At 43.8% G+C, this 72,089-nt stretch overlaps 1 long non-coding RNA gene across 1 annotated transcript; it reads right to left on the reverse strand.

The window, feature by feature from the left end:
• Window positions 1-16,109: 16,109 nt before the first annotated feature.
• LOC142049457 (uncharacterized) lies at window positions 16,110-28,086 on the reverse strand. Its single transcript, XR_012657725.1, has 3 exons — window positions 27,740-28,086; window positions 22,987-23,041; window positions 16,110-20,726 (listed from the first exon to the last, which is right to left on the reverse strand). It is a non-coding gene; the product is annotated as an uncharacterized LOC142049457 (long non-coding RNA).
• Window positions 28,087-72,089: the final 44,003 nt, after the last annotated feature.

Below are 72,089 nucleotides of genomic sequence, written 5' to 3' on the forward strand. Positions count from 1 at the left end.
TCCTGGATCTAAGTCATTAACAAAGAGATTAAACAGTACCAGCCCTAAGATGGATCCCTGCAGAACCCCGCTAGTGACTGGCCACCAGCCTGATGTAACCCCATTTACTATAACCCTCTGAGCTTGACCTATCAGCCAATTGCTCACCCACTGCATTATATGTTTATCCAGCTGTATGCTGGATATTGTATCCTGGAGGATACTGTGAGAGACAGTATCGAAAGCTTTAGTGAAATCCAAAAAAGATCACATTGACCAGCTTCCCTTTGTCCACTAGGTGGGTAACCTTGTCATAGAAGGAAAACAAATTTGTTAGGCAGGACTTTCCCCTCATGGACCCGTGTTGGCTGGGACCAATGACTGCATTGTCTTTCAGGTGTTTTTCAATAACTTCCAGAATTATCTTCTCCATAATTTTGCCAGGAAAAATTATGCCTGGGTAAATCTAGAAAATGTCCCAAAGAAGGATGACTGGATCATCAGAGGTATGTGGCAGCTTCTAGATGTGGAGACGTTAAACATAAAACTCTTCAAACTGTAAAAAAACAGGAGAGACAATAGCAGAAAGACCTATAGAATCAAGGAAGGTGAACAGAGAATAATTAACTTCTATTTTCCATAACAGGAAAACAGAGACACCTTTTTAAATTGCCAGGCAAACAGGTTTAAAACAAACAGAAAGAGAGTTTTTAATAAACTGAAAATTTTGACCATCCAGTCAAAAGATGTCATTATCCTGCTGTATTCAGCACTGGTGCAGCCTTACCTTGAGTACTGTGTGCAGTTCTGGGCCCCACAATTTAACAAGGATGTTAAGGTACTTGAATGCATCCAGAGGAGGGCAAGAAAGCTGGTGAAAGGGCTGGAAGGCATGTCCTATGAGGAGCAGCTAAGGAATTTATCTTTGTCTAGTTTGGAGAAAAGGAGGCTAAGGGGGTGACCTCATTGCTCTCTACAGCTTCCTGAGGAGGGGAAGTGGAGAGGGAGGTGTTGAGCTCTTCTCCCTGGGATCCAGTGACAGGATGTGTGGGAATGTTTCAAAGCTGCATTGGGGAGGTTCAGACTTGACATTAGGAAACAATTCTTTGCTGAGAGGGTGGTCAAATACTGGAACAGGCTTCCTAGAGAGGTGGTCGATGCCCCGTGCCTGTCAGTGTTTAAGAGGCATTTGGACAATGCCCTTAATAACGTGCTTTAAGTTTTGATCAGCCCTGAAGTGGTCCGGCAGTTGGACTAGATGATCATTGTAGGTCCCTTCCAACTGAACTATTCTATTCTATTCTATTCTATTCTATTCTATTCTATTCTATTCTATTCTATTCTATTCTATTCTATTCTGTTTGAATCAGAACTAATGATGCCTCATTTTCTAAGATTTGTTTCTCATGATTGATTGAAGGATCTGATTAAGGCTTTTCACCTAATTAGGATATTCACAAGGCCCCCCTTGAATGTAGATTATCTTACTTGCTTGGATGGCCAGGAAACACCGGACTAAAAATATATCAAGGAAATAAGTGCCACAGAAATGCCTGAGAAGAATGAACATCATCCTCCCAGCAGAGGCCATGTTCAAATAATATGCTGTGCTGGTTTTGGCTGAGAAGGGGTTAATTCTCTTCACTGTGGTGCCTGTGGTGGTCAGGGAACTTTCCAGCTTCCCATGCTCTGCCACATGGCCAGGAGGCTGGGAGGGGCAGGGCCATGGCCGGGGCAGCTGACCCCAACTGGCCAATGGCATGTTCATTCCATACCATGTGACGCCATGACCAGTATATTAACGGGGGCAGTTGGTGCATGGGGGGGCAGTTGCGGCTCAGGGGCTGGCAGCGTGGGATTGGTGGGCGGTGAGCGGCTGCATCACGTGTGGTTTGTTTTGGTGGTTCATTCCCCTTCCCCCGCCTCTCCACCTCAGGTTTCACACCTCTCATTGTTTTCCTTTCCATTGCATTTTTGTTGTTGTTTTTAATTTTAATTATTAAACTATTCTTATCTCAACCCATGAACTTCACCCTTCTGATTCTCTCCCCCATCCCACCAGTGGGGGAGTGAGCAAGCGGCTGTGTGGGGCTGAGTTGCTGGCTAAACCACAACAGGCTTTTTTGGCGCCCAACGTGGGACTCAAGGGCTGGAGATAATAACAGCTGCTGGTCACAGCACCATGTTGTCATTTCTGCAGTTTGTGTTAAAGATTGGTGTTGGTTTGTTTAGTCTGCTGTGTTCTGCTGTGATTAGTAATGTTTTGACCAAGAGTTTTGTTATGCAAACACTGGTTTTCAGCTTTATCTGGTATTTGGGGTTTTTGCTGAAACTGTTACTGTACTTCGGATACCACCTTGTTGAGGCAATTAACAATTATACCTCCTCCTCTGAGAGATTTTATATGGAGGAAATACGGAATGGTGTCTTTGCAACTCTTTTCTATGATACCTCTGCCTTTATTACAACAACCTTTCTGTATCTTGAACATCCTTGGGTAGTTAAGATATACTTATTGTTAGTTTTTGGGCATGTTGTTTTGGTTTTGACTAAGCAACTTAAGAATATCACCCAGAAATCTGCCCCAAGGCTTGATAGTTATGAGTGGCAGGGCATGTGGGATAGAACTGGCACCCCCAGTGTTTTGGAGTTTCACCCCCAAACAAGTGCAGAATCCTGAAAAGCTAGTAGAATATCTGGAGGAAGTATGTTGTTATGCTGGGAACTCCAGAGAGACACAGATCACTGCAATGTGCTGGGGCCTGGCCCATGCATACCGAGCCCTGCTCAACAGTATTCAGTGCTCCCAAGGGGAAGAGAAGGTCTCTGGATTGAAAGGCAAAGTGACAGGCACTGTGGCCACTCAAACCCCCAGGAAAAGCACTAAGGCTACTCAGACCCCCATGACAAGTACTGAAGCTGACTCAGAGAATCAAGCCGTGCCAGTATCAGTCACCCCCATACACAAGAAGAGATCTTGGAAGCAGACGTCAACTCATTTAGAATGGGATGATGAAGAAGCAGGGCCATCACAAGGAGGAGGAAGAAGTCATAAATGAAATAGAGACCACCCGATCCCTGTCCTTGAGTGAGTTGAGAGATATGCAGAAAGATTTCAGATGTCATTCAGGTGAGCACATTGTCACCTGGCTGCTCTGATGCTGGGATAACAGGTCCTGTAGCCTGGAATTAGAGGGAAAAGAAGCCAAACAATTGGGATCCCTTTCTGGGGAGGGGGTGTTGACAAAGCAATTTGAAAAAGAACACAAGCCCTCAGCCTCTGGATGCGACTCCTGTCCGGATTGAAGGAAAGGTATCCCTTTAAATATGATGTTACATATCGCCCAGGAAAATGGACAACTATGGAGAAAGGCATCCAGTCTCTAAGGGAATTAGCTGTGCTTGAGGTGATTTATGGTGACCTGGACGATCAACAGTCATCCAAAGATCCAGATGAAGCCCAGTACACACAAAACATGTGGCGGAAATTTGTACGGAGCACATCATCCTCATATGCAAACTCATTTGCAGTAATGTACTGGAGAGGGGATGAGGCACCAACAGTGGTGGAGGTGATTGAGAGACTCTGGGATTACAAAGTAAATCTCTCTTCCTCGCTCATCTCTGCTGTGGAGAAACTGTCCCAAGAGGTCCAGCAAATCAAAGAAGATATGTCTTACTCCCCACCTCTACGGAGTAGTGTCCTACCTTTTAGGAATAAGCATCCTTTGGCTCAAAGGAGAGGATACACACCACGGGCCACCCTATGGTTCTACCTGTGTGACCATGGAGAGGATGTGAGGAGGTGGGATGGCAAGCCTACCTCGACCCTAGAGGCACGAGTGTGTGAACTGCAAGGAAGAACAGTCACTCAGGGAGGTTCTTCCAGGAAAGCTGCTGCTCCAATACCAGTTAGCAGGTCCCCAGACAGAGGAGTAGAAGTGCTGATTTTATTTCTGAGCTTAATAGAGAGAGTCTTGATTCACATTTAAAGGAAGTGAGTTGCGAATGTCATGATCGGGACTAGAGTGGCCCTGCCTCCAGCCAGGTGGAGGAAAGGGACAACCGGGCTTAATGGACTATGTGGATCCGATGGCCTGGCACGTCCAACCCACAGGAGTATAAAGCTTTAGTGGACACTGGTGCACAGGGCACCCTAATGCCATCAAACTATATAGGGGCAGAACCCATCAGCATTGCTGGAGTGACAGGGGGATCCCAAGAGCTAACTGTATTGGAGGCCGAAGTGAGCCTAACCGGGAATGAGTGGCAGAAGCACCCCATTGTAACTGGCCCAGAGGCTCTGTGCATCCTTGGCATAGACTACCTCAGGAGAGGGTATTTCAAGGACCCAAAAGGGTACAGGTAGGCTGTAGGGGAATAGACAGGGATCGGCGACTGGAAGATCACGGGATGTGACGGAAAGATAGACTCCTCCCCATAGGAGTGGCAGGAACAGGAAGCGCAAGAGCTATATAAGCGTGTGACGCAGCTAAATAAACGGACATTTTGTATCCGTCATATTGATGTCTGTGCATCACTGTCCCCAGGGTGGGTAGAGCCCTGTGTCCCGGAGATATGCGGCCCAAGAGAAGTTCTCCCGTAGAAGCGTACAGCTACAGTAGGCTTTTGGTGTAGCTGCCTTGGAGATGGTAGAAATTAAACAGCTGTCTACCTTGCCTGGCCTCTCGAAGGACCCTTCTGTTGTGGGGTTGCTGAAGGTCAAAGAACAACAGGTGCCAATCGCCACCACAACAGTGCACCGGCGGCAATATCGCACCAAACAAGACTCCCTGATTCCCATACATGAGCACACTCTTAGACTGGAGAGCCAAGGAGTGATCAGTAAGACCTGCTCCCCCTTTTACAGTCCCATATGGCCAGTGTGGAAATCTAATGGAGAGTTCAGGCTAACAGCAGACTATCGTGGCCTGAATGAAGTCACTCCACCGTTGAGTGCTGCTGTGCCGGACATGCTAGAACTTCAATATGAACTGGAGTCCAAGGCAGCCAAGTGGTATGCCACAATTGATATCGCCAACGCATTCTTCTCAATCCCTCTGGCAGCAGAATGCAGGCCAAAGTTTGCTTTTACTTGGAGGGACGTCCAGTACGCCTGGAATCGTCTTCCTCAGGGGTGGAAACACAGCCCTACCATTTGCCATGAACTGATTCAGACTGTACTGGAACAGGGAGAAGCTCCAGAACACCTTCAATACATTGATGACTTCATCGTGTGGGGCAACACAGCAGAAGTTTTTGAAAAAGGAGAGAAAACAGTCCAAATCCTTCTGAAAGCTGGTTTTGCCATAAAACAAAGTAAGGTGAAGGGACCCGCACGAGAAATCCAGTTCTTAGGAATCAAATGGCAAGATGGTCGTCGTCAGATTCCAATGGATGTGATCAACAAAATAGCAGCCATGTCTCCACCAACTAGCAAAAAGGAAATACAAGCTTTCTTGGGCGTTGTGGGTTTTTGGAGAATGCATATTCCAAATTACAGTCTAACTGTAAGCCCTCTCTATCAAGTGACCCGGAAGAAGAATGATTTCAAATGGGGCCCTGAGTAACAACAAGCCTTTGAACAGATTAATCAGGAGATAGTTCATGCAGTCGCCCTTGGGCCAGCCCAGGCAGGACAAGATGTAAAGAATGTGCTCTACACTGCAGCCGGGGAGAATGGCCCTACCTGGAGCCTCTGGCAGAAAGCACCAGGGGAGACCCGGGGTTGACCCCTAGGGTTTTGGAGTTGTGGATAAGGAGGGTCTGAAGCCCACTATAGCCCAACAGAAAAAGAGCTATTGGCAGCATATGAAGAGGTTTGAGCTACTTCAGAAGTGGTTCGTACTGAGGCACAGTTGCTCCTGGCACCCCATCTGCCAGTGCTGGGCTGGATGTTCAAATGAAAGATCCCCTCTACACACCATGCAACTGATGCTACATGGAGTAAATGGGTTGCAATGATCACCCAGCGGGCTCAGTCAGGGGATGCCAGTTACCCGGGTATCTTGGAAGTGATCATGGACTGGCCAGAAAGCAAAGATTTTGAATTATCACCAGAGGAGGAGGTGACACGTGCTGAAAAGTCCCCGCTGTATAACAAACTGCCAGAAAATAAGAAGCAATACGCCCTGTTCACCGATGGGTACTGTCGCCTTGTGGGAAAGCACCGGAGATGGAAGGCTGCTGTATGGAGTCCTACATGACAAGTAGCAGAAACTGCTGAAGGAGAAGGATAATCAAGCCAGTTAGCAGAGGTAAAGGCCATCCAGCTGGCCTTAGGCATTGCTGAATGGGAAAAGTGGCCAGTGCTCTATCTCTATACTGACTCCTGGATGGTGGCAAATGCCTTGTGGGGCTGGCTGCAGCAGTGGAAGCAAAGCAACTGGTAGCATAGAGGCAAACCCATCTGGGCTGCCACATTGTGGCAAGATATTGCTGCCTGGGTAGAGAACCTGGTTGTGAAAGTATGCCATGTGGATGCTCACGTCCCCAAGAGTCGGGCCACTGAAGAACATCGAAACAACCAACAGGTGGATCAGGCTGCCAAGATTGAAGTGGCTGAGGTGGATCTGGACTGGCAACATAAGGGTGAACTATTTCTACCTTGGTCGGCCCATGACACCTCAGGCCATCAAGGGAGAGATGTAACATACAGGTGGGATCGTGATCGAGGGGTGGACTTGACCATGGATATTATTGCACAGGTTATCCACGAATGTGAAATGTGCGATGCAATCAAGCAAGCGAAGCAGGCAAAGCCTCTGTGGTATGGGGGACGATGGCTGAAATATAAATATGGGGAGGCCTGGCAAATTGGCTATATTACACTCCCACAAACCCGCCAAGGCAAGCGCCATGTGCTTACAATGGTAGAAATGACGACTGGCTGGCTGGAAACATGTCCTGACCCCCATGCCACTGCCAGGAACACTATCCTGGGTCTCAAAAAACAAGTCCTGTGGCGACATGGCACCCCAGAGAGAATTGAGTCAGACAACGGGACTCATTTCCGAAATAACCTCATAGACAGCTGGGCCAAAGTGCATGGTGTTGAGTGGGTCTATCATATCTCCTATCATGCACCACCCTCTGGAAAAATTGAACGGCACAATGGACTGTTAAAGACTACACTGAGAGCAATGGGGGGTGGAACATTCAAGCACTGGGATACACATTTAGCAAAAGACACCTAGTTAGTCAACACAAGGGGATCTGCCAATCGAGCTGGCCCTGCCCAGTCAGAAATCCTACATAATGTGGAAGCGGGTAGAGCCCTTGGGCAAAGGCAAATCGATTCGTGGGATTGCTGTTGCTCGAGGACCTGGGTGCACTTGGTGGGTGATGTGGGAGGATGGAGAAATCCGATGTGTGCCTCAAAGGGATTTGATTTTGGGCGAAAACAGTCAATGAACTGAATGGCATAATGCAGACTGCTATATAATACTGTGTGTCATCTCTATGTTGTATCAATGATATCATAGTACAAACCTCCCAATCCATGGAAGATGAACTTTGATGAAACAAAGTGCAGCAGTGTTGGAATGATGACTGACTTGATATGCAGCAACCCAACACCACACACCATCTCTCCCGCCCTCAAAGACTAATATGACAGATGGATCCCAGAGTCATGGACTGGGTGAACTCATTGGACATTTTTATGGACATTTTACAGGGCAGGTCCATAGACTAAGGGAATGATGTCTGTGTATTATGTCAAAGGATGGGAAGGGGAGGGGTGGTTGTTGGTAAGGTTGTATTGGATGATATGGGACCTGGGCATGGTGTAAACGGTATGGAATAAGGGGTGGAGAATGTGCTGGTTTTGGCTGAGAAGGGGTTAATGCTCTTCATTGTAGTGTCTGTAGTAGTCCTTTCCAGCTTCCCATGCTCTGCCGCATGGGCGGATGCAGGGATGAATTTCACAGACTCCTGACAGATGTTCTGCAGAAGACCTTTATTGTCAGCTTTTCATAGCTTATATATCTTTCCGACACATTCCTCACGCGATGACGCGCACAGTTTCTGTTATTCGTCAGCTAGCTCTAAGCACGCGCCTTATGCTACAGTCTAATGGCTGTTCTATTTGCGCTACCTCATTTGTTTTTGCTTACTTAAATCCTTCTTGGCATTCCCATGCTCCTGTCTCTGTTTTTTACTGCTGCGTTGCTTCAGTTCAAGGACGTGTCAAACAGTGCTAAGTTACTTGCAAATTCATCCCCCACAGGCAGGAGGCTGGGAGGGGCGGGGCCGGGGCAGCTGACCCCAACTGGCCAATGGCATGTTCATTCCATACCATGTGACGCCATGACCAGTATATTAACGGGGGCAGTTGGTGCATGGGGGGGCAGTTGCGGCTCAGGGGCTGGTGGTGTTGGGTTGGTGCATGGCTGCGTCACGTGTGGTTTGTTTTGGTGGTTCATTCCCCTTCTCCCTCCTCTCTGCCCCGGGTTTTGCGCCTCTCATTGTTTTCCTTTCCGTTGCATATTTGTTGTTGTTGTTTTATTTTCATTATTAAACTGTTCTTATCTCAACCCATGAGCGTTACCCTTCTGATTCTCTCCCCTGTCCCACCGGTGGGGGAGTGAGAGAGCAGCTGTGTGGGGCTAAGTTGCCAGCTAAACCGCAGACTTCAGGCAGACACATAGTTACAGTGTGCCCAATTATCTTGTAATGGAGGAAGCTAATAATTTCAAAAAGATAAATCCCTTGGCACCTGGAAATTTTCCTGTATATCTGTTAACTTATGGGCATAGGAGCTCTCCCCCCTCCCCAGCATCAGCTGCTTCTCTGAACCAGGGCTGTGCTGCAGCTCTGTGGCTTGCTGCTCCTGGGAACTCTGTTGCTTCAGGAGCAGGGATCCAGAAATGACATTTCAGCACTGGCCAAACCAATTCACTGGCTCTGATGTGTCATTTCCAGAAGCACTACCTCTCACAGACATTTCAGCACAGCAGACCAGTGGGTTGGAGGGTAAAAGCAGGTTACCCAATGGGCATAAGCAGATAATGGACATTTTCTTGCAAACACATCTCTCTCTTTAAAGCTGTTATTCTCAAAGTTTATTCAGGTGACCTTAGTCATTATTTTTATTTTGTAAAATGGAATTACAACACTGTTTATTTCCACAGTTGATTATGCATATGAGCAGTAGTAACAGATTTAACAGATTAACCTCTTAACTGCTGGGCTTCTCTGAATAAAAGGATAATCTCTTTTTTCGCTGCCCTGGTTACAGAAATTAACAGTTAAAGTGGAATGAAAGGTGGTTCATATTTCTGACACATTCAGACAGTGAAAAAAATAAACAATAAGCTAAACATTAAGTTAAACATCTATTAACATCTGTTAGTCTTACTCTGAAGGGCTGTAGAGGTAACGAAGAATTACCTACTCTTGTTAACATGCGTTTTTTCCTAACATATGAATTATCTGCCCAGAACAAATATGGTTGAAAAAAGTAAAGACAAAATAATTTTTGAGATGTTCTTCAAAAGAGAGAATTTATTTCCCTGGTTCAGTAAAGTAACACATGCCATCCTGCCTTTGACTCCCAGCTACTTGGCCGTGTTCCAGGGCTTCAGGCAAGTACTTCATCTTTACCTCCAGGCCTCTTTGCCACTCATGGCAATTCACTTCACTTTCTAAAATGCCAGCGTAGATGCTGTCACGATCCACTGTTGGGTTGCACAATTTGGCAGAAGTTGAGCCCCCTTGCTTTATAACCAACCTCAGGTAATTCTGGGTGGCTAGGGGCGGCTGGGCTTAACTTCCGAGTGATGTTCAATTGGATGTGTTATCGTGACCAGGTTTGTTGTATTCTCGGGAACAGAATTAAGACTCAAAACGGAGTCAAGTGCCAAGTCACTTTATTTGGCCGCCAACAAGTACGCAAGAAAAAAGGAGAGAAAGAGGAAAAAAAAGGAAAAAGAGAGACAGAGAGTTACAGTAGCTACCACCACGGATCTGTGGCGTCCCGTCAGTCCGATGTATCTTCAGTCCGGTGGGGGAACGTTCCAACTCATCTCCGCTGGTTCCGCCTTTTATAACATTGTTCCATTGCATAGTCAATGAGCTGGTTTGCATGGCCACAGCTCCCACTCGGCAGTGGGGCGCATGCACAGTATCGTCACTAGAGGGTGCTCGATGGTTCCAGAGGGTTCCAGGGGGTCCAAGCCCCCCTCCCATATGTTGTAAGATGACCCTGGGGCCAGGCGCATGTGCAAAGGACTGGGCCTATGTGCTCCAAGACAACAAGATATAGATATATATGTTCCTGCTGGGTAGAACTTCCTCAGTTGCCATCGTGGTGAAGCCTTGGTAGTCAAGCCATTCTGCCGACAATGTTGAGACAAGTTTCTACTCCCTTACAGATGCCTGTGGTGGTTTAGCCGGCAACTCAGCCCCACACAGCTGCTCGCTCACTCCCCCACCGGTGGGATGGGGGAGAGAATCAGAAGGATAAAAGCGAGAAAGCTCATGGGTTGAGATAAGAACAGTTTAATAATTAAAATAAAACAATAATAATAACAACATCAATAATGATGCAATGAAAAGGAAAATAACAAACTGCACATGACACAGCCGCTCTCCACCTGCCAACCCAATACTACCAGTCCCCAAGCCACAACCACCTCCCTCACATACCAGCTCCCCCAGTTAATATACTGGTCATGGCATCACATTGTATGGAATATCCCATTGGCCAGTTTGGGTCAGCTCTCTTGGCTGTGGACCTGCCCCTCCCGGCCTCTTGCCCACATGGCAGAGCATGGGAAGCTGGAAAGGTTCTTAACTACTATAGGTGCTACTTATCAACACTTAGCCCCTACTTAACAACAACTAAAGCATCAATGTGCCGTCAGCACTTTACCAGCTACAGTGAATAAAATTAACTCTATCCCAGCCAAAACCAGTACAATGCTGAACTCCTTTGCCCTCTGTCTTCATCCCCCACAGTTCTCACCATAACCAGATGAAGAAAGAACAAGGTTTTTGGAAATGGTTGAACATATCACTCTTTCAAGGAGGCCTTTCCATTCCCAATTTGTGGTTGAAATGGGACAAGCCAGCAGATTCACAAGTGATCGGGCTTCACTGGAATATTAAATTGTTATGTTTAAGTTGCTCACAGTCAGCCCCATGGCATTTAAGATCCCTCAATAATTATATTTGTATTATTATCTATGGTCTTTCCTTATACCACAAATTCTGTCCAATTATGCTGTTTTCAATGCTTCTTCCAAAGCCAGACATGGTTATTTTAGAATAAATATAAACATAATATAAATATATTTATGCTATATAAATATAAGCATAAATAGATGTTTATCTTGGAGAGGAGAAAAGCCTTGTAGGTATTCAGTCTAAAATGGATGCGTGTGTCAGATGCTTTTGGAAGCAAGGAATAACAGTGGTCAGAGTATGCCAGCTTGCACTCCCTTTCAGTGCCAGTCACACTGTGATTTCTTATGTTCAAGACATAATTTAATTAAATAAGTTCCAATAGCTTAGAAAGTTAGAAAAGTCTTTAAAATGTCAATACTCTTGCCATCAAGTGTTTTGTCCTCTCTCATACTCCTAATAGATGTGTTATGTGGGTTGGCAGAAAATAACTTATTAGACCTCTCCTCATGACTATTTAAATGGGAAGTCAGCTTAATGCAACTGTTGCCAGTGATCCTAACTGCCTGAGAAAACATCACAGTTTTTTTGAATATCCTAATTATTCATTAGCTGAATAAACTTTTTCACGTGGGAATGTTTGGCCAAATTTGACCATATGGCCATTATGTCCCTAATATTCCTACACACAACGGAAGGTAACAGCTCTGCTGTAATACTCCATGGCCCTGATTTTCTCATGCTTCAGTCTGAAACTCAGTCTGAGCAAAACCACAACTGTCACCTACAGTGTCATTTACAGCTTTGTGCAAGGACACATTTCTTACAAGCACATTTATGGAAAATTAATTCTATCATATTCCCAGTCATACTCAACAGTCAGACTCGGGGTGGAAGGAGAATAGATCTCAAGTCCCTTGTTCACTAACAAGAGCAACAGCTTTCTTTTTGAAAGATTGTGAGAAAACAACTTCAGCAATAATATTGCATCTTGCTGCTATGGTGGTTAAATAAATAAAATTATTCGTATGAGTATGCTAATACTCAGACATGTGCTTCATTAGCTTGTTGAAAAGAGTGCTATCTGCCTAATAAATAAATGTGTTCTTAAACAGTGCTTAGTTGTTATAATGAGTGATAGCCTAATTCACAGGTAACTGTACAGGAAGGGGTTTAGTGCTGTTTTTTAAAAAGATAGACCATTTTGTGCCATGTTAACCTATATATGCATGCTGCTTTCATTTTTTTGCAGTAATAAGAATTTAATCTTATAAAGGCGTAAGAGGATTTTACTAGTTTTGAGTAAAGAATCCAGCTGAAGGCCAGCTTGTGATTTATCTATGAGCAATTGGTGAGACCACTTATGTGAATAATTTTTCACTGGTTGTTAGAGTTTGTATTGTGGTCTGATGGTCATGAACAGTGAAAAATATTTACGTTCCCAGGCTATTCAAATACAAGAATTAACTTCGTTGTACTATATCGATGTCCTATAAAACAGAACTGTGAATAATCTTTCCAACAAAACAAAAAAAATGCATTCTATTTAAGACAAATCGAAATTAAGGATAGTTGGTGTATACTGTACCAAAATATCCTATGATTGTCTAATAAACTACAAGCTCTGTCACTCAAATCTGGTTTTTGATAGTTGTCTGCATGTACCTTTCACTTGTGAAAGATCATCTATAGATCATGCCAAATTTACTGCCATTTTTTCATACTCATTCCATGTGTAATACTTGATTCCTGTAGTTCTGCCAGTCTGGAAGCACTAGGGTTTGTGGTATTTTATGGTGATTGTATTTGCCAGCTAAGATTAAAACAATGGGATGAAATATCTCAGATGTGTATGCCCATGACATTAAGAAACAGCTATAGAAATTAACAATTTTAGCTGTTGGGAAGCATTTACTAATAAATTGCTTTGAAAGGTGAATATATTTCAGAACACGTTCTTAGATAAGAAATAGTGTCTTCAGGTTTTAAATAAAGAAAATATGGTAGACAGAGGTATGCTGTCTCAGGAAATTGATGCCAACTAAAAGGTAAAAGTGCTGTTTGGGGTTTTTCAGAGCAGGAAAATAGGTAATTTGAAAGAAATGCCACAGTTTCCTGGAATTTCTTCAATTTCTGCAAGTTTGATGCATGCTGTGTCTACCATATGGGAGTGGAAGGATTTAATCCCCCACTGTGTGAAGGGAAAAATCTGATACCTTTGAGGCTTAAGAATTTAGATGTGTTCATTAACATCATTAACAAAAGACCCACCAGGAGCCCGCAGCTCATGTGAGAGTGGCTGACAAGACCTGGGCAGGGCCAGGAGCAATGGTGGCCAAGCCCTCCACACGTATAAAATAAGCCCCTAGGGGGCGCTAGCGACTAGGGCAGGCAAACAGGGTGTGGCGTGTCAGCAATGGTGTGGTGCGGCAGTTTGCATGGAAGGGTGCGCAGGGAAGGCATTGTAGCTCTGCCAGCTTGACCAGGGAGCAATGGTATCCACCTGGCAGAAGGCCATGCCCTCTCTAAACTCTGCACCTGCTGTGACTGGCACAGCTTCCCAAACATAGCTCCAATGGGAAAATGCTGCCACCCAGGTGTCAGACTGCAGGGTCTGCCCTACTCTTATGCCAGTACTGGATGGCAGTAGTGTGTACACCTGTGGGAGGTGTGCCCAGGTAGAGGAATACCTTTGCTTAGTGACAGAGCTCTGGGAGGAGGTGAGTATATTGAGGAGTATCAGGGAGTGTGAGAGAGAGACTATTGGAATCGTACCCTACCTTCCCTGAGACAGGCCCAACAGGCAGACAGGATGCATGACATGGAGGATCCCCTATCCTCTCTCCACCTGGCAGAACGTAGTGACTTAAGGGATAGGGGGGAATGGCAACAAGTTCCCACCCAGCGCAGCAGGTGCATCTCCTCCATGACTGCCTCGCTGTTGGGTTTAACCTGGCAGGCAGTTAAACAACACACAGCCATTTGCTCACCCCTGCCCACCAAGGTGGGATGGGAAAGAGAATGGGGGAAAAAAATGAGTAAAATTTGTGGGTTGGGATAAAGACAGTTTAATAGGACAGAAAAGGAAGGGAAAATAATAATAATGATAAAAGAATACACAAAATAAGTGATGCACAATGCAATTGCTTACCACCCACTGACCAATGCCCAGCCAGTTCCCAAGCAGTGGTCACCACCCACTAGCCAACTCCCCCCAGTTTATATACTGAGCATGCCGTCATATGGCATGGACTAGCCCTTTGGCCAGTTTTGGGTCAGCTGTCCTGGCTGTGCCCCCTCCCAGCTTCTCGCTGGCAGGGCACGAGAAGCTGAAAAGTCCTTGACTAGTGCAAGCACTACTTAGCAACAACTAAAACATCAGTGTGTTATCAACGTTTTTCTCATACTAAATCCAAAACACAGCACTATACCAGCCAGTAGGAGGAAAATTAACTCTCTCCTGGCCAAAACCAGGACACTCACTTCCCAGGTGCCCTTGCATAATAGGTACGAGGATCTGCAAATGGAACCGAACAATAACAAGGATGATGGTTCATCTTGGTTCACCAAGGTTAAGTTGGCCTATGCCCTGTGTCAAAACCACTTTCATAAAGAAAAAAAGACGAGTTATTGTCATATTGTCATTGTCCCCTTCTGAGGGGAACAGAAGGTCCAATTTGCAGACCAGACCCACTTCTTAGGGAAGTCTGCTGCCTCCCTGGGGACCGGGTTAAAGATGTGAAGAAAAAGCTTCCTACCTTAGTACGGCCCTCGGATTATTATCCATTACTGATTTTTCACGTAGACAGCGACAAAGTTGCAATAAGAAGTCCAAGGGCAATCAAAAAGACACTTCAGGGCCTTGGGACGACCGGTTAAGGGATAAGGAACGCAAGTAGTTTTTTCCTCTGTCCTTCCAATTGCAGGGAGTGATGTTGGAAGAAACAGGAAGAGCCAGCAGATCAATACCTGGCTCCGTGACTGGTGTCACCAGCAGAATTTGGGGTTTTTTGTTCACAGGTCGGTCTACATACCACCAGGCCTGCTGGTGACAGAAGGGGTACACCTATCTCAAAGGGGGAAAAGGATCTTTGTGCAGGATTTATCAGGGCTCACTGAAAGAGCTTTAAACTAGATTTGAAAGGGGAAAAGGAATAAAACCAGGCTCACTAGTCATAAGCCATGGGGTGGCATGCCGATGTTAGAGGGACAGTGTGCTAGAGAGGTCCTTCAGCCTGCTCCACAATGTGCTGAGTACACTGGAGCACATTTGAAATGTCTCTACACTAATGTGCACAGTATCTTAGCCATCTCAGTTGGTGTAGGGGATGGAGATCCACGTGGCAGCAAAGACACAAGGGTTGTTGAAGTGTTATAAACCACGGAAGCACCTGAAAACAGTCAGATAGGAATTAGGGCTTCTCCCCCAAAAAAGGTGGCAGGATCAATAGCCCAACTGAAGTGCATCAACACCAATGCATGCAGCATGGGTGACAAACAGGAGGCATTGAAAGCCATTGTGCAGCTGGAAAACTATAATATAGTTGCAGTCACAGAAACATGCTGGGATGACTCACACAACTGGAGTGCTGCAATGGATCGCAATAAAATCTTCAGAAGGGATAGGCAAGGAAGGCGAGGCGGTAGGGTAGCCCTGTAGGTTAGGGAGTGTTTTGACTTGTCTAGAGCTTAACGATGGTGATGAAAGAGTCAAGTGTTTATGGGTAAGAATTGGCGTAAAGGACAAGGCAGATATCATGGTGGGAGTCTGCTATAGACCAGGATGAAGAGGCAGATGAAATATTCTGTAAGCAGCTGGGAGAAGTCTCACAGTCACTAGCCCTTGTTCTCATGGGGGACTTCAACTTACCAGATTTCTGCTGGAAACACAATGCAGAGGAGAGGAAACAGTCTAGGAGGTTCCTGGAGTGTGTGGAAGATAACTTCCTGACACAGCTGGTCAGTGAGCCAACTAGGGAAGGCGCCCTGCTGGACCTGTTGTTTGCAAACAGAGAAGGACTTGTGGGTGATGTGGTAGTTGAACGCCGTCTTGGGCACAGCGATCATGAAATGATCGAGTTTTCCATTCTCAGAGAAGTAAGGAGGGGGCATCAGCAGAACTGCTGCTTTGGACTTCTGGAAGGTAGATATTGGCCTGTTTAGGGACTTGGTTGATGGTGTCAACCTGATGGGTTGTCATTTGTCCTGAAGGGCAGAGGAGTCCATGAAGGCTGGACATTCTTCAAGAAGGAAATCTTAAAGCTGCAGGAGCAGGCCTTCCCTATGTGCCGAAAGATGAGTCGGTGGGGAAGAAGACTGGCCTGGCTGAAAAGAGAGCTTTGGCTGGAACTCAGGGAAAAAGATCTAAGAGTTTATGACCTTTGGAAGAAGGGACAGGCAAGTCAGGAGGACTACAAGGATGTCATGAAGTTATGCAGGGAGAAAATTAGAAGGGCCAAATCCCAGCTAGAACTTAATCTGGCTACTGCTGTAAAAGACAATAAAAAATGTTTCTATAAATACATTAACAACAAAAGGATGGATAAGGAGAATCTCCAGCCTTTATTAGATGAGGGGGAAACATAGTGACAAAGGATGAGGAAAAGGCTGAGGTACTTAATGCCTTCTTTGCCTCAATCTTTAATAGTAAGACCAGTTGTTCTCGGGGTACCCAGCCCCCTGAGCTGGAAGACAGGGATGGGGAGCAGAATGAAGCCCCCATAATCCAAGGGGAAACGGTTAGTGACCTGCTACACCACTTAGACACACACACAAGTCTATGGGGCCAGATGGGATCCACCCAATGGTACTGAGGGAGCTGGCGGAAGTGCTCACCAAGCCGCTTTCCATCATTTATCAGCAGTCCTGGTCAACCAGGGAGGTCCCAGTTGACTGGAAACTAGCGAAGGTGACGCCCCTCTACAAGAAGGGCCGGAAGGAGGATCCAGGGAACTACAGGCCTGTCAGCCTGACCTCAGTGCCAGGGAAGGTTATGGGGCAGATCATCTTGAGTGCCATCACACAGCACATACAGGACAACCAGGGGATCAGGCCCAGCCAGCATGGCTTCATGAAAGTCAGGTCCTGCCTCACTAACCTGATCTCTTTCTATGACAAGGTGACCTGCTTAGTGGATGAGGGAGAGGCTGTGGATGTTGTTTACATAGACTTTAGTAAAACATTTGACACCACTCCCCACAGCATTCTCCTGGAGAAACTGGCTGCTCATGGCTTGGGCAAGTGCATTCTGTGCTGAGTTAAAAACTGGCTGGATGGCCGAGCCCAGAGAGTGGTAGTGAATGGAGTCAAATCCAGTTGGGGGCCAGTCACACGTGGTGTTCCCCAGGGCTCAGTTTTGGGGCCAGTCTTGTTTAATATCTTTATCAATGATCTGGACAAGGGGATCCCTCAGTAAGTTTGCAGATGACACCAAATTGGGTGGGAGTGTCGATCTGCTTGAGGGTAGGAAGGCTCTGCAGAGGGACCTGGACAGGCTGGATCGATGAGCCGAGGCCAGCTGTATGAGATTCAACAAGGCCAAGTGCTGGGTCCTGCACTTGGTTCATAACAACCCCATGCAACGCTACAGGCTTGGGGAAGAGTGGCTGGAAAGCTGCCCAGTGGAGAAGGACCTGGGGGTGTTGGTCAACACTCAGATGAGTATGAGACAGCAGTGTGCTCATGTGGCCAAGGCGGCCAACAGCATCCTGGCTTGTATCAGGAATAGTGTGGCCAGCAGGACCAGGGAAGTGATCATCCCTTTGTACTCCGCACTGGTGAGGCCACACCTCGAATACTGTGTTCAGATTTGGGCCCCTCACTACAAGAAAGACATTGAGTTGCTGGAGTGTGTGCAAAGAAGAGCAATGAAGCTGGTAAAGGGTCTGGAGAACAAGTCTTATGAAGAGCAACTGAGGGAACTGGGGTTGTTCAGCCTGGAGAAGAGGATGCTGACGGGAGACCTTATCGCTCTCTACAACTACCTGAATGGAGGTTGTATTGAGGTGGGTGTTGGTCTCTTCTCCCAAATTACTAGTGCTAGAACAAGAGGAAATTGCCTCAAGTTGCACCTGGGGAGTTTTAGATTGGATATGCGGAAAAATTTCGTCACCGAAAGGGGTGTCAAGCATTGGAACTGGTTGCCCAGGGAAATGGTTAAGTCTCCATCCCTGGAGGTATTTAAAAGACGTGTATATGTGATGCTTAGGGACATGGTTTATTGGTGGACTTGGCAGTGCTAGGTTAATGGTTGGACTTTATAATCTTACAGGTCTCTTCCAAACGAAACGATTCTATGATTCTTTTCCATGAAAGATAAACATGTGCTCAGCGGTCAGTCAGCCTGTAAGTGCTTTAGTGAATGAGATTAATTTAAGGAAACATAATATTAAGCGCGTGCCTAAATACTTGGCTGACTAGTGCCTACATTAAGGAGCAACCTTCACAGCAATTTTTCCTGCCATGGCCTGGCCTGACCTGCCCTACAAATTACAGAAGTCTGTGCTCATCCTGGCAGCTTTCTCCTGTCATTATGTCACTGGAGTGGGATAAGCAGGACCCGTGGGATAGCACACTATGACAAGATACAAAATATAATGTGTGGAAGACGATCCAAAGCATCTTTTCAGGACATGTTTATCTGGTGCTTGTTTCAAGCCCATCTCTCTGCAAATGCTTTCTCCATTTCCACATTTTTATCAGATCCATTTAAAGTTAACCATTGTGGCCACACATTAGAAATTACTGCAGTGCCAAAGAATGCTAATGAAACTGAAATGGTAAATCATTCAAGAATGTACTGTCTAAATTCCTACTGTATTTTCATCAAAGAGTAACAGAGAAAACATCCCAGAGAAAACATCCCAGAAAAAACATCCAGGAAGCAAGTGAAGTGAAAATAAATTGTTCATTTATGCTGTGCACCATAAGATAGCTGAGCAAGAAGTTTCTAGATTAGTTTTCAACTCGTTTTCACCTCATTGTTTCTGGAAAGCACTTGCACCTTCAGAAGGCAGCTCATGATACTCCTATATTTTCTTGTGCTCTCACATCAGATGTCTCTGCAGGCCCTACATGAGAGCATTTTAGGCACTAAGGAAAGTAGAGCAGCTGAGCACAGGGGAATGATATAAAAAGAGGTAGTACTTTTGGATATATTTTTTTTAACATAGAATCATTAAGTTTGGAAAAGACCTTAGGATCATCAAGTCCAACCATCAACCCAACATCACCATGCCTCCTAAACCATGCCCTGAAGTGCCACGTCTACAATTTTTTTTTTTAACACCTCCAGGGATGGTGACTCAAACACCTCCCTGGGCAGCCTGTTCCAATGCTTGACAATACTTTCGGTGAAGAAATTTTTCCTAATATCCAATCTAAACCTCCCCTGACACAGCTTGAGGCCATTTCCTCTCGTCCTGTCGCTAGTAACTTGGGAGAAGTGACCATGTTTGTAACATGTTTGTAAACACCTAGCACAGTAAAGTATGTGAATAATAAAAGCAGGAGCAATAATAACATTTCAAGGAAAGAGTGGGTTATTTGCTAGCTAGGTGCCAGGCAAGGCTAAGACATGCCTTGAAAAAATTCTCACTGACTGCTTTGAAATACAGCTGTTAGGAGAGGGTGAGACTGCTCTGCGGGGGGGGGAAAGGCTGAAGTGGGGACAAGATGAAGTGCCAGAGATGAGGGAGGAAACTTTGAGCCCTCCCAGAACATTCTCAGAAGTCTCATTCCTGCTTCACACAATGAAGGAACATAACTATTCCCCCTTTGCTACCCCAGGTGAGACACAAGTGAAACAGAGAAGTAATCATCATATTTTGTACCTGTCAGACACCTCTTTTTGTAGCTAAAAGATAAAGCAAAATTTTAAAGCTTTCATGTTTATTGCAAATATATGAAATCTAAGGTTTATATACAAGACCCTTGCTGAAATTCTGGTACTAATTAAAATTTCTCAACATTATCTATATTCACATATTACTGTAAAACATTAAAATGAAAGATCATGCTCTTAAACATAATAAATCCAGCCAATGAAAATGAGCAAGAAGGAGGTAAAGACCAGCATTATTCCTAACAGAAATTGTAGAAATAGCTTTTCCATGTTGTTCTGGTACTTCTGAATGGAAGTCCAAGATGGAAATCAGCCATAAAAATCTATTTCTTATACAAATACTTATTAAGAAATACCTAGACTATATAATCTATAAATACATATAATCTGCGCTGATTCTGCAATGTCAGTTCTGCAACATCAGTTCTGCAACATCTGGTTTCATTTTCTTTCAAGTAGACATTCAAACCCTACTAGATGTATCATGACTATAAAAGCTGTTATGAATAATTTCTGACTGTGATATACGCTCATAATAATAATAATCTCATTCTGCATTTGTTTTGAAGGTGTGAGAGGCTGATCCTTGCTAAGAAGCTAACTGTATCCCTTTAAAAATGTTGATAGCTGATTATTATCAGAAACAATAGATATTTAAAAGATGCATTGAGCTTTTGCAGATATCAAAGATGAGTTAAAAAAGGCATTTGAATGTGTCGTGCTTCAGCCTCAGTTGACAAATAAACACCATGCAGCCGCTTGCTCACTCCCCCCGCCCCTGTGGGATGGGGAAGAGAATCAGAAGAGCAAATGAACTTGTGGGTTGAGATAAGCACAGTTTAATAATTACAATAAAATTGTAATTATAATAATGACAATAATGATAATATAATAAAATGGAAAAGGAAAAAAAATATAAACAGAAGCACAAATGATACAGCTGCTCACCACCCGCCGACCGACGCTGCCCATCCCCGAGCCACGATTGCTGCGTCTCTCCCCTGGCCAGCTCCTCCCAGTTAACATACTGGGCATGACGTTACAGGATATGGACTATTCCTTTGGCCAGTTTGAATCCGCTCTCTTAGCTGTGCCCCCTCCCCTCCTGGCTTTTTGTGCACTCAGCAGAGCATGGGAAGCTAGAAGAGTCCTTGACTAGTACAAGCACTACCTAGCAACAGCCAAAGCATTGGTGTGTTATCTCAACATTTTTTCATGCTAAGTTCAACGCACAGCACTGTGCCAGCTGCAGTGAAGAAAATTAACTCTATCCCAGCTAAAACCATGGCAGAATGCATTACAGTATTTGAAAATATTGAGAAAATTATTTCAAGGTCTCTGCTACTGTGGTGGGTTGACCTTAGCTGGCTGCCAGGTGCCCACCAAGTCGCTGTATCTCTCCTTCTCCTCAAAGGAACAGGGGAAGAAAATGCGATAAAAGGCTCGTGGGTCGAGATAAGGACAGGGAGATCACTCAGTAGTTCCCATCACAGGCAAAACAGACTTTGCTTGGAGAAATAAATTTCATTTATTGCATGTCAAAATCAGAGTAGAATAATGAGAAATAAGAACAAATCTAAAAACACCTTCCCCCACCCCTCCCTTCTTCCCAGGCTCAGCTTCACTCCCAAATTTCTCTACCTCCTTCCCCAATTGGCACATGGGGATGAGGTACGGGGGTTGCAGTCAATTCATCACACTTTGTTTCTGCCTCTCCTTCCTCCTCACACTCTTTCCCTGCTTGAGTGTGGGGTCCTACACACAGGAAACAGTCCTTCACAAACTTCTCCAATATGGGCCCTTCCCATGGGCTGCAGTTCTTCAAACTGCTCCAGCATGGGTCCTTTCCATGGGGTGCAATCCTTCAGGAACAGACTGCTCCAGTGTAGGTCCCCCATGGGACCAAAGATCCTGCCAGGAACCTGCTCCAGTGCAGGCTCTCCACAGAGTCACAGCTTCCTTCAGGGCACACCCACCTGCTCTGGAGTGGGGTCCTCCACAGGCTGCAGGTGGATATCTGCTCCACCATTAACCTCCATGGGCTGCAGCGGGACAACCTGTCTCACCGTGGTCTTCACCACGGGCGGCAGGGGAATCTCTGCTCTGGCATCTGGAGCACCTCCTCCCCCTCCTCCTTCACTGACCTTGGTGTCTGCAGAATTGTTTCCCTTACATATTCTCACTCCTCTCTCCCAGCTGCTGTTGCGTAGCAGTTTTTACCCTTTTTAAATATCTTATCACAGAGGCACTACTGATTGGCTTAGCTTTGGCCAGTGGCGGGTCCATCTTGTTGCTGGCTGTAACTGTCTGCATCCGACATGGGGGCAGTTTCTGGTATCGTGCCACAGAAGGCACCCTGCAGCTACCAAAACCTTGCCACATAAACCCAATACACATTCCCACATATGGTGCCCCAAAATATATTTCCTAAAATTTTAGTAATAATTTGGGGTTTTGGGTTTTTTTGGCTCTATGTTTGCTAAAAGGAAAACATTCCAACACAATGAGAGATTGTTTGGTGTGAGGTAAACAGCATTTGGAGTGAAGATCAAATGAACAGAAAGTCTAGAACATGTTTTCTTTTGCTCAAACTATTTAAAGTTAACTCTAGTTTTTTATCCCTTGATCTCTAATTGAAAATTGATTCAAAATGTAAGGTTGCTGAAAAGCTCTTTAAATCATGCACATATTGCTGTTGACATCAAGTAGCAATATTGGCAGCCATTAATCTTTTAGTAATATATTTATCTTTTTCCTATGATTATTTCTGAAACATAAAATGTGTTGCCACTCTATTGTTCCTACCTGTGATTTGGGAAAGGCAGAGCCTTAAAGATCAAAATGATGAGTAATGTATAGTTAAAACAATTGATCCAATGAAACAATATCTCACAGAAACTGCTGCTATCATCATGATGTGACAACCATTTATTGTTAGAAAGCATAAATTCTTGCTTAAAGGACATGGATAATGTTTTCTAAATCACTCCTTGCTTTACTGACTTTAAACTGGGAAACTATAGGCCAGTCAGCCTCACCTCCATCCCCAGAAAGGTGATTGAGCAGTTCATCCTGGAGGTCATCTGCACGCATCTAGAGGACAAGAAGGTTATCAGAAACAGTCAAAATGGATTCACCAAGGAAGATCATGCTTGACCAACCTGATAGCCTTCTATGATGGTGTGACTGGCTGGGTCGACAAAGGAAAAGCAGTGGATGATGTCAGTCTTGACTGCAGTAAGGCATAAGATCCTCAGAGGCAAGCTAAGGAAGTGTGGGTTGGATGAGTGGACAGTGAGGTGGATAGAGAACTGGCTCAACAACAGAACTCAGAGGGTTGTGATCAATGGAGCAGAGTCTGGATGGAGGCCTGTCACTAGTGGTATTCCCCAGGGGTCTGTGCTGGGTCCAGTCCAGTGCTGTCACGGGAGGCCACATTCACTTACTCCACAATTCCCCCTTCTTTTTCAACTATCAATATGGTTTTCAGAGATTTAACTATTAAATGTTGTAAGCATTGTAATAAGCATGGGATACAGATAACAATACACAAAAACATTCCAATGCAAAAGATGACATACTTCACAAGGGTTTTTACCCATCTGTCCAGACCTAACCCACTAAAGAGCTGATCAAGCCAACGCCAATCACTATCCATTTGCAGTTTGTGCAGGTTTTGTTCTAGCTGCTGAATACTTTTCTGAATAGATTCAGAATGAGAGAGTCTTGATTTATGGCTTTTGCCAGTGTTAGCCAAACATTGTTAGACAATGGCAGCTTGGGTAACCCTGGCCAAGAACATACCCTGTTATATGAACAGATTATAAATACAATCAACAAACAGAGCGTCTTTATTTTCCTTTAGCAGATTTTGGTTCTTCCTATGCAGAATTTTCTGTTGAGGGTTGATACCGATACAGCCGGACACAACAGGCTGGGATCCATCGAGGTCCTGACCCTGTGGAGACACAAGAATAACCTCTCCCCCATGTAATTAGGGGGAAGGGACCCTCCATTATCCCAGATTCTAAATTTCGTACGAGGACCTGCGCCTTTCCTTCAGTGCTCTGCTGGTCTGTTTGCAGAGGGAGATAATGTTGGCTAATGGGGGGACTTGTATTGGAAAATTTCAAAAATTTAAGGACATACAGAGCGTTTGCTAAATGCTCTTGTGGAGTTAAGGTTCCAGCTCCCCTGCTTTGCTGTAGCAACATGTATTTTAAGGTGCTATGTGCTTGTTCAACGATGGCTTGCCCTGTGGGTGAGTGAGGAATACCTGTGATGTGTTTCACCCCCCAATCTTGAAAAAAGGTTAGTAGACAATGTAAAATATAGGCTGGGCCATTATCAGTCTTAATTATGCATGGGATACCTAAGGATGCAAAGGCACAGGTAAAGTGTTTGATTACGTCTCGGGCTCTTTCTCCGGTATGACACAAAGCGAAAATTGCTCCTGAGAAGGTATCAACAGAAACGTGAATATATTTCAAGTGACCAAATGTTGGAAAACAAGTAACATCTGTTTGCCATCATTCTAAGGCAGTCAATCCCCTAGGATTAACGCCTGCGTGTGATGTTGTGCTACAGAAGAATTGGCAGTCTGGACAAGCACTAATAAAGTCACGGGCTTGTACAGACATCAAAGAAAACATTTTTTGTAATGCTTTCACATTTTGGTGAAAAACCGCATGGGAAATCCAGGCTTGTTCCATCATATTGGGAAGTACTTGAACAGGCATGGTCCGAGCATCTGCTCGCCGGTTGCCTTCAACCAAAGGGCCAGGGAGAGTCGTATGCGCTCTAATATGCATAATAAAATAAGGTTCTTCTCTGTCATTCAAAAGGCGGGACAGCTGGAATAGATAGTGGAATAACAGCGGATGAGAAACGTCCCGCAAACATGCATTTTCTAAACGAGACACGAGCCTGGCTACATAAGCTGAGTCTGTTCCAATATTGGGGGGTTCTTGCCAAAGTTGAAAAGCTCAGACTACTGCAGCGAGTTCCACAATTTGTGGAGAACCATCAGCATGGCTGATAACTGACAACCAAGTTTGAGTACATGGATCTTTCCACACAATAACTGCCCAGCCGGTTCGACCTGATCCATCAGTAAATAAGGTGAGGGCTGATATAGGTATATGGCTTCTGTTTGGGCTTTCATATAATATAAAGTCATGTTGGGTCAACTTGTGGCTCGGGTTATGATTATCTAGCTGACCGGGAAGGTCTACTAAAGCTGTTTGAAAGTCTAGAGAAGTTTGCATCAAATACTGTAACATATGTGACGACACTGGTACAATGATTCTGGCAATATCTTGTCCTGCTAATACTCTGAGTCGTTGTCGTCCTTTCATAATAAGCAAGGCGAACCTTTCAGGATGTGTCACGACGGTCTTATGTAACTGATTAGCAAGAAATAGCCATTCGATTATCACTAAGGGGTCATTGCGTGTTACAGCCCACTGATAAAGCAGTGCATATGGCTGGGTAGATGGATTCAAGATGACTAGTTGAAAGGGTCGTTCAGGACAGATGTGATCTGCTTGACAAGAAACGATAGCGTCAGAAACCTTTGTAAGTGCCACCGTCGCTTCAGGGGTTAAACCGCGAGGTGATAAAAGATCAGGGTTGCCTTTCAATAGCGAAAATCAAGGGCTTAGACCTAACAGAGGTCGAACCCAAATAATAGTACCTAAGAGTTTCTGTAAATCATGAAGGGTCTTGACATTAGTTTGGATTTTTACATGTTGTGGCCTGATTTTTTGTTCTGTTATTCTCCACCCTAAATACTGTCATGGGCTCGCCTGTTGAATCTTCTCTGGTGCAATTTGCAGACCAGCCTGCTTTATTTGGTGGGATGCAAATGCTAAGGTCATTCGCACATATTCATCAGATTCATCAGATTCATCAGATTCTGCGGCTCTAAGGATATCATCCATATAGTGACAGATAAGTGCTTCAGCAAATTGTTCACGTACTGGGGATAAGGCTTTCGCTACAAACCACTGACATATCGTAGGGCTATTTTTCATGCCTTGTGGCAACACTACCCAATGATAGTGTTTGTGGAGCTCACTAATATTAATGGAAGGGACTGAAAATGCAAATTTAGGGGCATCATTAGGATGCAAAGGAATTGTGAAAAAACAGTCTTTTAAATCAATAATAGTAACATGCCAGTTGCGGGGGATCACGGCAGTTGACAGCATGCCTGGTTGTAGCGCACCCATATCCTCCATTACAGCATTAATTTTCCTTAGGTCATGTAAGAGATGCCATTTACCATTTTTCTTCTGAATGACAAACACAGGTGAATTCCATGGACTAGTAGTAGGTACTATGTGTCCTGCACGTAATTGGTCATCAACTAATTTGTGTAAATGGCGCAATGTGACAACAGGCAGGGGCCACTGTTCCACCCATACCGGAGTTTGTGTTGTCCATGTCAATTTTAAGGTGGCTTGCACCGCAGTGGCCCTCAGGATAAATTTGACCCAATTTGCACCCCCCACTGACTCATACAGTCCCGTCCCCATAATGTAATTGGTGTTGCTAATACAAACGGGCACACCAACGCTAGATGTTTGTCAGGCCCTTCGATTAATATCCTGTTTTTACTCTGCAAAGGTAAAGCATTCCAGTTAAAGCTTCCCCAAGTTGCACCGGAGGCCAGTCTTTGGGCCACAGTTCTTTAGAGATGACGGTGACATCAGCACCAGTGTCAATAACACCGGCTAATCAGATAGATTTCTTGTCTTTCGCCGTCAGGGTACAGTGCAGCATGGGGGGCGTGGCACTCACTGGGCCCACAATATATGCGGGGCTCCTGTTGATCCAAAGCCTTGACACCCTCGTACTGTGTTAGTGGTTTGTGGGGGGTGGGCATTAAAGTAGACTAACTGAGCTATTCGTGAGCCTTGCACAATAGTGCAAGGTGGGGTGGGAGTCCAGGCCATAATTTTGATTTCACCAGAGTAATCTGAATCAATAACGCCGGGTAAAACAAATAGCCCTTGCAGGGTTGTAGACAGTCATGGGGCAGCAGGGTAAAAGATTTCATGATTGACCCCAACATGTTCCTTGAATATGGGGATCCCAGTCCATATTCTATCACTCCTCGTAGCATTTCCTTAATAATGGAAAAGTTAAGTCCTTCCCATCTCGGTTGTTGATTGGCATCATAGATGACAGGGGCTATGCTCTTCGCGGCCAGCTCATGACCCCCAGCAGCTAATGCCTCTCTACAGATTGCTTGCCATTGATCATGTGGGTCGGGGGGTACAAATCAGGTTCTTTCTCTTGGTCATTGGGTCCATGATCAAATGGGTCATCAGGGTCATCATCACTGTTCGAGAACCCTAGGTAAACTTGAGTCTTACATCAGGTGCCTTTCCTTTTTTCTGGGACCTCGGATTTAGCTGGCATTGGTGGGGCAGTGGGTAGGGCGGTTTCACGGGGAGCGGCAGACTCACACTCTCTGGCATCTCTGTAACTAGCTTCCTGCTTGCGCATAAGCTCTAATATTTGTCTCCAGGGAGTTAAGAGCTCTGCTGTAATTTTATCCGACCTTGTTGCTCTATCCCACAATTTAACTCCTGCTTTGTCCCAAGTTTCAGAGTTAAAAATGTTAACTGCATCGACCCCCTCACAGTTTATCGATACCCACTTCAAAATTCTCTTTAATGACTGTGGTTCGATATCAGCCTTGTGTTTTCATAGAAGTCCCTCCATTAGGCTCAGTACTGACTTCGGATGATATATTACTCCCCATAGTTTCCCACAGCTCACCTCAGTCGATGAGGGATTGCAGCCGGCTCCTGCTTCCTTTCAGCAGCACTTCAGTCCTGTGGGGCTCGCCACGGGTTCACCTTCTTAGGTCAATTCATCGCTCCTCACATGGGGCACCATTTGTGGCGATTCATGACACGGACTCCGTATTCATGCACAAGCAAAGCCAAAGTCATTTATTCACAAAAGAGCAGCCTTAATATAGTCTGCCTCCTGAGCTAGTATTTTTCCCTTCTCTCCACCTCTGAATGTGTTCTATCACACTAGCTCCACATATGGTATAAACATAGATAAGCGTGCTCTCCTGCTTTGGTGCTCCAGCTGTGCCCCGACCTTCTGTCCCGCATATCAAGGCCTCAGTTCTGTGTTTTTGTGGGTTGTTTATCTACCCCACAGCTTGTGTCCAACAAGGGCAATGAGGTCTCCAGTGCTGTCACGGGAGGCCACATTTACTTACTCCACACTGACCGGGAATAAGTTTAGACTAAAATTAGAAGCAAGTTTTTGCCAAGAAGTGAGACATTGTTGACCATCCTTTCCTGTAGGACTAATGATATGGAGACATAAACTTCGATCTGTGTATAAAAAGGGACCACGTACTAAGACTGGATGCAGGAGGCATCCAGTCCAACAGTCCAAGAAGATGTTTCTGATCTAACACTGTTCCTAACACTGACCCCAAAATAGCATTCTTGATAAAATTAGACAAAAATGAAATATTTTGAGATAGTAATTCAGGATACTTAGGGTTTTCAAATTATGAGGTTTAGAATTTATTTCAGATTTACAATCACCAGAGATTGGCTCCAAATTTAAGAAAAATTCCTAAAAGGTATAATTCAGAAAATACATTTCATAGAGTTATTTCTGACCATGTGATAAAAAATATTATTAGTGTAAATTGTAGAATCCACACCACCAGTATGGTTAAAAATATGCGAATTCAAAGGATACCCTTCAGTCCACAATCTCTTTATAGTCTTCATATTCTCTCACTGTTTAAAGGCACTTCTCCTATTTCTGGAGTGCATTAGATCTTCTGCTGGAACTGCTCATCAGTAACTGCTCTCAGTGTAACATTTGTGTACCAAAGTGATTCAGTACAAAAACTAATTGATAGGGTCTTAAAACTTGCCATATAGGTACTCCTTGATATAAAAGCAGTTATCACCTGGTGTTATCGTGCTTCTCTGTCTCACTAGCATGCCTGGATGGATTCTTTGAGCTGAATTATCAACTTTACAAATTTGGGAAATGTAGGGGTGCTGAAAGTGAACTTGTTGCATACCTCTGATTCTGTACTTCCTGCACAACCTAGTCCCAGTTTAAGCAATGTCTAGAATGACCTTCCTTTTTGTTCCTGTTGAATTGATTATTACATTTCTTTTGGGTCCAGAAGAAACTCTCCTCCTCTCAAACAATAAGCATATGCTCTGCTAACTACTACATAGAGCGTTAGAGTAAGCACCAGACACATTTGTACTAATCCATTTTCCTTATAGAAGATGGATATTTCCTATGCATGCAAAATGTTTGTCTTGGTTTCGCCCCAGCCGGCAACTAAGCACCACACAGATGCTCGCTTACCCTCCCCCTCACTCACCCTCCCCATGTCACAGGAGGCCACATTCACTTGTTCCACACCTGGAGACATTCAAAACCCACCTGGATGCATTCCTGTGCCCTTGCTCTAGGTGTCCCTGCTCAAGGAGGGGGATTGGACAAGATGATCTCCAGAGGTCCCTTCCAACCCCTACCATTCTGTGATTCTGTGATAATAATATTTACAGCAATCTAACCTGAACAGATAAAATATCTTTTTATTGCAGCCTAATGAAAGAGAAGCCTTGGTTTAAGGAAAAAATGTCACGTAGGATCTTGCAGTATTGGAGGTGGCAAAGCTAATTGTTTTTCCCCATTTGACTTGCACCTTTCTCCATGCTCTCCTGATAGAAATGCTATTTCAGCAAGGTGCCAGAGTATATAATTCTTGATAGCGTGCCTTTATATGCACAAATAAACTGTATAAGTTTTTTATTTTTGTAGACTTCTTACAAGTGCTAATGGAATCAGAACAAGATACTACCAAAAAAATCTTCTCTTTACTTTTCAGTAAAATTACATTAAATAATGTGTATGAGAAAGTTGTAAATTAATATTAAAGTGAAAATGTAATATAATGAAATATCTAAATTAATTTTAAAATATATTTTTTATTTATTCTAACCATTTGGTTAAAAAATAATTGCTAAGCAGTTACTAACCGTTTCTGGCAGTGAGAGTATATCTTTTTTCCCCATATAATTGTAAGAACTAATTAATAACAGGTACATATTCTACTCCAGTAGTTTTACAACTACACTTTTCAGAAAATATTATGTGTCCTAATGTTCTCAATTTCTCTCTCAGAGACATCTCTAGTACATAACAGACTTCCTCACTCAAATCTTCAATTTATATAAATCAGGGTAAATATCTATTTTCAGTAACAATCATTGATCTATCTGATTCTATTGCTCCTGAGTATATTTATGTATCAGGCACATTTTTCTAAAATGAAGATAAGAACGCAAATATTGCACAATTTAAACCAGAGACCATGTTACATTCAATCACATTTTTTAAATTTAAATTTCATGGTATATTTAAGTCATGGCAGAACATGATTCATTTAATCTTGGTCATTGTATTTGTAGAGTAGGCTATAGAATAAAATTATAATCAGGTTGTAGATTTAATAAGAAGGGATTGTTCCAACTAGCTATTTTCATGTGGAAGGAATATTGGTTTAAGTATCTGCCAATTTGCTATACTCTTACCACAAAATCATAGTGGTCGTAAAGGACCATGTTAGGGCCAAAGCCAATAAAGGAATTAAAGCAAGACTTGGGCAGAAGTTAGTCACTGAAATCCTAAATTATGACTCTCAGTTGCCAGCTAACTCTGGAGGTGTCTGAGCCCTATAAACTACTCTGTGACTTTGAAGTTTCCCAGCCATCTGTCTTTCCCTAAGAGAGGCTCAAACTTGTGTGCACCTTTAATGAGTGAGCCTAACACACCCCAACAGGACTTGCATCTTTGCAAAGTACTGTTGCATCAGACACTTTGTTCTAAAGTACAACCAAAGCAAAAGCTGGTCTTACAACTCAGTGGATCAAGGTATTATTAAAAAAAAAACCCGAGACACAGAGATTCAATCCCATCTTCTGCCATAGGTGTTCAAATTTCTATTAAAGCCATTGGAATAAAATCTGCCTGAGGAAGCAAGGGAGGCATACTCCTTCTGCTGAAGGTGTGTCACTGTGCAAAAGAAATTCAAGATTTATTTGTCCAGAAAGCGCTCACAATAGTGAGTGTGATACTCTAGCCCAATGATTACGGCACTCATTTGTGAGGTAAGGGACCACAGCTCTGCTCTCAGGACTGCTTCTATATTTTATCCAGTGACAACTTAATGGATGTACATGCCCAAGAGAGCAGGTAAGGAAGCAGATCTTCTGCTCACCAGAGCAAAGGCTGGCTTTTATGTTCTCTATGTAAGGATAATAAAGTGGGTTTTTTTACCCCTTACATCCCCATGTGGAATGCTCGTAGTCAGGAAAGAATATGGGCAATAATAATTGTACCAAATAAAAGTCTTTTTAGTTTACACTGGTTCAGACTCAAGCATGTATCACATTATAAATAATAGAATCTAATAAAGCAAGACAGCAAAAGAAAAAAGTGCTCCTGTCCTGTGGGAAGATCCTGCAAGCTTGTATCTTAATAATGGCATACTAGTGCCTATACACACACAGCATAAAATGCCTTCCCTGGAAACAGGGCCTCTTGAGGGTAGTTTTATGAAATAGAACCTGAAAGAATGTAAAAAAATACATGCATTTACTGTGAAGCTGATAGTAGATGAGGAGAAATTAATTTAAAAATGACTAGCACATTGCTAGTTGGAACAAAATACTCATGAATGCAATAATTATTTTAGAATTAGTTCAGCAAAAGATTCAGAGCAGGGACACTTCATGCCTCTGTATTGTCTTGTACAGCTATCCAATCTGAATCACAGAGTGGCCCCTTCTCTGTTTTCCCCTGGTACTATGCTGAATGCCTGCCTACCACTCTGAAATGGAGTAGCAGAGAACTAAAGCTAGCCATATGTGCCAAGCAAATGAGCCTAGTCCATCAATGAGGTATGATTCTTGCCTTTCTTTATTATTTTCTTTCTTATTTGGTCTCTCTTTGTGTTTTAGAGGGTGCATTTATTCATACATAAATGTTCACTAAATCCCGAAGCTGATCTAGCCTGATTGCTGGTGAGCTCCAGTGGGAGAAGCCAGTGCCTGAATATTTCCAATTTATTCCCACAGGTGAAAAATAAGTTATAGGAACTTCTCTGCAGGGGCTATCAAAGGATGTTGTCCATAGAATTAGCAGTCCTCTCTCATGAAGGGAACAATCCATCTCACCCAAGCTGTTCCTATGCCACAAGGGGTCAGTACCCCATTCATGCTTTCTCAGGACCATCCCCTGCAGCCCAGAAAGGCGGACATGCTGCATGTCTGCATCACACCTACATCTCTGCTAGCAGATGATTGCTGTTGTGGTCTGCAGTATGTTGGATGAAGAAAGTATCTCGGTACTTGGACCTTGCTGTGCTGTGGGATCCCATTAGTCCTCTTGCTAATTTCTCTTTCTGTCAGATTCTTGCTAATTCATTGTGTATTCTGACTCTTCAAAGAAAATTCTGAGTCTAGACTCAATTCAGTGTAATCTGAATTATAGGTGCATAGGTTATAAAATGAGCAGGCACTCTTTAGTCAGCTTGTCTGAGCCACAAGAACTTCCTGTATTAAATTCTTGTTTAAACTGGAATTAGTCCAGTTACTTAGATGGGCAGGTGAGGTCCCATATTCTGAGAAAAGTTAGACAGGATGAGCGCCCCAAAACACAAAATCTCAGGTAGTGATTGACATCAGTATAGGGAACTAAATCAAGCCTGGGAAGATATGGCCCCTTCTTGGAAATCCATAAGAAAATTTCCACATCTAATGGCAAAGGAATATTTTTATATATTGAAAGGAGATGACACCATAAAATTCAAGTCATAAAATGTCAACAGTTGTGAAATGATTATTGTTTTGGATAAAAAATAGCCTGATCACAAACAAGGATGAAGCATAGCCACGCATGAGAAAATTTGTTGCCTGCTTTCTCTAGTTAGAGTGGTGAAATACAAGTAATGAGATTTTAGTAGCAGCCTTTTGTATGGTCTGTTTACAACTAGTTGTAACAAGAATAAATCTATAAAGCAAATTCAGGTCATTAAAAGCAAATTTCCTTCACTGACCTGAAACTGAGATCATTCCTTTAGCCTACACGTTGTCTTCCCGTAATACTACTCAGTATATTGTATCGGTATATACACTTGTGGTGTATTAGCTGCTACCATTTTTAAGTGTTAAAAGCAATATGTATTTCAGACACTTTCATCTGTGCTTGGCCCAGTGGCTCAATGCCGAGTTGGAGCTGATGCACGTGGGGCAAGACTCTGCAACAAACATTGGGAGGAGAGGAGAGGTGAGACCATTCCCTTCAGGAGATGGTCTTTTAGGTCAGCTCTGCCTCCTCACCAGACACTCACAGCCTGGCAGACCCATGGCTTTGGGAAGCAGAGTTCGCCACCGCACACGGCATGCTCCATGAGGAAAAGCTGTGATAACCAGCTCAGTAAAACAGAAAATAACATTTATAGAAACCTTACCTAGCAAGTCACATAGCTAGCATGGACAATTCCTTCTTTGTTGTTTGGGGAGGTATCACAAAATAGGACATAACTTAGCTCCATTCCTTTTCAGATTTAATATTTTAGAAAACCAAATAGTTATTTGTTATTGTCGTGGTTCAACCTCAGTCGGCAACTAAACACCATGCAGCCGCTTGCTCACTTCCCGCCACCCCTGTGGGATGGGGGAGAGAATCGGAAGAGTAAAAGAACTTGTGGGTTGAGATAAGCACAGTTTAATAATTACATTAAAAACAATAATTATAATAATAATGATTATGAGAATAATGACAATATAATAAAATGGAAAAGGAAAAAAACAGAAACACAAACGATACAACCGCTCATCACGGCCTGCCGCCGCCCGTCCCCGAGCCGCGATTGCTTCCCTCCTCCCCCCCGGCCAGCCCCTCCCAGTTAACATACTGGGCATGATGTTACATGATATGGAATATCCCTTTGGCCAGTTTGGATCCGCTCTCTTAGCTGTGCCCCCTCCCCTCCTGGCTTCTTGTGCACCCAGCAGAGCATGGGAAGCTAGAAAAGTCCTTGACTAGTACAAGCACTATCCAGCAACAACCAAAACATCGGTGTGTTATCAACATTGTTTTCATGCTAAGTTCAAAGCACAGCACTATGCCAGCTACAGTGAAGAAAATTAACTCTGTCCCAGCTAAAACCATGACAGTTATATAAGGCAGTTTTCATTCATCATGAAGCACAAGATGTAAGCAGAGCTGCATTAATATTAATGTACATGTACTTAGAAATTAAAAACATATACTGAATGATTATCAACATTATTAGGCAACCAGCAATTTCCTTATTGAGAAACAATGATAATGAGGTTCTTACTAAATCTCAAACAACACCAGAAAGAATTGTGTTGTGTATCCTTCATATTCACAGAACTGGCAGCCTACCTCAGCTTCCCCTCCCATATGTCAAGGTCAAGGAGAGTTCAAGTCAGTCTCTTAAAAAATCACTCCTGATTTTTACAGTGTCCAGTAATCTGTTCCTGGAAGTTGATTTACCACAGATATGACTTGTTTACTCTAGGTTGTCCTCTTCCAAAATTGTCAAGACTCAGGTTCATTTACAGACATTGGCTATAAGTGTATTTTAGTAAAGCAGGTTCCGTTTTATTAGTGTGAATATAAGCCTCAGCAATAAGACAGGAAGCCTTCCTTTTATTGCTTTAGACTAGAGACTTTATATATATAGTCACTTAATATAGAGTTGGGCACATAGCAAAGACAGCAGTAAATGATAGAAACCTCAGCACAGATAATCTTGGTGGTCTTTCATGGGAGAAAAAAAATTAAAGGCATCTATATCTTCTCTTCACAAAATACAAATTCTCAGTGATCCAATAGGAGTTTGGTTAGGAAACATTTACAGAGCTAGTGTATTTTTATGAATGTAAAAATTAAAGAGAAGATTTCAATTACTATGTTATTTAAGAGGCAGCTTGTAAATTATGAGTTTCATAAATAAACTGTGTGTATGAGTACGATTAAAATAGAAGCAGTAAGTGTATAAAATATATTTCTGAAGTAGTTGTACTCATAAGAATTCAGTCCATCAAATAATTTTCTAATACATGGTTTGAATCTATTTTTTATATATATTTACAATAGATCTGTTAAATATCTATAGTATTATAAATGTGCTCAACAACAAAATTATTTCAGATTACATGAGTTTCTATGTAACAAAAACACATCTCACTAAAACTACACTGCGTTTGGTGAATTAATGTTATTTCTAAATGGTAACTTTTTTCCATCTCAAGAAATGGAATATGCAATTGAAATAATTTGATAACAAAACTAAAGTAGAAAGAAATATACCAGACTAATCATCCAGAATCATAATGAGTCAGAAAAAAAAATAAACTGGAAACAAAACCATATTTATTATCCAGTGCTGCTGTCTGTTTACTCAAGAACACTTTGGAAAAGTAAACAAGGAGATTTATGAGAAAAAGCTTCTGTAACAAGAACTTTTATTAAATTATTCCTGCTGATATTTGAAAAGAATGGAATTATGGCTTCATGTAATTAACACAGATAAATTACCTTCATCATTTAATTTACATGATAATTAGAGACTTGAAATTTAAACCAAAGGTTTACATTTCTATCTTTAATAAAAAATCAAGCCAATTCTAAAGCTTGCAAACAGAACTATTTTCAACTATTTTCAAGGGAATTTCCCCCCCTCCCCCAATAAAGTTTGCAAAGTCTGGGGGCAAAAAGATGCTATTTCTTCAGAAACTATGTAAAACTATATATAGGTGGCTGATCAAGCAACTTAAGAATTTTGCTTTGAAAATTTGTTTCACAGGATATGATTGCCTTTATAATGTAAAGTGCAATTATTGCAGCTCCAAATGCTAATATCTACCTTTCAAGGGAAACTTGATGTGTTCATCTCAGCTGCATTCATGCCTTTACAGCCTTTCTAGTCCATGTTTTATCCAACTTGTCTAGACTGGGCACATCCCGTAGCCCTCTAGCATATTCTGTGCAAGAAAGTTGCTTACAAGGTCCCAAAACATCCAAACTGGCCTAGCTGTCTTCTGCTGCCGGCAGATCTCCTCTGGGGCATTTGCACTTTAATCTCCACTCTGTGGACCAAAAGATGCTTCTGTCTGAGAAGCTGGCCTCTTTTCCCTGCCATACCTCTTACTGTCAAAGCCCTGGGTCCCTAGCAAGGCAATGTCAACCATTACAGGACCTAGAGCCGGACCTTTCCAATTGCAGGTGACTAAGGATTGTGTGCTGAGGTAGCTAATGGCCAGGCAGAGGTCTTTGAGCATTTCACAGTGCTCAGGGAAGATAGGCTGAGCTGAACAGGGAAGAACACCAACATTCGTTTATACCAACTCCAAAAATGCCAGCCATCAAGCCTGACCCTATTATGGGAAAAACATTACAAGAAGCCAGATACAGCAACATTTTGCCACAGCTTCAAACCCTGTTCCTATCCACAATCTCCTCACCCATTCACCCCTTCTCCCCTCCCTCCCTATTGCTACCTTTAGCTGTCCATCCTCTTCTGCAGTCCTTACTACTGTTTTCCTTAATACCATGCATGAGCTAGCAATGTGCTCAGGCTTGGCCAGTGTGGCCCTCTATTGATCTTTCAATAAAGTAGAATCATAGAATATCTCGAGTTGGAAGGGACCCATAAGGATCATCGAGTCTATCTCCCTGCTCCTTGCAGGACTACCTAAAACTAAACCAAATGACTAAGAGTGTCTTCTAGACGCTCCATGAACTTTGACAGACTTGGTGCCATGACCGCTTCCCTGGCATAATTGGCAGGATCCGTGACAGATTGGCGTAGCTGGCAGGATGGCAAGTAGTATCACTGATTACTTGCAGAAGCATGGAATAAGTATGAGTCCCAAATTCTCAGAAGAATGGGCTCATGACCACTGGCATGACTGGGGTGCTATCAAAGAAAAAATTTAAATTAGCAAGAGGAAATATTAAAAGTGGTAAAGGAAAAGGAATTATCTGTAAGATGTTAGGCACCTGCCTAGAAGACACCTATCAGGATAGGAAAGACCATAATAGAGACAAGGTCTGAGAGAGGAAATAGAAGGCAGGAAGGCAGCTGAGTTATTACTGTCCCTGCAAACTGAACAGCTACAGAAGCAGTTACAAGAAGAAAAGGAGAAAAAACAAAAATTGGAAGAAAAGACCAAGACGATATTCATGTGGGCCCCACACCCACCTAACCCCATGCAAAATAGAAATTGATAGTGTCCCCAGAGGACTGGGATGGTGATATTTGGGGCGATCCTGATAACTATGATGAGGGAAATGATGACCCCTTTTTCCCCTCAGATTCCTCTGAATATGAGGCTAGACACATCATTAACGCAGAATACATTCTGATTCCAGTTAGTCCTTGACAAAAACTGGTGAAATTTCTAATAGATATGGGAGCACAAATTTCAATACAAACACAACAGGATGCTGAGAAGCTGGGTATGCGACCTGGACCGCAAAGAGTAAAAGTCACTGGAGTAAACTGAGTAAGTGTTATTTGCCAAACATGAAAGTTAATTTATGGCTCCTGGGCAAGAAGCACATGTCATCTACTGGCTTTGTGATTAAAAAGCACAATGAAAATACTTTGAGTTTTGATGTTTTGACCAGACAAAACCGGTGCTTGCCAGACTGCAGCATGTGGTCCTTCACTACAAGTACCAACCCCAATCCTGATAGAAATTGGGAGGTTACAGCGTGTGTACTCTGTGCAGCCCCTGCAATCCCTGAGTCAAAAAATACCAATATGTACCACAGTATCTGATTCCTGCTGCAGAAAAAAATGGAAATTCTGAATTAATAGCAGACTTCAAAAATGGCACATTATTTCCAGAACCCACTCCCCATACAATTCACCCATCTGGCCAGTCTGAAAGCCGGACGGGAGATGACACCTGACAACTGATTATCAGTGCCTAAACGGCAACACAGCTACATTAACGGCTGCAGTACTGGCACAGCAGCACTCAACGGCGGAGTGACTTCATTCAGGCCACGATAGTCTACTGTTAGCCTCCACTCTCCATTAGACTTCCACACTGGCCATATGGGACTGTTAAAGGGTGAGTGGGTCTTCCTGATGACTCCTTGGCTCCTCAGTTGGTGAATGCGTTTATGGATGGGAATCAGGGAGTCTCGGTTGGTGCGATATTGCCGCCGGTGCACTGTTGTGGTGGAGATTGGCACCTGTTGTTCTTTGACCCTCAGCAACCCCACAACAGAAGGGTCCTTCGAGAGACCGGGCAAGGTAGACAGCTGTTTCATTTCCTCCATCTCCAAGGCAGCTACACCAAAAGCCCACCTGTACCCTTTTGGGTCCTTGAAATACCCTCTCCTGAGGTAGTCTATGCCAAGGATGCATGGAGCCTCTGGGCCAGTCACAATGGGGTGCTTCTGCCACTCATTCCTGGTTAGGCTCACTTCGGCCTCCAATACAGTTAGCTCTTGGGATCCCCCTGTCACTCCAGCAATACTGATGGGTTCTGCCCCTATATAGTTTGATGGCATTAAGGTTCACTGTGCTCTGGTTGTCCACTAAAGCTTTATACTCTTGTGGGTCAGATGTGCCAGGCCATCAGATCCACACAGTCCAATAAACCTGGTTATCCCTTTCCTCCACCTGGATGGAGGCAGGGCCCCTTTATTCCTGATCATAGAATTTGCCACTCACTTCCAGTAAATATGAATCACAAGTCTCTCTATTAAGCTCAGAAATAAAATCAGCACTTCTACTCCTCTGTCTGGGGAATTGCTCACTGGAAACTGGAGCAGCAACTTTCCTGGAGAAAGCCCCCTGAGTGATTGTTTTTCCTTGCAGCTCATGTACCCATGCCTCTAGGGTTGAGGTAGGTTTTCCATCCCACTTCTTCATGTCCTCTCCGTGGTCACACAGGTAAAACTGTAGGGTGCCCCGTCGTGTGTATCCTCTGTCTTGAGCAAAGGGATGCTTTTTCCTAATGGCTGAGATACTGGTCCGTACTGGTGGGGAGTAGGACATACCTTCTTTGAGTTGCTGGACCTCTTGGGATAGTTTCTCCACAGCAGAGATGAGCAAGGAAGAGAGATTTGCTTCGTACTCGTGGAGTTTATCAATCAATTCCGCTACCGTTGGTGCCTCGTCATATTTCCAGGACATCACTGCCAATGAGCGCCCATGCATTGATGGTGTACTCCATACAAACTTCCGCCACATGGGTCGTGTGCACTCAGCTTCATCTGGATCTTTGGATGATGTCTACGTCACTGTAAATCACCTCAAGCATGGCTAGTTCCCTCAGGTACTAGATACCTTTCTCCATGGTCATCAATTTCCCTAGGCGAAATACAGTATCTTCCTTGAAGGGATACCTTCCTTTCACACCTGAAAGGGGTTGCCTCCAGAGGCTGAGGGCTTGTGTCCCTTTTCCAATTGCTTTGTCAATGCCCCCTTCCCTAGAGAGGGATCCCAGTTGTTTGGCATCCTTCCCCTCTAATTCCAGACTGCTGGCCCCATTATCCCTGCATCGGAGCAGCTAGGTGACAATGTCGTCACCTGAACGACGGCCAAAATCTTTTCGCATATCTCGCAACTCACTCAAGGATAGGGATCAGGTAGTTTCTGCTTCTTGTATGAGTTCTTCCTCTTCCTCCTCCTCTTCTTGTGATGGCCCTGCTCTTCCATCATCTCTTTCTAAACAAGTTGACTTTCTCTTCCAGGATTTCTTCTTGAGTATAGGGGCAACTGATACTGGCACGGCTTGGTCTTCTAATTCAGCTGCAACGCTTGTCACCGGGGTTGTAGTAGCTGCAGTGTCTGTCATGGGGGTTTGAGTGGCCGCAGTGCTTGTCGCTTTCCTTGTCTTTGTCTTTTTAGATCCAGAGACCTTCTCTTCCCCTTGGGGGTACTGAATAGTGTTAAACAGGGATCGATAGGCATGGGCCAGGTCCCAGCACACTGCAGTGATTTGTATCTCTCTGGAATTGCCAGGGTGACAACATACTTCCTCCAGATATTCTACTAATCTTTCAGGATTCTGCACTTGTTCAGGGGTGAAGTCCCACACCATGGGGGGTGCCCACCGTCTTAGGCATTTGCCCATACTATCCCACATACCCTTCCACGCATAGCTCTTGAGCCTTGGGGCAGATCTCTGGATGATATTCTTAACTTGCTTATTAACCTTAGACAGAGCTGAAATGGTCTGCCAAAGCAATACCAGCAGATGTATCTTAACTACCCAAGGATGTTCAAGATACTGAAAAGTTGTTGTAATGAAGGAGGAGACATTATATAAGATGGTAGCTAAGGTGCCATTCTGTATTTCCTCCATAAAAAAACTCTCAGAGGAGGAGGTATAGTTGCTAATTGCCTCCATGAGGTGGTAGCCGAAGTACAGTAATGGCTTCCATGCAAGACCTAAATAACCGATAATGCTCCAGGCCAGTGTTTTAATAACAAATCTCCTAGGCAAAACATCTCTAATAACTGTAGAGCACAGCAAACTACAAAAACCATCAGCAATATTTAACACGTACTTCACAATTAGCATGGTACAGACTGAACAAACTAATATTGAGAACATCTGAATCAATGCTGCAACCAGCAACTGTTATTATCTCAAACCCTTCGTGCCCAATGTTGGGCGCCAAAATGGACTTTCATGGTTCAGCCTCAGTTGGCAAGGAAACACCATGCAGCCACTCGCTCACTGCCCCCACCCCTCTGGGATGGGGGAGAGAATCGGAAGAGCAAAAGAAAAAAAAAACTTGTGGGTTGAGATAAGAACAGGGTAACAATTAAAATGAAATAATAATGATAATGATGTTTATTATAGTAATAACAATAATGATAATATAATAAAAAGGAAAAAGGGAAAAGGGAAAAGGGAAAAAAACAGAAAACACAAACGATACAACCGCTCACCACCCACCGACCAACGCTGCCGGTCCCTGAGCTGCGATTGCTGCTTCCCTCCCCCGGCCAGCTCCTGCAAGTTAACATACTGGGCATGACGTTACAGGATATGGAATATCCCTTTGGCCAGTTTGAATCCGCTCTCTTACTTGTGCCCCCTCCCCTCCTGGCTTCTTGTGCACCCGGAAGAGCATGGGAAGCTAGAAAAGTCCTTGACTAGTACAAGCACTACCCAGCAACAACCAAAACATCTGTGTGTTATCTCAACATTGTTTTCATACTAAAATCCAAAACGCAGCACTGTGCCAGCTGCAGTGAACAAAATTAACTCTATCCCAGTGAAAACCATGACAGTACCCAACACTGCAACTTTAACAGCCTCACTACAAGCAGATGCACATCCATGGATGGCAGTGCTATATGTGAAAGATATGTTCTTTATGGTTCCCTGCAGAAGGAGGATAAAGAGAATTTTGCTTTTACTTGGGAAGGTATGCAATACACCTTTAACAGACTCCCACAGGGGTTTAAAAATTCACCCATGATTGCTCATGCTGCGCTTGCTGAACTTTTATGGGCAGTCTCACTCCCTCAAGATGTGAAACTGTACCAATAGCTGTACCAATATATAGATGATATCCATATCAGAGGGACCTCCCCTGAAAAGGCAGGGGAAGCAGCAGCAGCAGTGTGGCAAGCACTATATAAAACAGAAGTTGAAATCCCACCCGAAAAGTGTCAGGGGCCAAGCAGAGAAGTAAAATTTTTTGGTACTTGGTGGATTGTGGGCAGTGCAGCAATTCCACCTGATACCCTAATTAAAATAGAAAAATTGGAGATGCCCCAGTCTAGGAAAAATTAAAACAATTTATGGGTACTTTAGGGTACTGGAGGAAACATATACCTGGATTTTCTATCATTGTTCACCCACTGAACTCACTTTTATGAATGGGAAAACCATGGAAATGGAACCCAGAACATGAAGAAGCAGTCAAAGCTCTAATACAGGAATTAAAGACATATCAGTTACTGGGGCCAGTACACCCCTGTGATCCTATTATAGCAGAATGGAGTTTTGCAGAACATGGTACTTATTGCAATCTATTCCAGACTGGGCAGAGTGGTCCAAAGAGGCCTTTAATGTTTAATTCGGCTGCATTTAAAGAGACAGAACAAAAAAGGGACTTCTGTCTTTAGTCTGAGCAGTTAAACAAGTTGAGTGGCTAAGGGGTAACCCATCTGGAAAAACCCCGTTGAGACTTGTATTTTTCTTGCTTTCCAGGAACAATACTGGGAATGATACTAGCACACCTCCCCTGGAGATCAGGTTAACCATCAGAACATTGCTTATCCTTCTTGAAGGAGTAATCATCGTCAGCATGAACCAAATTCAGTTCACACATCGACAAGCCTGACCCACAGGGTGGAGACCCTCACTTCTTTTATTTATGCTAATCAATACAGTAACTATAGTACATTCTGCACCATACATGTTTCTCAGTTATGGGTGCAATCTACTGTAACAGCAATTATAAAGGAAGGTGATGAGGGCACCTTGCCCACTGTGATTCAAAAGGTAATTTGGAATAATGTGACTCGATTCTAAAGGTATTTCCAATCTTGGTGACATCTAGTTAATTTCACTTATGGACCCACCATCAGTAAAACCACAGCCTTTGTTTTGACAATATGCAATGCTCCAGTATACACCATATACCCAATCATTGCACTGGGACTAAATCACCATGGAACTGTACTCTATCCATTAGAACACAGAGTATGGACCCAACAAAATGAGAACAAATTGCAAACTGTCGATGTTGATGCATGTGTTGTATGGGAACAACAGGGATTTATTTGTGAAAGTAATACCATTTGTCTTGACACTGAACAAAATGTCATCCTGATGAAACCCCTGAAACTGTACTTGTATATGTTGGAAATTGATGTGTTTGTATAAGAACCCTTTGTGATTCTATATTTATAGACAACACCACTGTAGATATATACAATCACTCAAATATCTGTATTTGTAATTTTACCAAAATTATGGGATGCAACTTTAATTTTCCAGCTCCTGACACAACCCACCAATTGCTATAATCTAATTATACATATCAAGATTTATTGCCTACCCCCATTGGAATGAATCTCACATTGGTAAGAAAACTGTTGCAACATGATGACCTTTATCAATTGCTAAAACAAATTTGGAACAATGAGAAAAGAACCCTGATAACTGTCCATCATGATGCAGAGAGGATACAACACATCCTAGAAAGACTGAAGAAAGATGGAGAACATTACTGGTGGGAAACTCTTTTTGGATGGTCACCAACAACTGGAATTTTGAATTTGATCCTGCATCCAATTGTAGTTTTGTTAGTTTTGACTTTATTATGTTTACTGCTTATAATCATTCTGTATATCAAAGATTGGCAAAAGATGAAACAACTTAAATCAATCCAACATGTAAAACATTTACAATCAAATGATTACGTATGTGAAATGGTATATAACTAACATTAATTGTGACCCTTAAATGACTGGCTAGTTCAATCAGTAGAGCATGGGACTCTTAATCACAGGGTAGTGGGTTCAAGTCCCATGTTGGGCGCCACCAACAGAATAGATGGAGCCCAAAGACACGGACTCAATGGACATCTGTGGACCCTCTACAGACATTTTACAGGGGTGGTCCATAGACTGAGGAAGCAGGGTAACAAGTCAGATTACAACCTTGAACTTCAAGGGGGCCAAATTTGGCCTCTTCAAAGACATGCTTGGAGGAATCCCATGGGCTAGGGCTCTAGAAGGCAGGGGGGTCCAAGAAAGTTGGTCAGTATTCAAGAACCACTTCCTCCGAGCTCAAGATCAGTGCATCCCTAGGAGGAAGAAGTCAGGCAGAGGAGCCAGGAGACCTGCATGGATGAGCAAAGAGCTTCTAGAGAACCTCAAATGGAAGAGGGAGGTTCACAGTATGTGGAAAAAGGGACTGTCCACTTGGGAGGAATATAGGAATGTTGTCAGGGTATGCAGAGATGTGGCGAAGAAGGCCAAGGCCTACTTGGAATTAAATTTGGCAAGGGATGTCAAAGATAAGAAGGGCTTCTTTAAATACATCAGCAGTAAAAGGAAGACCGTGGATACAGTGGGCCCACTGCTGAACAAGGAAGGGGCCCTGGCAACGCAGGATGCAGTGAAGGCGGAGTTACTGAATGCCTTCTTTGCTTCAGTCTTTACTGCTAAGGCTGGCCCTCAGGCATCTCAGCCCCCAGAGGAGAGAGAGAAAATCTGGAGAAAGGAGGACTTCCCCTTGGATGAGGAGGATTGGGTCAGAGATCACGTAGGCAAACTGGGTCCTCGGAAATCCATGGGCCCCAAGGGGATGCACCCACGAGTGCTGAATGAGCTGGTGCATGATCTTGCTGAGCCACTCTCCATCATCTTTAAAAGGTCATGGAGGACAAGAGAGATGCCCGAGGACTGGAGGAAAGCAAATGTCACTCCAGTCTTCAAAAAGGGCAAAAAGGAGGACACGGGAAACTATAGGCCAGTCAGCCTCACCTCCATCCCCAGAAAGGTGATTGAGCAGTTCATCCTGGAGGTCATCTCCAGGCATGTAGAGGAAAAGAAGGTTCTCAGAAGTAGTCAACATGGATTCACCAAGGGAAGATCATGCTTGACCAACCTGATAGCCTTCTATGATGGTGTGACTGGCTGAGTAGATGAACGGAGAGAAGTGGATGTTTTCTATCTTTACTTCAGTAAGGCATTCAACACTGTCTCCCATAACATCCTCAGAGGCAAGCTAAGGAAGTGTGGGTTGGATGAGTAGACAGTGAGGTGGACAGAGAACTGGCTCAACACCAGAACTCAGAGGGTTGTGATCAAAGGAGCAGAGTCTGGATGGAAGCCTGTCACTAGTGGTGTTCCCCAAGGGTCTGTGCTGTGTCCAGTCCTGTTCAACATATTCATCAATGTCCTGGATGATGGGATAGAGTGTAACCTCAGCAAGTTTGCTGACGATACCAAGCTGGGAGGAGTGGCTGATACGCCAGAAGGCTGTGCTGCCATCCAGCGAGACCTGGACAGGCTGGAGAGCAGGGCCGAGGGGACCCTCATGAAATTCAACAAGAGCAAGTGCAAGGTCCTGCACCTGGGGAGGAACAAACCCATGGACCGGTACGTGTTGTGGGCTGACCTACTGGAAAGCGGCTCTGTTGAGAAGGACCTGGGAGTGCTGGTGGACAGCAAGTTGACCGTGCGCCAGGATGTGCCCTTGCGGCCAAGAAAGCCAACAATATTCTGCATAAAAAGGAGTGTGGCCAGCAGATCAAGAGAGGTTATCCTCCCGCTCTACTCTGCCCTGGTGAAACCACATCTGGAGTCCTCTATCCAGCTTTGGTTCACCCAGTTTAAGAAGGACGTAGAACTGCTTGAGCAAGTCCAGCGGAGAGCTACGAAGATGATCGGGGGCTGGAGCATCTCCCTTATGAGGAAAGGCTGAGAGACTTGGGTTTGTTTCGCCTGAAGAAGAGAAGACTGAGGGGGGATCTCGTCAATACTTATAAATATCTAAAGGGTGGGTGTCAAGAGGATGTGACTGGACTCTTCAGTGGTGCCCAGTGACAGAATAAGGGGCAATGGGCACAAACTGGAACACAGGAAGTTCCAGCTAAACAGGAGGAAAAACTTCTTTACTGTGAGGGTGGCAGAGCAGTGGAACAGGCTGCCCAGGGCGGCTGTGGAGTCTCCTTCCCTGGAGACATTCAAAACCCACCTGGGCATGGTCCTGTGCCCCCTGCTCTAGGTATGCCTGCTCAAGCAGGGGGGCTGGACAAGATGATCTCCAGAGGTCCCTTCCAACCCCTACCATTCTGCAATTCTTTTATTCTGTGATTCTTGTAGCAGTTTTATTAAATTGCTACAGTAATCAGCTAAGACCCATTAAGTGTTAGCTTGACCTGCTTCTCAGCTATCTAAGCAGATTCTTTTCTGCAGGGCTGCTCTTCAGTCACTCCTCTGCCAATTTATACTTGTGCCCATCGTTACTCCATCCCCAGTGCAGACATCTTGTCCCTCAAGAGAGTTGGCAACACCTCCCAGTTTAGTATCATCAGTAAACTTGCTAATGGTGCATTCAACTCCTGCATCCAGATTGTTGATAAATATATTGAACAGAACTGGCCCTAGAATTGAACCTCGAGGAACATTGGTGGTGAGCAGTCACCAGCCACATGTAGCCCCTTTCAATTACAACCCTTTGAGCTTTGCCCTTCAGCCAGTCCTTCACCCAGCGCACTGTGTACCTGCTCATCCCACAGTTGGACAACTTGTCCAGAAGGAAATATGAAGTTAGATTCAGTATTATGTCAAATGAGAAGTACTGAATACATAGTTCAGGGCTTTATGCCACTTTTGTGCTTGCTGGACTCTGTATAGCTGCAAGAATCAAAAGGGGACTGTGCTAAAATTGTACAAAGCAAGTATTTATCAAATCACTTAGGGATAAATAATGGCCTTAGAGGATGCGTATAACATGAATACCAGCATTGTACATTATATTTTAAACCAATATATAGATCAGAGCAGCAAAATTGTATTTAATATTTGTTAGAAAGAGAAGAAAACAGAAGTTTAAAGAAAAAAATAAAATTTAAAGAGAAAGATACAGGACCACCTGTTTTTGTCAGTCATCCACTGAAGTTTCTATTCCATGGCATCTATTATTAGAGCCACTCTCAGTACAGGGCAAATATTGGTATCCACAAATAAATCCACAAGAGAATCTTCCAAATTTTTGCTGGATTTTCCTATAACATATGTGGTTAAATGTATCACAAAGGCAATTTTAAAACTGTATTCTCCCTAGAAGAAAGCTTAGGTATCTCTCTGAATTTCTTTTTTCTTTAATGTCTCCAGTTCTTCACTTGTACATGTAAATTCTGTTTTCTCCTTAATTCTTGCTCTTCTGTGACATATTCCCTCCCCTTTGTTCTGTGTTATAACCCTTGTTTAGCTCTTAGTTTCTGAACATGGCTCTCATGTTTTCCTACATTTTTATTCTGCTTCTTTGATGTGTGCAAGCTTAATGCAGTCAGCCCTGAGCTGTTTTGGCTGACATGGCCCAGCACTGCCTATGAAATCTTTGTGTGAGACTGTACATTATGCACAGCATCAGTACATTTTTTCATAGTAAAGGAGGAAATACAGTTGCAAGCCTAAACTGAATCCTGTCATGGGAATTTATTAGTATTTTCTAACCTTTTCCTTTCTACACTTTAAAAGAGACTCTGCTTTCTGCGGAGACATATTTTTGTGATATTTTCTGAAGCTTTATTGGCTCTACATTTTTTTTAAAAAATTAATATCAGAAACTAAGTGTGACAACATTCCTATTATTTGTTCTGTAAAACATTTTTCATTTTCTGCTCAAATCTATTTATTTAGTCCCATAAGGGAAACCAGCTCTTCTGAGCTTACATGGAAACACTTAATTTCTTGCTGTCCTAAATAAGCTCCATTTCTGGTCCTATTTCTCAGGCCACTTTCTCCATTTTACACTAAAGTGCCATTGAATGAAAAATGTCCTGCCTTGTCTGGTATGCTTTGTGATTGGAGCAGAGGATATAACTAGGTATACTGGGAAAGTACACGACTGCACAGGAGGATCCAGTCTGTTTCAGTTATACAAACTCACTTCTGCTCAGGGTGCAGAGAACCAGAAGAAAAGGTTATATACTCTTCCCTATACCCAGTTTTATCTGCCTATCATTAGCATAAAAATATATGCAAATAGTCTCTGTAATATCCCAAGCAGATCTGCTCTCCTTTTCTTTTGATCTACTGAATCTGATCAGTGAGAAGTCATATAGCCAGAGGAAAGCAGATGAGATGGACTCCAGGGAGTGAAGAAAATGGTCGCCAGCAACAGGAGGAAAAGGGGGCTCCTGGGGGTTTTCCAGCACAAAAATCCTACACTTTTCAGGGAGCTGTCATTATGACGCATTAGCAAATTAAAGTTCGTGATGTGCTCAAATGCTCTAGTAATGAGAACTGTGCAGAAGGTAGACATATATTCCAGTTTTTCCTTACTTTAACTTTTAGATGCATTTCTGAACTGATCCTGTATTTATTCTGCTTAATCTTCAGAAACTACTAATTGTCACAGTATTTGTTAATCTATAGCATTCACAACTATAAGTAAAACTTCTCTGTTTTTGCAAAACAAATGTAATAACAGTCTACTATAAATACTTATGCTCAGCAACAAGAGTTTTTCACTGCTGATGCAAAGTACTGATATGGCAGGAATATATGAATGCTTGTAAGTGCTAGGTATTAATAACATAAGTGATGAGAAAATATGCAAATTAGAATGTTCATATAAAATTTCCTATTTCCATATAAAATTACTCTCAGAAGCATGTGGCCTTCAGCAGCACTTTCAAAAGCCTGATTAATGTGCAATTTGTCATGGTTTTAGCTGGGATAGTTAATTTTCTTCACTGTAGCTGGTATAGTGCTGTGCTTTGGACTTAGTATGAAAATAAGGTTGATAACACACCGATGTTTTGGTTGTTGCTGGGTAGTGCTTCTACTAGTCAAGGACTTTTCCAGGTTCCCATGCTCTGCTGGGTGCACAAGAAGCTGGGAAGGGAGGGTTCACAGCCAAGACAGCTGATCCAAACTGACCAAAGGGATATTCCATATCATATGACATCATGCCCAGTATGTTAACTGGGGGAAGCTGGCCAGAAGAAGCAGCGATCACGGCTCTGGCACTGGCAGTGTCACTCAGCAGGTGGTGACTGGTTCCATTACTTGTTTTTTCCTTTTTTCCCTGAGTATTATTTCTCTCTCTCCAGGAATTTTCCTTTTCATTTTATTATGATAATCATGATTATTATAATTATCATTATTAATATTAGTTTTTCATTATAATTATTAAACTGTTCTTATCTTAATCCACGAGTTTTCGTGCTTTTCCTCTTGTGTTTCTCTTCTCCATCCCTCTGGGTTGGGGGGAGTGAGCAAGCGGCTGTGTGGTAGTTAGATGCTGACTGGGGCTAAACCATGAGTGTCCTTTTTGGGGCCCAACGTGTGGCACAAAGGGTTTGAGATAATAACAGCTGCTGGTCACAGCATTGACTCACCTGTTCTCAATATTAGTTGATCCAATATGCACCATGCTCTTATTTTTGCTGCACATAGCAAAGACTGGTGTATAAGTATCCTAACTGCCCAAGGGTGTTTAAGATGCTGAAAAGTCATTGTAAAGAAGGAGGAGACATCATAGATGAAGGTAGCAAAGATGCCATGCTGTATTTCCCCCGTAAAAAAACCTCTCAGAGGAGGACAATCAACAGTCATCCAAAGATCCAGATGAAGCTGAGTACAAAGGACCATGTGGCAGAAGTTTGTATGGAGCACATCATCATCACATGTGAACTCATAGGCAGTAATGTCCTGGAAAGATGACAAGGCACCAACGGTAGGGGACGTGATTGATAAACTCCCGGATTACGAAGGACATATCTCTTCCTCTCTCATCTCACTGTGGAGAAAATGTCCCAAGTGGTCCAGCAAATCAAAGAAGATATGTCCTACTCCCCACCTGTATGGACCAGTATCTCAGCCATTAGGAAAAAGCATCCTTTTCCTCAAGAGAGAGAATACACACCATGGCCCACCCTATGGTCTTACCTGCATGACCACGGATAGGACGTGAAGAAGTGGGATAGAAAACCTACGTCAACCCTAGAGGCATGGGTACATGAGTTACAAGGAAAAACAATCACTCAGGGGGCTTTCTCCAGGAAAGTTGCTGCTCCAGTTTCCAGTGAGCAATTCCCCAGACAGAGGAGTAGAAGTGCTGATTTTATTTCTGAGCTTAATAGAGAGACTTGTGATTCATATTTACTGGAAGTGAGTGGCAAATTCTATGATCAGGAATAGAGGGGCCCTGCCTCCAGCCAGGTGGAGGAAAGGGATAACCAGGCTTACTGGACTGTGTGGATCTGATGGCCTGGCACACCTGACCCACAGGAGTATAAAGCTTTAGTGGACAACCAGAGCACAGTGCACCTTAATCCCATCAAACTATATAGGGGCAGAACCCATCAGCATTGCTGGAGTGACAGGGGGATCCCAAGAGCTAACTGTATTGGAGGCCGAAGTGAGCCTAACCGGGAATGAGTGGCAAAAGCACCCCATTGTGACTGGCCCAGAGGCTCCGTGCATCCTTGGCATAGACTACCTCAGGAGAGGGTATTTCAAGGACCCAAAAGGGTACAGGTGGGCTTTTGGTGTAGCTGCCTTGGAGATGGTAGAAATTAAACAGCTGTCTACCTTGCCCGGTCTCTCGAAGGACCCTTCTGTTGTGGGGTTGCTGAAGGTCAAAGAACAACAGGTGCCGATCGCCACCACAACAGTGCACCGGCAGCAATATCGCACCGAGACTCTCTGATCCCCATCCATGAACTCATTCACCAACTGAGGAGCCAAGGAGTCATCAGGAAGACCCACTCACCCTTTAACAGTCCCATATGGCCAGTCCGGAAGTCTAATGGAGAGTGGAGGCTAACAGTAGACTATCGTGGCCTGAATGAAGTCACTCCGCCACTGAGTGCTCCCATGCTGGACATGCTAGAACTTCAAAACCAGCTAGACTTAAGGCAGCCAAGTGGTAGGCCACAATTGATATTGCTAATGCATTCTTCTCAATCCCTCTGGCAGCAAAGTGCAGGCCACAGTTTGCTTTCACATGGAGGGGTGTCCAGTACACCTGGAATTGACTGCCCCAGGGGTGGAAACACAGTCCTACCATTTGCCATGGACTGATACATAATGCATTGGAACAAGGTTGAGCTCTGGAACACCTACAATACACTGATGTTATCATCCTGGGGGCAAAAAAGCAGAAGTTTTTGAGAAAGGAGAGAAAATAGTCCAAATCCTTCTGAAAGCTGGTTTTGCCATAAAACAAAGTAAGGTGAGGGGACCCGCACAAGAGATCCAGTTCCTAGGAATCAAATGGCAAGATGGACGTCATCAAATCCCCATGGATGTGATCAACAAAATAGCAGCCATGTCTCCACCAACTAGCAAAAAGGAAACAAGTTTTTTTTGGTGGGTTTTTGGAGAATGCATATTCCAAATTACTGTCTGATCGTGAGCCCTCTCTATCAAGTGACCCAGAAGAAGAATGCTTTCAAATGGGGCCCTGAGCAACGACAAGCCTTCGAACAGATTAAACAGGAGATAATTCATGCAGTAGCCCTTGAGCCAGTCGGGGCAGGACAAGATGTCAAAAATATGCTCTACACTGCAGCTGGGGAGAATGGCCCTACCTGGAGCCTCTGGCAGAAAGCACATGGGGAGACCCGAGGTCGACCCCTAGGGTTTTGGAGTCGGGGATACAGAGGGTCCGAAGCCTGCTATACTACAACTGAAAAAGAGATATTGGCAGCATATGAAGGGGTTCGATCTGCTTCAGAAGCAGTTGGTACTGAAGCACAGTTGCTCCTGGCACCCACACTGCCAGTGCTGGATGTTCAAAGGAAATGTCCCCTCCACACACCATGCAACTGATGGTACGTGGAGTAAATGGGTTGCACTGATCACCCAACAGGCTCGAATAGGAAACCCCAGTGGCCCAGGAATCTTGGAAGTGATTATGGACTGGCCAGAAGGCAAAGACTTTGGATTATCACCAGAGGAGGAGGTGACACGTGCTGAAGAAGCCCCACTGTATAACAAACTGCCAGAAGATGAGAAGCAATATGCCCTGTTCTCTGATGGGTCCTGTCGCCTTGTGGGAAAGCACCGGAGATGGAAGGCTGCTGTATGGAGTCCTACACGACAAGTAGCAGAAACTGCTGAAGGAGAAGGTGAATCGAGCCAGTTTGCAGAGGTAAAGGCCATCCAGCTGGCCTTAGACATTGCTGAACGGGAAAAGTGGCCAGTGCTCTATCTCTATACTGACTCCTGGATGGTGGCAAATTCCTTGTGGGGCTGGCTGCAGCAGTGGAAGCAGAGCAACTGACAGCATAGAGGCAAACCCATCTGGGCTGTCACATTGTGGCAAGATATTGCTGCCCGGGTAGAGAACCTGGTTGTAAAGGTATGGCATGTGGATGCTCACGTCCCCAAGAGTCGGGCCACTGAAGAACATCGGAACAACCAGCAGGTAGATCAGGCTGCCAAGATTGAAGTGGCTGAGGTGGATCTGGACTGGCAGCATAAGGGTGAACTATTTCTAGCTCGATGGGCCCATGACACCTCAGGCCATCCAGGGAGAGATGCAACATACAGATGGGCTCGTGATCGAGGGGTGGACTTGACCATGGACTCCATTGCACAGGCTATCCATGAATGTGAAATGTTGCAATCAAGCAAGCGAAGCGGGTAAAGCCTCTGTGGTATGGGGGACGATGGCTGAAATATAAATATGGGGAGGCCTGGCAAATTGACTATATCACACTCCCACAAACCCATCAAGACAAGCACCATGTGCTTACAATGGTAGAAGCAACACTCAGATGGTTGGAAACATATCCTGTCCCCCATGCCACTGCCCGGAATACTATCCTGGGTCTCGAAAAACAAGTCTTGTGGCGATATGGCACCCAAGAGAGAAATGAGTCAGACAACGGGACTCACTTCTGAAGCAAACTCATGGACACTTGGGCCAAAGAGCATGGCATTGAGTGGGTGTATCACATCCCCTATCATGCACCAGCCTCTGGAAAATCAAGCGATACGATAGGCTGTTAAAACCTACGCTGAGAGCAATGGGAGGTGGGACATTTAAACACTGGGATATACATTTCGCTAAAGCCACCTGGTTAGTCAACACGAGGAGATCTGCTAATTCTGCTGGCCCTTCCCAATCATAACTCTTACATACTGTGGAAGGGGATAGAGTCCCTGTAGCGCACGTAAAAAATATGCTGGGGCAAGGATTCTGGATTATTCCTGCCTCGGCCAACAGCAAAACCATTCATGGAGTTACTTTTGGTGGATGATGCAGGAGGATGGAGAAATCCGATGTGTGCCTCAAGGGGATTTGATTTTGGGTGGAAACTGCCAAGAAACTGAATGGTATGATTTTAACTGCTATATAATATTGTATTTCATTAATCCTATGGTTCCTATATACCATACCTGTGGTGTATGATGGACATGGACTCCGTAGGGTGTAAGCACAGAATCACTTTAGTATGAAATTCTCTAATTATATGTAGCATTTCAGTAAAGGGGAGGCCCCTTTTCTCCCCAGTCACCACCCAATTCATGTTCCCAGTACAGCTCGATGCTTATATTTTCTGTTCTTTCTGGCAGGCGCTTGACTCTTGTTTCTCAGCTCCTTATCTCCGGAATTTAGCCAGCCACCTGTTGTCTGCAAACTGCTGGAACATGCAGAGCTTGCTTTGTATGTGCCCTTTCTTTGATCCATCGTCCTTGGTCATTTCAGCAAACTGGCAGAAGCTGCATATTTCCCATGCCATTGTTATTAAACAAGATGTCCTCCACACATACCAGTGGTATCATAGTAGGAATCTCCCAATTTAATGAAGGATGAACTTTAGTTGAACCAAGCAAAATGCAGCGGTGATGGAATAAGGACTGACTTCAGCATGCAACAATCCAACACCACACACACCGTCTTCCCTGACTTGAAAGACTGTTACAATCGATGGAGCCCAAGATCATGGACTAAATTAACTCAGTAGACATTTTTGTGGTCATTTGTGGATATTTTACAGACATTTTACAGGTGTGAGCCATTGAATAAGGGAATGATAAATGATATCTGTGTATTTTATCAAAGGATGAGAAGGGGGGGGATGGTTATTGAAGTTGTGTTGGATAGTATGGGACCTGAGCATGACGTATATGATATGGAATAAGGGATGGAGAATGTGCTGGTTTTGGCTGGGATAGAGTTAATTTTCTTCACTGTAGCTGGTATAGTGCTGCGTTTTGGATTTTAGTATGAAAATAATGTTGATAACACACCGATGTTTTGGTTGTTGCTGGGTAGTGCTTGTACTAGTCAAGGACTCTTCTAGCTTCCTATGCTCTGCCAGGTGCACAAGAATCCGGGAGGGGAGGGGGCACAGCTAAGAGAGTGGATGCAAACTGGCCAAAGGGATATTCCATATCATATGATGTCATGCCCAGTATATTAATTGGGGGAAGCTGGCCAGGGACAGGCAGTGATCATGGCTCAGGGACTGGCAGCATCAGTCAGCGGGTGGTGAGTGGTTGCATTGCTTGTGGTTTGGTTTTTTTTTTCCCCTTTTTTTTCAGGCTTAATTTCTCTCGCTCCTTATTTTCCTTTTTATTATATTATCTTTATCATTATTATCATAATCATTATTATTATAATTACCATTATTACTATTACTATTTTAGTTTAATCATTAAATTGTTCTTATCTCAACCCACAAGTTTTGGGTTTTTTTGCTTTTCCGATTCTCTCCCCCATCCCACATGGGTTGGGGGAGTGAGCGAGCAGCTGTGTGGTGTTTATATGCTGACTGGGGCTAAACCACAACACCCATGTAGCCATAACCTGATTTTTCTCTAAACACAAATAAATTACAGTTACATCTCAGGAACTGAAGTACTAAGGCTTTTAACAGACTGTTTTTCAAATATAATGTTACTGTGTAGACCTAGCAAAAGGCTATATACTGCCCACTTTTACTCTTGATGTTTGGCACCTTTCTTTGTGAATAATCTCATTGGCAAAAAAGGAGAAATATGACTATTTTTTACTTGTGAAATTAAACTGTAGTGTATAGGTCATCCAACCAGAAATACAGTGGAGAGAATACAAGAAACCTTTAAAGATTCATTCAGATCAGCTAAAACCGGTTCTGGGTTAGATGCTTTGTATGATGCTTTGTAGAGATTAACTTCTGTGACATTATACCAGAAACAGGCAAAAAGGTGCTGAAAGTTTGCCAATATTGAATATGCTCAAAAAAACTTTCTTTATGAAATAAGCTGTGTATAATTATGAATGACAGAGTTCAAGACATAATTTATCTGTGGTTCTGGTCATACAAGATGTTCTTTAGAAGTGGTATTGCATGTTCCCCTTTATAATCTCTTACAATATATTGTACAATGTGAGCAACTTTAGCCACTCAAATAGGGCTACTGAAGTTACAAAGACTTTTTAAAGTGAATTTTTTAATTCAAGTTATCTAATTCATAAGTAATGCCATGTCGTGCTTTAGCCCCGGTCAGCAACTACATGCCACACAGCTGCTTGCTCACTCCCCCACCCCTGTGGGATGGGGGAGAGAATCGGAAAAGCAAATAAAAGAAAACTTGTGGGTTGAGATAGGAACAGTTTAATAATTAAAACAGTAATGATAATAATGATTATGAAAATAATAATAGTAATAATGATAATATAATTAAAAGGAAAAAAAAATACAAACAATACAACCACTCACCACCCGCTGACCGACACTGCCGGTCCCCAAGCCGCTATCGCTGCCTGCCCCCTGGCGAGCTCCTCCCAGTTAATATACTGAGCATGACGTCATATGATATGTAATGTCCCTTTGGGCAGTTTCAATCCGCTCTCTTAGCTGTGCCCCCTCCCCTCCCGGCCAGTTGCCAGCACTATACCAGCTACAGTGAAGAAAATGAACTCTATCCCAGCTAAAACCATGACAGTATCTACCCCTTATTCCATACCATTTACGTCACGCTCAAGTCCCATACTATCCAATACAACCTCCATAACCCCTACCCACCTTCTCATCCTTTAACAGAATATATAGATATCATTTATCATTCCCTTAGTCTATGGACCACCCCTGTAAAATATCTGTGAAATGTCCACAAATGTCCATTGAATTCATTTAGTCCATGACTTTGGGTTCCATCTATTGTACAAGTCTTTCAGGGCAGGAGAGATGGTGTGTGTGGTGTTGGATTATTGCATGCTGAAGTCAGTCCTTGTTCCATCACTGCTGCACTTTGCCTGGTTCAATGAAAGTTCTTTTTTTTTATTAATTTGGGAGATTCCCACCATGATACCATTGATATGGCATATAGCAACCATAGTAGTGATGACGTACAACATTATATAGTAATTAACAGCATACCATTCAGTTCATTGGCTGTTTTCACCCAAAATCAAATCCCCTGGAGGTACACATCGGATTTCTCCATCCTCCCACATCACCCACCAAGTGCACCCAGGTCCTTGAGCAAACGCAATCCCACAAATGGGTTTGCCTTTGCCTGAGGCAGGAAGAACCCAGACTGTTTTCCCCAGCATATCAGTGCGACCCATTTACTCCATGTATCATCAGTTGCATGATGTGTAGAGGAGACCCTCCTTTTGAAAAAACAATCCAGCACCGGCTATCGGGGTGCCAGGAGCAGCTGTGCTTCAGTACCAATCACTTCTGAAGCAGCTCGAACCCCTTCATATGCTGCCAATGTCTCTTTTTCAGTTGGAGTATAGCAGGCTTTGGTCCCTGTATATCAATGACTCCAAAACCGTGAGGGTCAACCTTGAGTCTCCCCTGGTGTTATTATAAGCACTACTTGTATAAGCACTACTTAGGAACAACTAAAACATCAGTGTGTTATCAACATTATTTTCATACTAAGTCCAAAACACAGCACTGTACCAGCTACTGTGAAGAAAATTAGCTCTATCCCAGCTAAAACCATGACAATGGGGAAAAGTTCACAAAAGTATTCTTGTTATATCAAATTGTCTCTGGGTCAGCACTTAATGTATTTTACCTTGGGAAAGAAGTAGAGTTCCTTTAACCTAATTTTTTATTTGGCAAGTAGAGTAAAACAGCCCTGCTGGAACTGGTATATTAAAGAGTAGAAGAAAATAGTGGAGGAACAATGAAAGAGTAAAAAAGTAGTATTCTTCCATTCAGCTAGTATAAGAAACATTACTGTATTTGGTGCTGGCATTGCTGGGTCTTAGGAGGAATTCAGTGTGCTCAAATAAAAATAATGGTAGAATTAGTTGTTGTTGCATTTTAGGCACTTTGCATGTCTTGATATTAATAAAAACAAAGCATTTTTGTCACATTTTCTAAATAAGTACCAGGATAAGAAATTTCCAAGTTCTACCTATCAAAAATGTGTTCTGTTTTCTTAAAACAAATGCAAAGTCTTACTCTCAGATTTTTCTGAGTAACATTTTTCTACAGAGATTTGGTTAAGGCTTTAACTTGTCAATGTAAAACATAGCATGGTGCATCATATGAATGGCAGTTAATGACCAAATTATGTCTCCTGATGGCAGTCTAGGAGATAAAATTAGTCTGCATGCACAGTGTGCAAAAAAAGAATCTGTTTATATATAGTTTAATTAGTTTTACAAATCTCCCACAAACAACAAAATCATTGGGTTTAAGTTTTGTACATTTTAGTTGTAAAAGCTTGAATTAATGAAAGATAAAGCAATCATAGCAGATTGTGAATATTCTGCTCATGTATAACAGGGTTTTTTCTGACTGAAACATTGCCAGTAATGAATAATATTGAACTATTTATGCATGCATTTATTTAATGTGACTTCTGCAACTGTCATTTTTTTATAAAAAATAGAAGGCTTCACTGTAAAAGCATTTTTCCTCACTCTTTCTTGAAGAAGATTTGGAGATTTTTTTTTAATAAGTGATTTCCTTATTTCCCTCTTTCACATTCTGTCTTCTTTTTGAAACTCCTGTTACCTCAGACTTTCCTGAGCGTTGGTCTCATGTTCAGACTGAGGTTTAGACACATGAAAACTGGATTGTTCCACCACAGTTTCAACTCATCCATTCAGAATAAACAATTCTGACTGCACTTAAATTAAATGAAACTGTTATATTGGGGATTGTGTTTTGAGTGGTGGAAGTGTAGTCAGAAAGAAAAGTTAAATCATAAACTTAATCCTGCTATTGTAATCTCTCTGGATGTTTTTTATAAAATTGACTTTGTAAATCATATTTCCAAGTCATAGCTTATGATGGTTTTCATAGTCAAATACCATTAATGTTTTTAAGATGCCAGGATGTAATCATGACACACAGGACATAAATTACTGAAATTATTAATAAATATAGGAATAGCTCTGGGCCTACTGCCCAACTTAGAGCAGTAGGGATGGCTATTTGTGGTCAACAAAGCTATCCATTGCAAATGTTTCATGAAATAGTTTTCAATCTAAAGTGAGATTAATAGTACTATATAGGAGTTAAAATGCAGCTGTGGTGTCATATAAAAACCACAGTGAAAGACTATGTCTGTGTGCCTGTGGTGGGTCAGGTGCTCCCAGCATGCTGGTACTAGCCTTGCCACACATTGCAGAGCATGGGGGTTCCTTCTCACTGAGGAGCCCAGGATTAGCTGAAGCATGCACAAGGGGCAGGCCTGTGCCACAGTCTGGCACACAGGAAACTGCTTTAACCATTTTAGTTTGATATACATAGCAAATATCACTTCAGTGATATCATGACCATATGGCAATGAAATAAGGGCAGAAATAAGCCTCATAACTAACCCCATTCCAATAATATTGTAGGGTTATTCTTTCATATTCAAGAACAGATTTAAGTAGAATCATAGAATCATAGAATCATAGAATATCTGAAGTTGGAAGGGACCCATAAGGATCATCAAGTCCAACTCCCTGCTCCTCACAGGGCTACCTAAAACAAAACCATATGCCCCTTGAGCTCTGACAGGTTTTGTGCCATGACCACTTCCCTGGGGAGTCTGTTCCATTGACCTACCACCCTCTCAGTGAAGAACCTTTTCCTAATGTCCAATCTGAACTTCCCCTGATGCAGCTTCATTCTTTTTTCTCATGTCCTATCACTGGTCACCAGAGAGAGGAGATCAGCACTTCCCCCTCCATTGCCCTCCTTAAAGAAGTTGTAGACTGCGATGAGGTCACCCCTCAGCCTTCTCTTCTCCAAGCTGAACAAACCAAGTGACCTCAGCCACTCCTCATAAGCCTTGCCCTGAAGGCATTTCACCATTTTGGTAACCCTCCTCTGGACAGACTAATAGTTTCATGGTCTTCTAATACTGAGGCACCCAAAACTGCACACAGTACTCGAGGTGGGGCTGCACCAGTGCAGTGCAGAGTGGGACAATCACCTCCCTCAACCGGCTGACTATGCTGTGCTTGATGCGCCCCAGGACACAGTTGGCCCTTTTGGCTGCCAGGGCACACTGTTGACTCTTATTCAACTTTCCATCAACCCAAACCCCCAGATCTCTTTCCGCAGGGCTGTTCTCTAGCTTCTCATCCCCCAACTGGTAGGTATAACCAGGATTACCCCATCCCAGGTGCAGAATCCAGCACTTGCTCTTGTTAAATTTCATGTGGTTGGTGATTGCCCAGCTCTCTAATCTATCCAGATCTTTCTGTAAGGCCTTTCTACCCTCGAGGGAGTCCACAGCTCCTCCTAGTTTAGTATCATCAGCAAATTCAATTCCTGAGTCCAGATCATTTATAAAACACTGAAGAGAACTGGCCCTAAAATTTAGCCCTGGGGAACCCTACTGGTGACTGGCTGCCAGCCTGATGTAGCCCCATGTACTATAGTCCTTGGAGCCTGACCCATCGGCCAATTGTTCACCCATTGTATTAGGGACTTGTCTAGCTGTGTGCTGGACATTTTATCCAGAAGGATACTGTGAGAGACAGTATCAAAAGCTTTGCTAAAATCCAAAAAAACCCCACAACTACTAGCTTCCCTTGGTCAACTAGATGGGTAACCTTGTCATAAAAGGAAATTAAGTTAGCTGAGCATGACTTTCCCCTCGTGAACCCATGCTGGCTATAACCAATGATTGCATTGTCTCTGAAATGTTTTTCAATAACTCCCAGAATAACCTTCTCCATAATTTTGCCAGGTGCTGACATGAGACTGACAGGCCTGTAGTTACCAGGGTCTTCCTTCTTACCCTTCTTGAAAATTGTGACAACATTTGCAAGCTTCCAGAGGACTGGAACCTCTCCAGACTTCCAAGACTGTTGAAAAATAATGGAGAGAGGTCCTGTGATGACATTGGCCAGCTCTTTCAGTACCCTGGGATGAATCCCATCAGGCCCCATAGATTTATGCACATCCAGCTGGAGCAGCAAGTCTCGAACAAGTTCAAGGTCAGGTAGGACTTTATCATGCCCCCAGTCATGGTCTTCCAACACAGGGCTCCAGAGGTCCCAGGGCCCATCATTGGTGTTGAAGAGCAAGATGAAGAAGGAATTAAATGCCTCTGCTTTGTCTACACCCCTATTTGTGAGGTGACCGACCTCATCAAGTAATGGCCCGATGTTATCTCTGGTCCTCCTTTTCCTGTCAACATATTTTAAGAAGCCCTTTTTGTTGTCCTTCACAGTGCTGGCCAACTCAAACTCTAATCAAGCTTTGGTTGCACAAATTTTCTCCCTGCAGTGGTGAACAGGTTCTCTGTAGTCCTCCCATGTCACCTGTCCTTGCTTTCAATGTCCATACACTTTCCTTTTCCACCTAAGTTCTAGAAGATTCCTGTTCAGCCAAGATGGCCTTCTGCCCTGCTTGTTTGACTTCTGACAGTTTGGAATTGTCTATCCCTGCGCTCTTAGGAGATGGCTCTTAAAAAGTGACCAGCATTCATGGACCCCAATACCATCAAAAGCAGATTCCCAGGGGACCTTACTAACTAGGTCCTTCAGCAGCCTGAAGTCTGCTCTCCCCATATCCAGGGTCGAAGTTTTGCTGTCAGTTTTTCTCCTGTTGCCAATGATTTGAACCTCAACTACTTCGTGGTCACTGTGACCAAGACAGCCAATCACCACTTCACCCACGAATCCCTCTCTGTTTACAAACAACAAATCTAGGAGGGCACCTTTCCTATTGGCTCCCTTAGTACCTGCACCAAGAAGTTATCTTCAGCGTGCTTCAGGAATTTCCTGGACATCTTTGTGTCTGCTGTATGATATTCCCAGCTGATGTCTGGGAAGTTAAAATCACCCATAAGGACAAGGGCAGCTGACCTAGAGATATCCCTTAATTCCTTGAAGAATGATTCACTGGTATCATCGTCCTGGCTGGGTGGTTGATAGTAGACTCCCACAACAACATCTGCTTTATTTGCTTTACCCGTAATCCTTACCCAGAGGCTCTCAACCATGTCATCACCAACTGTAAGTGCCATACAATCCAACCACTCCCTTAAATACAGCACCACCCCCCGCCTCGCCTGCCCTGCCTATCCTTCCTGAAAAGCCTACAATCATCCATCACGCCACACCAGTCACAGGACTCATCTCACCAGGTTTCACTTATGTCATTGAAGTCACAGCACTGGGACTAGGCCAAAGCTTCTAGCTCCTCTTGTTTATTCCTATGCTGCACGCATTAGTAGAGAGACATTTCAAATGTGCTCCAGTGTACTCAGAACATCGTGGAGCATGCCCTCAAACATTGGCATGCTGCCCCACAGCTTATGACTAGCAAGCCTGGCTTTATCCCTTTCCCCCATTCAAATCAAGTTTAAAGCTCTTTCAATGAGCCCTGCTAACTCCTGTGCAAAGAATGTTTTCCCCTTTTGAGACAGCTGTACCCCATGTGTCGCCAGCACACCTGGTGTTGTGTAGACTGACCCATGATCAAAAAACCCAAAATTCTGCTGGTGACACCAGTCTCAGAGCCAGGTACTAATCAGCTGTGTCTTCTTGTTTCTTCCAACATCATTGTGGAATAATTGCTGGAGGTGACTTAGAAATTAAAATTATGTTTTTAGAAAAGGTACAGCATTGAAGAAGCTTTCAGGGTGAAGTGCAGCTGGTATGCGAGGAATCCATTCCATGGAAGTTCCCTAGTAACCATAGATGTCGGCAATGCCAGGAAAACTTGGTGTACTGACTCTAAGAGTTGTCCGGAGGGTGGAGCGGTGTGGAGGCATCGCAGCCAGGCTCTGTGATAAACAGGAACTCGAGGTACCATGGAGCTGGTACGCTGCATATTTGCTACCCTGGGCCAACAGTCCGTCATACTTTTTACAAAATGCTGTCCTTTTGGTGAACTTTGCTCATTATAATACCAAAACACACCTCCATCCCAAAAGCTACAGCCTCTAAGGTACAACCACCCCTCACTGAGCATGCACTTTGAATTTTTCTAGTCTACACCTTTAAAAGTAAAGCGAGGAAATTTTACACCAATCATAATAAAGGTATGTATGATGAGTCACTCAAGCTCCACCTGAAAGATAAAAAAATAGTATCAAATGTGTGAAGAGAAAGAGGGTGTTGGGGACGATACCATTGTGTACCACTCTGACTTCTGGGAGCAGTCGACAGGCTGAGCCTCCTTCCCCCCCACTGGGACGCCTTTGGGTAAGATTGGAAACCTCTATAGAGTCACTTTAAGTCTCTAACATATTAGAGTCACCTCATATTTGTTTAGCATACTTGTAGCCTAGCAGCGTACTCATATCTTTGGTATTTATATGTGTCTTGTAACCAGCAATCTTATCACCAGTAATCCATAGAACCTGTGTATCTGTTGCTTTAATAAATTATACTATTCATTAATCTAGCCATGATTGTTCTCATTGAATGTGACTGGCCTGGGCATCTGCCAAATTAGTTACTAACAACAAATACTCTCATGAGTGGTTACTTCTACAACCCTTAGAAAATAAACCGTTGACCAATTCTAAGACTAAGACTGGTCTTAGCCGCACTTAGACTCCTCTTGGAGGAGGAGTTTAGAAAGCAAGGGGGTCCTGTCCGAACCTCGTGACTCAATGGTAGGGTCTCTCCCTAGCCACTCCTCAGACTCCTACTATTAATGCAACAATCATTCCCTGTAACTGGAAGGATAAAGGAAAAAACTGCTTGTGCTCCTTATCCCTTAACCAGTTGTCCCAAGGCCCTGAAGTCTCTTTTGATCAGCCTTGGGCTTCTTATTGCAATTTTGTTGCTGCCTACATGAAAAATCAGTAATGGATAATAATTCGAGGGCCATACCAGGGTAGTTAGTTTTCTTGTCACATCTTTAACCTGGGCCCCAGGAGACTTCCGTAAGTGGGTCCAACTGGTCAGCATATTGGGCTTTCTCTTCCCCTCAGAAGAAAGTCCCCTATGACAATAAGCCATCTTTTTTTCTTTATGGAAGTGGTTTTGATGCGGGGCATAGGCTGACTTAACCTTGGCAACATCTCCAACCTAGATGGACCATTATCCTCATCATTTGGTTCCACTTGCAGAGGCTCATACCTATTGTACAAAGGCACCTGGGAAGGTGGGGTAGTCACAGAGGAGATGTACCTGCTGTGCCGGGCAGGAACTTGTTGCCATTCCCCCCTATCCCTTAAGTCACCGCGTTCTGCCCGGGTGGAGAGGATAGGGAATCCTCCATATCATGTGTCCTGTCTGCCTGACAGGATGATAATGTGCGGTTCCAGTAGTAGTGTTATAATCCCCAATTCAAAAAATATGAAAGCAGTAAGGATGGGCTTCTCTTTAAGCACATATAAGAACTCATTGGCTCCCATGGTTTACTCAAGCAAAAAGACAAACCCTTGCTTAAATGTTTTGCTGTAGTCAAGATGTTAGTGAGAATTTATAAGGCAACCTTAACAAGATTAAAAATATTCTTACTGGTACATTTCAATCAGCCTGATAGAGCATATGTAATTGTATAATTTGTCTTATTCTTTCATTAATTTCTTTACTTGGATAGTTTCCCTCTATCTACAGTTAAAGCTCAGTATTCACAGCAGTTAGTCTTATACAGAGCAGTAAATATTTTAGTGCCCTTGCATAACATCCATCTGAATGAGTTATTTCTAAACAAGGGTCAAATTTAAAAGTGTTTGGGACTGAATTTTTTTAAAGTCTCTAGATGCTTCATATGTATGCCATGCATAATGCAACTGAACTCCAGTCTGGAGTAGGGCTTCTTATAAGCCTGTGAAATGCTAATATTAAAGACAAAACCACAAGTATTCCTATACTGATTCAGACCACAGGTCTAGGTAGTCTAGTACTCTCCAAAACTGGATGGGCAGACCTGGTGTCTATGACAGTGGCTACGAGGTAGCTGTGTGAGGAATGACCTTTGGAGGAGACTAAATGGGGTCTCCAGCACTTGGATGCTTTTCTATGCTGCTCCAGCTTGTGCTAGTTGGTAGTGGTGTCCTAGAGTCTATTTGTCTTCTGGAGCATGATGTGGATGGGTATTTCCCTCTTTTTTATTTATTCCTAGTCCTGGCTCCAGGATTTTTTTGAGGTAGACAGAGTAGCAGTCGTTCTTAGTGCTGAATCCCTCGTCCCTCACCATGAAAACCTCTAATAGAAGAAATTCCTTGGTATTTACTACTTGTGCCCTGCTAAGAGGCATAGCTGAGGAACATGGTTTTGTGTGTATCTTCCCAAACAATGGGTTCTGTTGAAATTGGAAAGATATTTTACAAATTTTCAAACAATCACTTATTTTCATATTCCCATTTTCCATCATCAGAATACTTTTTGAAAACTACATGGACAGTCAAAATGTTTTTTGGAGTACATTTAGATATTTGTGTTATTTAAATATTGTACTTGGCTTGGACCAAGTTTAATCAATTTTTTGAAGTATGGGTGACAGGACCCTTATACAGACTCATAACTATCTGAGCAAAGCACTGGCAAGATTGCTGGACATCAATAAAAGGTAGATATTATCTCTATTCAGAGTATTTTCTGAAGGGTTGAACACTCAGTAAGCCCTACCAAAACATTACTGGGTAGCACTGCAAGCAAAGCTTTTCTGAATAGCAGACCACATATTAGAAGATCGATGTAAGTTTTGGAAATCTTGGCTTAGAATGTGGGAAATTAGAGACGTTACTAGGAAACTCCCTGGTTTGGTACTGCCCCCTGATTATTACCCGCTATTGGTTATGCAGGTTGGCAGTAATAAGGTTGCAGACAGAAGCCCAAGAGCGATCAAAAGGGACTTCAGGGCACTGGGGTGACTGGTTGAAGGATCAGGAGCACAGGTAGGGTTTTCCTCAATCCCATCAGTGGCAGGGAAGAAGAATACTGAAAAGAACAGGAAAACTCACCAGATTAACACATGGCTCAGAGGCTTGTGCTGTTGGTGGAATTTTGGTTTTTTTGATCATGGGGAGGTTTACATGGCACCGGGCCTGCTGGCAGCAGATGGAGTTCACCTATCTCAAAGGGAGAAAAGGATTCTTGCTCATGAGGTAGTGGGGCTCATTTAGAGGGCTTTAAACAAAGGGGGAAGGGGATATAGCCAGGCCCACTAGAGAGGTGCCTAGGAGTGGCTTGCCAAGGTTGGGGGTGAAATCAATAGCCCAGCTCAAGTGCATCTACACCAATGCACACAGCATGGGCAACAAACAAGAGGAGCTGGAAGCCATTGTGCAGCAGGATAGCTATGACATAGTCACCATCAGACACGTGGTGGGATGACTCTTATGACTGGAGTGGTGCAATTCATGGCTATAAGCTCTTCAGAAGGGACAGGCATGGAAGGAGAGGCGGTGGGATGTCTGTGTATGTTACGGAGTGTTTAGATTGCATGGAGCTTAGTGATCAAGGGAGGATCCGGGTAACTATAGGCCCATCAGCCTTACTTCAATCCCTGGGAAAGTTATGGAATGAATCCTCCTGGGGGCCATCACAAGTCAATTGAAGCATGTGATTGGGAAAAGCCAACATGGCTTCACTAAGGGCAGATCGTGCTTGACAAACCTGGTGGCCTTCTATGACACAGTGACTTGCCTGGTTGACATGGGGCAGGCGGTGGACATTGTTTACCTGGACTTCTCCAAGGCCTTTGATACAGTCCTCCACAGTCTCCTCCTGGAGAAATTAATGCGTTATGGCCTAGACAAGTGGTCTGTGCAGTGGGTGGGGAACTGGCTGACAGGCCGCACCCAAAGGGTGGTGGTAAATAGCTCTTTCTCAAACTGGCAACCTGCCACTAGTGGAGTCCCCCAGGGATCGATATTGGGCCCAATGTTATTCAACATCTTTATAAGTGATCTGGATAACGGCATCAAGTGTAGCCTGATGAAGTTTGCGGATGACACCAAATTGAGTGGGGAAGTAGACACTCCAGAAGGGAGAGCTGCTCTGCAGGGAGATCTGGATAGGCTGGAAGAGTGGGCCAGCAAGAACCTTATGAAGTTCAACAAGGACAAGTGTAAGATCATGCACCTGGGAAAACATAATCCAGGAGTGCAGTACAGACTGGGATCCACCTGGATGGAGAGCAGCTCTGTGGAAAGGGACCTGGGGGTCCTGGTGGACAGGAAGCTCAACATGAGCGAACAGTGTGCTGCTGCATCCAAGGCGGCCAACAGGATGCTGGGTTGCATCAAAAAGGGCATCGCCAGCAGAGAGAAAGAAGTCATCATCCCACTCTACTCAGCGCTTGTCAGGCCACACCTGGAGTACTGTGTACAGTTCTGGTCCCCGCTATACAAAAAGGATGTGGACAGGCTGGAAGGGGTCCAGAGAAGGGCCACCAAGATGGTCAAAGGATGGGGAAGCCTGCCATATGAGGATAGGCTGGGAGACCTGGGTTTGTTCAGCCTTGAGAGAAGGAGGCTCAGAGGGGATCTCATCACCGTGTACCAGTACTTAAGGGGTAGCTACAAAGAAGATGGAGACTCCCTTTTTACATGGAGTCACATGGATAGGACAAGGGGGAATGGACACAAATTGCTCTTGGGGAGATTCCGATTGGACATCAGAGGGAAATTTTTCACATTGAGGACAGTCAACCATTGGAATAATATCCCCGGGGAAGTGGTTGATTTGGCCATGTTGGACACCTTTGAGAGTCGTCTGGACAGGGTGCTGGGCCATCTTGTCTAGACTGTGCTCTTCCTAGAAAGGCTGGACTAGATGAACCCTGAGGTCCCTTCCAACCTGGCATTCTGTGATTCTGTGATTCTGTGATTGTGATGATAAGGTCGAGTGCTTATGGGTAAGGATGAGGGAGAAGGACAACAAGGCAGATATCCTGCTGGGGGTCTGTTATAGACCACCCAACCAGGATGACAACATAGATGAAGCGTTCTACAAGCAGCTGGCAGAAGTCTCACAATCTGTAGACCTTGTTCTCAAGGGGGAACTTCAATTTACCGGACGTCTGCTGGAAATACAACACAGCAGAGAAGAAACAGTCTAGGAGGTTCCTGGAGTGTGTGGAAGATAACTTCCTGACACATCTGGTCAGTGAGCCAACTAGGGAAAGCGCCCCGCTGGACCTGTTGTTTGCAAACGGAGAAGGACTTGTGGGTGATGTGGTGGTCGGAGGCCATCTTGGGCTTAGCGACCATGATATGATTGAGTTCTTGATTCTTGGTGAAGTAAGAAAAGGGGTCAGCAAAACCACAACCATGGACTTCCGGAGGGCAGACTTTGGCCTGTTCAGGGCACTGGTTGGGAGAGTCCCTTGGGAGGAAGTCCTGAAGGGCAAAGGAGTACAGGAAGGCCGAGCATTCTTCAAGAAGGGAGTCTTAAAGATGCAAGAGCAGGCTGTCCCCATATGCCACAAGAAAAAGCGGCGGGGAAGACAACTGGCCTGGCTGAACAGGGAGCTTCTGCTGGCATTCAGGACAAAAAGGAGAGTCTACTGCTTTTGGAAGAAGGGGCAGGTAACACAAGAACAGTACAGAGACCTCATTAGGTCTTACAGGGAGAAAATTAGACAAGCAAAAGTCCAGCTAGAACTCAACCTGGCCACAGCTGTAAGGGATAAAAAAAAATGTTTTTACAAATACATTAAGAACAGAAAGAGAACCAAGCAGAATCTCCATCCGCTATTGGATGTGGAGGGGAACATCACCACTGAGGATGAGAAGGCTGAGGTACTAAATGCCTTCTTTGCATCAATCTTTAATAATCAGACCAGTTATCCCCAGGGTATTCAGCCCCCTGAGCTGGAAGGCAGGGATGGGGAGCAGAATAAACCCCCCATAATGCAGGAGGAAGCAGTTTACGACCTGCTGCACCACCTGGACACTCACAAGTCTATGGGGCCGGATGGGATCCACCCAAGAATACCGAGGGAGCTGGTGGAGGAGCTCGCCAAGCCACTCTCCATCATTTATCAGCAGTCCTGGCTACCAGGGAGGTCCCAGATGACTGGAGGCTTGCCAATGTGATGCCCATCTACAAAAAGGGCCAGAAGGAGGATCCAGGGAACTACAGGCCAGTCAGCCTGACCTCGGTGGCAGGGAAGATTATGGAGCAGTTCATCTTGAGTGAGCTCACCAGGCATGTCCAAGACAACCAGGGGATCAGGCCCAGCAAGCATGGCTTCATGAAAGGCAGGTCCTGCCTCACTAACCTCATCTCCTTCTATGACCAGGTGACCCACCTAGTGGATGAGGGAAAGGCTGTGGATGTTGTCTACTTGGACTTTAGTAAAGCCTTTGACACTGTCTCCCACAGCATCCTCCTGGAGAAACTGGAGGCTCATGGCTTAGACAGGTGCACTCTTCACTGGGAAAAAAAAAACTGACTGGATGGCCAAGCCCAGAGAGTTGTGGTGAACAGAGCTAAATCCAGTTGGTGGCCAGTCACAAGTAGTGTTCCTCAGGGCTCAGTGTTGGGGCCAGTCTTGTTTAATATCTTTATCAATGATCTGGATGAGGGGATCGAATGCACCCTCAGTAAATTTGCAGACAACACCAAGTTGAGTGGGAGTGTTGATCTGCTTAAGGGTAGGAAGTATCTACAGAGGGACCTGGACAGGCTGGATTGATGGGCTGAGGTCAGCTCTATGAGGTTTAACAAGGCCAAGTACCAGGTCCTGCACTTCGGTCACAACAACCCCATGCAATGCTACAGGCTTGGGGAAGAGTGGCTGGAAAGCTGCCTGGAGGAAAAGGACCTGGGGGTGGTGGTTGGCAGCCGCCTGAACATGAGCCAGCAGTGTGCCCAGGTGGCCAAGAAGGCCAACAGCATCCTGGCTTGTATCAGGAATGGTGTGGCCAGCAGGAGCAGGGCAGTGATCATACCCCTGTACTCGGCGCTGGTGAGGCCACACCTTGAACACTGTTCAGTTTTGGGTCCCTCAATACAAGGACATTGAGTTGCCGGAGCGTTTGCAAAGAGCAATGAAGCTGGTGAAGGGTCTAGCGAACTAGTCTTATGAAGAGTGGCTGAGGGAACTGGGGTTGTTCAGTCTGGAGGAGACTGAGGGGAGACCTTATTGCTCTCTACAACTACCTGAAAGGAGGTTGTAGCAAGGTGGGTGTTGGTCTATTCTCCCAAGTTACTAGTGATAGGACAAGAAGAAATGGCCTCAAGCTTCATCAGGGGAGGTTTAGATTGAATATCAGGAAAATTTTCTTTACTGCAAGAGTGGTCAGGCATTGGAACAGGCTGCCCAGAGAGATGATGGAGTCACCATCCCTGGATGTATTTAAAAGTCGTGCAGATGTGGCACTTCAGGGCATGGTTTAGGAAGCATGGTGGATTTGAGTTGACAGTTGGACTTGATCTTAGAGGTCTTTTCCAACCTTAATTATGCTATGATTCTATGATTCTTTGAAATACAAACTGAATTTACTGACTCAGTGACAAAGCCTCCTTCAGTCTTTTTTCTTTGGAATCAAAACTTCTCTAAGGCTATATATCTCCCTTCCCCACTGCAACAAAGGGTGTTAGAATCCTTCTGGAAATGTTATAGACAATTCACTAGCATTAATGTCTATTCTTCCTGGGAAAGGACTTTCAATTTGAACATCGTGTATATTCCTGAGTAACATCTCTGGCAAAATTTGTGGGTTTTAATCCATTCTCACTGTAAGCAGAGGTTTAGTGCCTTTCCCTTTCCCGGTTTTAAGAGTTATATTTAAAATTCTTGTCTTTTTTTTCTTTTTTCAAATGACATTTCAGCACCTCTATGGCTGAGTGAGTGAGTGAGTTGTTCACTCACATCAGCTTCACCCTGCCTGGGGTTGGCTGCTTCCTTTCCTTATCTAAGAAATAAACTACAATTGTGAATGTACAGTTGCTTGTATGAAGTACATACCTCCAAAACTGACACTTCATGCTCACCCCTAGGCCCATATGTTTAATCAGTCAGCTCCCTAAAACTGTGTAACATCCCTTCTAGTGTTCAGCTATTTGTTATTAGGTGAAGTTGTAGCATTAATAATCTTAGAGATTATAATTAATAATTATCATAATAGCCATTGACTAAGAATATAAACAATGCAAGATTCATGGGGAGAAATATCTTTTTTATGAGCCAGCTAATACATTTGGCTGTATTTTTAACACACTTTGTTCCATAACTTTATTTCTTATGACAGCCTTTGATAGATATGGAAATGTTTTCCTGAAAAGTGGGTTCATTCGCCCAGTGTGCAAAATGCCAAACTACACACAGAGCGGAGGTATTTTATTAATTTCATTTTTGTGCAAAGATGGGTGCTAGGTGGTAACTCCACAAAGCTAGCACACTGCACCAAGAAACTACAAGGAATTTATACAGTTAAATGTGTCAGTAACAGCTAATATTCACACCCCCTCCAGCTAATCATTGGTTAGTTTCTTTCTCACTTCATCTTAAAGGTACAGCTCCTTTTAAATTTACCACGCATGCTCAGAGAGTAAGGGGCTTATTTGAGTAGGGGGTTTTCTGGCCTATGGGTGTGATCTTTAGTATTATAATGATAGTTCACCTAAAGGACACTTAGTTTTAGTTCTTATCAACATCCCAATTAGTTGTCCTCCTTGACTATACACTTTATCACCCAGCTTTCAGCATCTTCTGAGGCGGGATGTTCCCTTTTATCGGTCTCTCAGTTCTTCAAGGATATAGTCATAAAACAAATGCTTCCCTATCTCTCAGATCCCTTCTCTGGCTGCCAAATTCTGTTTTGCCAGGCTCACATGGTTCATTGCTATTACTTAGCAGAAAATTCCGTTTTCTTCAGGGTATCAGAAAGATTTCTTGCATCAGGTACAGATGATAATGTAAGTGTCAGCCACCATGTTCTCATAAACCAAAATTATGCATGTGTAAACTGTGTCTGAAATAATACTTATCAGCTGTGGTAGCATAGCTGCATTAATAATGATTTTCTATTTTTAACATTCTGATTTCTGGAGAGAAATGAATTTACCCCAAATACAAGGCCAGGTTGAGTCACAGCCCAGTTTGACTTGACAGAATTTTATTCAGTTATAAGATTTACATTTCTTGAAAAATAGGTAATCTTCAGTCTAAGAGGTTCATGCACTCTAATTAGGTTCATGCCCATGCTGCATGCATTAATGTAGATGCACTTGAGCTGGGCTATCGATTTCACCCCCAGTCTCAGCACACCACCCCTAGTCTCCTCTCTAGTGGGCCTGGCTACATCCTCTTCCCCCTTCGAACCTAGTTTAAAGCCCTCTCGATGAGCCCCACCAACTCATGTGCAAGAGTCCTTTTCCCCCTTTGAGATAGGTGAACTCCATCTGCCGCCAGCAGGCCCGGTGCCATGTAAACCTCCCCATGATCAAAAAAAACCAAAATTCCACCAACAGCACAAGCCTCTGAGCCATGTGTTAATCTGGTGAGTTTTCCTGTTCTTTTCAGTATTCTTCTTCCCTGCCACTGATGGGATTGAGGAAAACACTACCTGCACTCCCGATCCTTTGACCAGTCGCCCCAGTGCCCTGAAGTCTCTTTTGATCGCTTTTGGACTTCCGTCTGCAACCTCATCACTGCCCTCCTGCATAACCAAGAGCGGGTAGTAATCAGAGGGCCGTACCAGACCAGGGAGTTTCCTAGTAACATCTCTGACCTGAGCCCCAGGGAGGCAGCAGACTTCCCTGTGGGATGGGTCTGGTTGGCATATTGGGCCCTCTGTTCCCCTCAGAAGGGAATCGCCTACAAAAATTACCCTCCTTTTCTGCTTAACAGAGACAGTCATAATGCGTGGGGCTGACCGACTCTCCCTAGGCAACCCCCTGGATGTACCTTCTTCACCTACATCCTCAGAGCTCAGGGCTTTTGCATGTAGGATTTTGGAAAGAGATTATAAACCACATCCTGAACTCATTAATTTGTTTTTTTCATTGTCAAGCAAAAA

This window comes from Phalacrocorax aristotelis, chromosome W (genome assembly GCF_949628215.1).
Source record: "Phalacrocorax aristotelis chromosome W, bGulAri2.1, whole genome shotgun sequence".
Taxonomy (NCBI): domain Eukaryota; kingdom Metazoa; phylum Chordata; class Aves; order Suliformes; family Phalacrocoracidae; genus Phalacrocorax; species Phalacrocorax aristotelis.